This window comes from Megascapheus bottae, chromosome 16 (genome assembly GCF_031878675.1).
Source record: "Megascapheus bottae isolate mThoBot1 chromosome 16, mThoBot2.hap1, whole genome shotgun sequence".
NCBI lineage: Eukaryota > Metazoa > Chordata > Mammalia > Rodentia > Geomyidae > Megascapheus > Megascapheus bottae.
Genome location: NC_143524.1, coordinates 2875230 through 2944239, shown reverse-complemented (window position 1 = coordinate 2944239; position 69010 = coordinate 2875230). Strand labels below are relative to the sequence as shown.

At 56.7% G+C, this 69010-nt stretch overlaps 2 protein-coding genes and 2 long non-coding RNA genes across 6 annotated transcripts in view; 1 reads left to right on the top strand and 3 right to left on the bottom strand.

Annotated features, from left to right (window-relative positions):
- Positions 1 to 19332: 19332 nt before the first annotated feature.
- LOC150052260 (uncharacterized) lies at positions 19333 to 54931 on the bottom strand. Of its 2 annotated transcripts, none has more exons than XR_016538007.1 (3): positions 54848 to 54931; positions 20722 to 20775; positions 19333 to 19662 (listed from the first exon to the last, which is right to left on the bottom strand). It is a non-coding gene; the product is annotated as an uncharacterized LOC150052260 (long non-coding RNA). The 2 variants fall into 2 exon arrangements; XR_016538006.1 differs by lacking the exon at positions 54848 to 54931 and adding an exon at positions 20876 to 20994.
- On the bottom strand, positions 21716 to 27318 carry LOC150052261 (uncharacterized). Its single transcript, XR_016538113.1, has 3 exons — positions 27238 to 27318; positions 27026 to 27116; positions 21716 to 21860 (listed from the first exon to the last, which is right to left on the bottom strand). It is a non-coding gene; the product is annotated as an uncharacterized LOC150052261 (long non-coding RNA).
- On the top strand, positions 53053 to 60162 carry Ccnd1 (cyclin D1). The gene is made up of 5 exons (XM_090347196.1): positions 53053 to 53436; positions 54794 to 55009; positions 55446 to 55605; positions 58130 to 58278; positions 59780 to 60162. Exons 1-5 carry the CDS (start codon positions 53239 to 53241, stop codon positions 59942 to 59944), a joined length of 888 nt encoding a protein of 295 aa, XP_090203322.1. The 5' UTR covers positions 53053 to 53238; the 3' UTR covers positions 59945 to 60162.
- Positions 60163 to 67173: 7011 nt separating this feature from the next.
- Positions 67174 to 69010, bottom strand: part of Lto1 (LTO1 maturation factor of ABCE1) — a 6874-nt gene continuing 5037 nt past the window's right edge. The window contains exons 4-5 of one of the 2 annotated variants that reach the window (XM_090347194.1): positions 68498 to 68615; positions 67174 to 68252 (exon numbers count right to left, since the gene is read on the bottom strand). In XM_090347194.1, coding sequence (XP_090203320.1) covers positions 68184 to 68252; positions 68498 to 68615 — 187 coding nt within the window. In that variant the 3' untranslated portion in view covers positions 67174 to 68183. The remainder of the gene's footprint in view (positions 68253 to 68497; positions 68616 to 69010) is intronic. The other variant, XM_090347195.1, reaches the window with a different exon arrangement.

The window sequence follows — 69010 nt, the reverse complement described above, 5'->3', positions numbered from 1 at the left end:
TGGCCTAGTGGGTAGAGTGCTTGCCTATACATGCATGGAGACCCGGGTTCGATTCCTTGATATCACATACATAGAAAAGGGCCAGAAGTGGTGCTGAGGCTCAAGAGGTAGAGCTCTAGCCTTGAGAAAGTCCAAGGACAGTGCTCAGACCCTGAGTTCAAGCCCAGGACTGGAAAAAAAAAAAAAAAAAAAAAAAGGAAAGAAAAGAAAAAGTGAAGAGAAGTAGCATTCAGGAGCCAGGGGCAGAATTGAAAGTGTATCTGGACAGAACCATGTAATAAATATTTCAGGCTTTGGGGATCCTGCAGTCTCACAGGGCCTCCTCAACACTGTCATTACAACAGAAAAGCAACTCCAGACAATATATAAGAGAATAGAATCTGTTCCAATAAAGTCTTATTTATAAAAACAGACTGGGAATAACATGTGCCACGAGAACAAAGATTAAGTTGTGGCTCGAAGTGCCACAATTTAAGATTAAGTTGTGGCTCCTCTTTCCAGACAGCAGGTACACCCCAGAGACCAGGGGAGCTGAACCTGGCAAGCAAAGCTGGGGGCCGAGTCCTTCATGGACTCTGCAAGGTCCCTGGTGGTGCCCGTGTGTGTCACCGTGGCATTCAGAGGACTGGACAGGTCAAGCCAGGTTGAGGGTATTGGGGGAAAGTGGGGACCGTCTTGTGAGGCCCTCAAGGTAGCCAGATGCTCCTGTAGCTCATTTTCATGGATGGGCAGAAGAAACAATCCTAAGTCTGAGGGCAGCCAGTGGACCTTGCAGTGGCTGGATTGACTATGACCACCCCCACCTCAGTCCTGCCCTGTCCCCCACCCTGACTGCCCACCAAGGCAGGATCAGGCCACATTCCGTGTCTCTGAGTCAGGCCTTCCAGAGGCTCTCGTTCCCCAAGCCCCAGCTGGAGGCACGGGTTGCCAGGGCCAGGTCTCCAAAACAGCCCTGGTGTCTGAGCAGGGCTCGGAGCCATGGGCCCTGCAGGAGATATGAATGGTGCACGGGCTGCTGTGGTTGGCCACACACTGGTGTCAGACCACAGCCCAGTGTCCCAGGCCCCTGGGGGCTGCCATGTGGCTTCTCCATGTCCCCGACCTGTGCCCTTCACTGAACAAATCCTGCACGTGTCAGAGCCACCGGAGGCCCAGTGGGTGTGGTGATGCCCCCAGGGGTGCAGAACACTGAGGTGAAACTGCCAGCAAGGTGGCAGTTGCAGAGACACCCCCACCGTGTGGAAGCAGGGGCCCGCCAGGCTACTCCAGCGCCCGAGTCAAGGGCTCGCTCTGTGTGGATTCGGAAGCCAGAGACGTTTCCTGCAGATAAGCGCAGAGCACAGCGGGCCTGGCGGGAAGTGGCCGCACAGCGTTCTTCAAGCCCAGTCGCAGATGAGCCATTCCCGCCTCCTTCCCAGCACACGCAGGGATTTCCGCACAAAAACAGACTTCCGTCCGGGCTATCTGTGTCTTTGGAATCTGACGGAATCCTTTCTCTTTTTTTTTTTTTTCTTTTTTGATCATTTTCTCTCTCAAGTGGAAAGGAGCCCTTTGCCAAGATCCCTTCTCTGCTCTTAAGAGATGGTGGGCTTGGGTTTGGGGACAAGGGTAGACACTCTGCAGCAGCCACTGTCCAGGCCAGGCTGGATGAGCCTGTGAGGTTCCTAGCAGCAGAGGAAGCTGGGCCTGTTTAGTCCTGGGGGTGGCCAGTGAGCCCAGGGGGGATGAGGAGATTTGGGGGTCTACTTGGGCCCCTAGGGGCCCCTATGGAGTTAGATGTAGGAATGAGATGGGAACTGGGAAAACGGTCTGGCACAATGGTCATATCTGAAACCTGACCTGCTTAAGAGGCTAGAGTCTGAGGACCCCAGCGGAAGCCACCCACGGCAGGAAAGTGTGAGATGCTGGTCTCCATTTGAACCACCAAGCAAAGCCAGAGATGAAGCAGTGGCTCAAATTGTTAGGGTGCCAGCCTTGAGTGAAAAAGCTAAGGGGTGGAGTCCAGGCCCCAAGTTCAAGCCCCAGTACTGACAAAAAAAAAAGAAAAAGAAAAAAAAACCCCACCCTGGATAAATGGTTTTCTTTCAAGCCCCTTTTTGGCGGCCTCTCTGGTTTGGTGGCTGAGTTTGGACGGCAGAGCCCAGCTGGCAGCGGGACTGTTTTGTGTACAGCATCTCCAGGCTCGTTGTATCCTGTGCCTCGCACCAGCCTCCCAGAGCGATGCGAGCCACAATAGGCGATTTCCTGAGCCATCTGCTGATGGGGCGCTGACAGGACTGCGGGAGATGGGGCGATAAGGTAGACTTTGTTTAGGGCTGGGCCGCTTGTCGGGAAGTGAGGTCGAGGCTGGCAGTGGAGTCCGTGTGGCTGTGGGTTATTTTGGGGAAGTGTCCCTGGAAGGCCCCTTGGCCTCTGAACACGGCCAGGAGTGAGTCACATGGCCTTGATGCTGGAGGAAGAGATGGCTCCTGTGGAGGTGGGCCTGGTGTCGGAGGGCCCGGGCTCAACCCATGGCACAGCACCAGGCCACCAAAGCATTTCCACTGCCCTGCGGGGAGACTGAGTCCTCAGCCCCATGCCAGCTAAGCCTGAGCCACCTCCCTTAGCCCAGCTCAGCCAGGAGCTGGGCCCTTGTGCCCCAAAAGATTGACAAAGAGGAGGACAGAAGGAAGAGAATGAGGGAAGAAGCGAGGGAGGGAAGAAAAGGAGTGTGGGAAGAAGGGAGGGAGGGAAGGAGGAAGGAAGGAAGGAAGGAAGGAAGGAAGGAAGGAAGGAAGACTAATAGATGCACAGGTAAATAGACGATGGATGCTTGGGTAGGTGATGGATAGGTGAATAATGGATGAATGATAGATGGGTGGAAAGAGAAGAGAGGATGGGAAGGAGGAAGGCAGGCAGGCAGGCAGGCAGGCAGGCAGGAAGGAAGGAAGGAAGGAAGGAAGGAAGGAAGGAAGGAAGGGCAGGTTGATGGGTGGATGGATGTTAAATGGATGTGTGGGTGGGTAGATGGATTGTTGATTAGTGGATGGATGGAAAGAGAGTGAGAAGATGGGAGGGAAAGACAGAGAGGGAGGGAGGGAGGCAGGGAAGAGGGAGGGAAGGAGGGAGGGAGGGAGGGAGGGAGGGAAGTACCAAGCTGGTTTCATCCGTGTAGTTCTATAGGGCATCTCTGTTTCATTTTGTCTTTGAGGAAGAGAAGCAAGTAGGAAGTGAGCCCAGCTGAGGTGGCTTCTAGAAGCCACAAGAAGTGGCAGCTGCAGCAGCGTGGCCAGCCTTTCCCATGGTGTATACTGAGAAGCTGTGCGCGGCCTGACCATCACTGCCCCTGCAAGTCCACACCACTGCCCATTGTCACCTCCAGAGCAGGGGCCAGGCCCAGCCCAGTGCCTCACCCCACAGGCCAGCTCCTCCCATAGGGGCAGCCTGGCTCTCTGCCAGCCCGGCCCCCACGATCACAGACCCCAGGTGGGCAGCGTCTACATGACAGAGGCCTTCCAGCCAGGTCACTCATCCAGCTGGCCCGCAGGCCATGAGGGCATCGGCCCGTTTCCATGGTGACAGCTAGGGGCCTCTCACCGACCGCGGGCACCTAGGGGGTCAAAGCCCTGCTTGCTCCAGGGGTATGCCTGAGTCAACTTGGGGACCCTCTGGGGTGTCCTCCCTGCAGGTCCAGGCAGAACTCCTGGCACTGCCTTTGAGACTCTCCTCAGGCTCTGCCTGCCAGGACACCTCCCGAGAGCCACCCTTAAGGAAGTTGGAAGAAAGTTCTAGAACATGTGAAGATGGAGAGAAGCCTGTCAAGCTAAGGAAAGATGGAAGGGTTTCAGGGTGATGGCTCAGGGTGGGCAAAGGGGGTGACAGGGGAGACAAAGCTGGGATGGCGGCAGAGCCAGTCCGAGAACCACCAGCCAGGGGACCACAGGCACAGTGGCCACACGTGGTCAGCTGACCGCAGGCCTCAGAGCTCCAGGGAGTGGCTGGAGAGCCACGGTGTTGGCAGCGTCTGCAGGGTGTCCTGGCTGGCCCTGCCTTGGTTTCCCCGGCTCCTAACCAACAAACATCTCCACCGCTCCCCTGGCTGAGCGACCGCAGCTCCAGAGCCAGCCAGGGCTCATGGCTCTTCCCTGTCATCCTGGCTACTTGGCTGCTCCAGAGGCTGAGAGGAGCTTGGTGTGGGGGCAGGAGTTTGGCCTAGGGGTAGAGTGCTTGCCTAGCATGCACAGAGACCGGGCTTTGATTCTTCTGTATCACATACTTAGAAAAAGCCAGAAGTGGTGCTCTGGCTCAAGTGGTAGGCTTCTAGCCTTGAGAAAAAAAAAACAAACCCAAGGACAGTGCTCAGGCCCTGAGCTCCAGCCCCGGGACTGCAAAAAACAAAACTAAAACACAACTTGGTGTGGTGGCATTCGCTTGTCTCCGCTGCAAAGCAAGCATGAGTAGGAGGATGGCAGACCAGGCTGGCCTGGCCGGAAGTGAGACTGCATTGGTAAGGGAGTAAAAAGGGCCTGAAGTTGCTGCCAGTGACACAGCCCTAGGTTTCCAGGTTTACCTTCTAGTGTGGAGAGTGAGAGGGACCCAGAGAGACAGAGACAGAGCAAGAGACAGAAAGACAGCAAGAGAGAGAGCACTGCCCCCCCGCATCCTCACCACGCCAGGCTTTCTTCTCCCTTTGCACACATGGGGGACACAGGAGAGGAGATGCCCTCCCTGGCATCCTTCCTCAGCCTCATGTGAAATCTGCAGGGAGAGCCGCCAGGCCAGTCCTCACCCATCACAGCTGTCCTCACCACCCTCGTGGACACTCGCCGAGTCCCACTGCACCCCACGGAGAGAGTGCACCCCCTCTCGGGGGTGTTCCCACCCAGAACGCTTTCCAGTGGGGTTTCCGGGGAGGCCTGGCAGTGCCCAGGGGAGGCTGCCGGGCAGGTACGTGAGAGGGAGAGGGGGCGTGGTCCCCTTTGCCAGAGCTGATGGCTTGATCCGTGAAGAGCAGGTTCGAATCCAGGACGCGCCTCCCACCATCAAACTGCCGTGCGAGCCAGAGCAGGTCTCAATCCCACTCTCGCCCTCCCTCTTCATTGCGCAGCCTGCAGGTGGCCCCGGGGCAGAGGCGGCATTTTCCCCACCGCTGGCCCCACGGTGGGCTCTGAGCACCCCGCCAGTGGCCCGCCCGGCCTCCCCAGTCTGGTCTTTCTTGACACATTCCTGCTTTTAGGGATAGAGAGCAAAGCCCGCGTGCGGCTCCATTCCCACGGGTGGGGGCCTGGGGCATGGCAGGCCCCTGAGCAGGCCGAGCCCGGCCAGGCCGCCCCAGAGGCGCTGCAGGGCGGCGAGGGGGAGAAAGTGGCCCAGGCTTCGGGTGATTTATAATGGGAAGCCTGGGCTGTGCCCTGACATTGTTCTGCCTGACAGAGGGAAGAAAGAGACCACTAAATCTCCACTCCTCAGAAGCAGAGCGAGGCCGCCGGCCTCATACAACAAAGTGCTCCATTGTCATCTAGTACGTTCCTCTCCAAAGACGGCCAGCCGGGCCCAAGGCCGGAGTCTTCCTTATTGTCCTCGCTAAAGGCAAGATGCAGGGTGTCAGTCTGAGGGATGCTCCCTCGGTACTCCTCAGCAGAGTCGTGCTCGCTTGCTACTTCTCAAGACGGAGTCCGTCTGAGTAATACGTGCTCGGTGCGCCTCAGGAGCTGGCCAGCCACGTTCAGTTGCCCATGCCACCTGGCCCTCGGGCCGGGTGGATGCAACCAGGCAAGCCTGGTGACCAGCCCCAATGAAGAGGGCAGGAGGGCTTGGACGGGGTCACGGGGGCCCACCAGGGTCCTAGATAGCCCACAATGGAGAAACGCATGTCTCAGCGGCACGTGAGCAGTTTCCACCACTCTCGGGTGGAAGTCAAACGGCTGCTTGAACCCCCTCATGCACTCCTTCGCTCCCCTGTTCATCTAGCTCCTCATTCTCTCACGCAACCCTCTAGTGCTGAAATGACTATTAGAGAGTGTTACACACCTATGCCTTCCTCTTTCTTTTCTTTGGTTTGTTTTATGCCAGTACTGGAGCTTGAACTCAAGGCCTAGGCTTGTCCCTTAGCTGTTTCTCTCAAGCCTGGAACTCTACCACTAGAGCCACAGGTGGTAAACATGGGGGCCGGGAGTGTGGCCTGGTGGTAGAGGGCTTGCCTAGCACGCACGAAGACCTGGGTTCCATTCCTTGGTACCCCACATACATAGAAAAAAGCCAGAAGTGGTGCTGAGGCTCAAGTGTTATTAGAGCTCTAGCCTTGAGAAAGTCCAAGGACAGTGCTCAGGCCCTGAGTTCAAGCCCAGGACTGGCAAAAAAAAAAAAGAAAAAAATGAGTCACATGGAAGCTGGCTGCAGTGGCTACTCGGGAGGCTGAGATCTGAGGATCGTAGTAGCCTGGGCGCTAAAGATCCTGAGACTCTTATCTCCAAGTAACCAGTAGAAAACTGGCAGTGGTGCTGTGACTCAAAGGGTAGGGTGATAGCCTTGAGCTGAACAGCTTAGGAACAATGCCCAGGCCCAGAGTTCAAGCCCCATGACAGACTGAAAAAAAAATGTCACCTAGACTTTCCTGCCCAAGCTGACTTTGAGCCACAATCCTTGTATCTCAGCCTCCTGAGAGTTCAATTAGTTAGCCTCCTGAGCTAGTGTTCCGGGCACGGGCCACCAGCGTTCTGCTCTTCCTGTCTTGAGGGCTGGCTCTGTCCCTAGGCAGAAGCTCCATCCCAGGACAGCCCTGGTGGAGCGCAGGGCAGAGGCAGTGAGGAGTGACAGGAAGCCCTGCCCCATGCATGGGCCAGGGGCCCTCAACTGCCACCTCACCATGCCAGTGGCTCGTTCCAGAGACGTGAGCAGGGAAGACGACCCTGCCTCCCCTACACTGTTACGTCGTGCCCCGTGATCTCTGACAGGCGAGCCCACGGAAGTGCAGTTGACCTGGGAAGGAGAAATGGTACTGAGCCTCAGCCCTGGTCCCTGGCACCCTCAACGCAGCTCCAGCCACACCAGCCGGTCAGCCGACTCCCCCTGTCCTGCCCATCCACTCTCCAAGGCCTGGAAGGACCCAGAGATTGAACAAGGCAGAACATTCTCCCTCCACCCCACGGCACAGACGGCATAGCAAGCCTCCGGGCAGCCCCCCGCCCCCAGGGAAATTCTCTTACTGTCCGGGGGGTGACAGTAGACATGAACTGAATGCACTGGCTGATTGGAATGAACTAAATAAAGTGGAATGACTAAATCTGGACTGTCCGAGGGGCCCCCGGGAGGGGCCTGTGCTTTGCAGGGCTGAGGCGCTGAGCAGGCTAGGGGATGGATGGATGGCAAATCTGTAAGGATCACCTTCCTTCTCTGTCAGAAGACTCCAGGAGAAAGCGGGGCCAAACTGGCTGCTGTCTCCCCCAGTGCATAGCCTAGCAGTTTGAACAACAGTCCAGTCCCCACCCCCCCCAGGGCTAGATGTCCCCGAGTGGGTCCCCAGGGCCACGCCCCCTGCCCCTTGTGCCCAGCGGGGAGGCAGAGCCCACTGGTGGGGTCTCTCCATCCATGGCCCAGACACCTCCCAAAGCACGTGGACAGGGTTCAAGGCTTAAGATCTGGTCTTCCAGGGGCCAGGAGTTTGGCCTAGTGGTTAAAGTGCTTGCCTAGCATGCATGGAGACCCGGGTTCAATTCCTCGGTACCACATACATAGAAAAAAAAAAGCCGGAAGTGGTGCTGAGGCTCAAGTGGTAGAGCTCTAGCCTTGAGAAAGAGTCCAAGGACAGCGCTCAGGCCCTGAGCTCAAGCCCAGGACTGGCAAAAAAAAAAAAAAAAGATCTGGTCTTCCTGGACTAATGGACGCTGCGCCTGCTGTAGGCCTCACACTTGAGAGGAGGGAGCCCAAAGGTGCTATGGGGCCACCACCCTAGCCAGCAAGCCAGCTGCATGGCTCCCACTTTGCCCTTCTTGGGGTGGCAGTGGTGGCTGGGTCCTGGCTGCCAGAGAGACTGCCCAGAGCCAACCCTCAGCTCCTGCTGGGCCCTCCTGGGCTGCCAGCCTGTGCCAGAGCCCCACCCAGCCACAGGCCCTGGCAGGCAAGCACCGCTGGCTGGTGGGTGGTCAAGAACGCGTGCCCAGAGGGAGGGGCACAGCCTCCGCCCTGGCCCTGCTCCCCCTCTCTCCGCAGATGCCCCCCCCCCGGTTGGCTGTGGCCCCTTCTTCACCCTGAGGCCCCGCCTGGATTCCCCCTCAGCCTCATGGCCTCTGAGAGGAAATGAGCCCTTGTTCCATGCAGGCGGGGTAGACCTGTCAGCTCGGTCACCCAAATCAATGGGATGCTAAGACTCCCCGCCAAAGTAGGCCAGAGCCCCAGCCCCGCTGAAGCCAGCGCGAGGGGTCACTCTGGGGATAATCATATGGGACAGGTCCATTGTTTTGGCAAATGAGGCCACTGGGAGTGGAAGGCTGTGAGGGGACCCCCTGGGGTGGCCAGCGTGTTCTGGGGGGCCCACGCTCTGCCTGGGGCCCCAATGGCTTTTGAGCTAATGAAATAGAGACTAGAGTATTCCCAGCCCGGGGCCTGGAGTGCCACAGGGATGACACAGGGTTGATGGGCCTCCCCAGTTCTGTGTCAGAATGTTCTGGAAAGGAGGAGGAGACTGTCCCTGCTGACTGTCCATTGGAATCGAGTGAGAATTGCTGGCTTGCTCTGCTTGCAGTGTGTGAGACTGCCCGGAACCTGCAGTGCTCCGATGCCCCCGTCTGTGGACAGAGCCGGGGCCGACTCTCCACTGACAGATGGGTAAACTGAGGCTCTGGAGGATGTAAAAACCCTGCCTGGGGCCATCACCCCACTCAGACAGGCTCTGGTCCTGAGGCCGCAGCACATGACAGCGTGAGGCCTCCTCTTCAGCGTCAGCCTTGCCAGCTCCCTGTGGCCCTTAGTGCCCAGCTCGGGCCTCCAGGGCCCCTTCTCCCCTGCCGGGTGGTCTCTCTGCAAGGGAAAGGGGACCCAGGAGCAGGGGCATCCATGCTCCATGCCTCACATGGCCACGACCAAGGCCCCCTCCAGGGAAGGTCTGCGCTGACCTTAGTCTACGTTATTGGACACGCTTACTGTATAAAGAGCGAAGGTGGATGTCGCTCACCGTGGGGAGGCTGGCAGGCCCCACGGTGTAAGAACGGGCTCCGGAGGACCCACCTACCAACACCTAGCCGAGCTTAGAGATGCCCACCACCAAGCCCAGCTGGTTGGTCTTGCTGACGTGTTGCTCAGGCTGGCTTTGTGGCAGATGGCAGATGGCCAAGGCTCTGCGGACCTTTCCTAAACACACCTCTTCCGGGGCAGGTAGACAGGGCCTGAGTCCCCCACCCCCGGCTGGCACCACAGTGGTGCCCCACTTGGCAACATGCCAGGCTCTTCATAGGACGGTTGATCACAGAGGATGGGCCAGACAGAGCAGCCGCCCGAACCCCCCCACCTCCCCGGCTCCCTCCGGCTCCCCTCGCTCCCAGGGTGGAGGAGGGGAGGGAAGCAGGCGAGGGACGAGGGGACACACACTGAGCTAGGCCGCCCAGGGCCGTTCCCACCGCCGCTCTGGCCCTTCAGCCGGCCTGACCCTGGGCACATCCCAGGACCCAGGCGACCTCCTGGGGAGTGTTCCCAGGAGTCTCTGCTGGGCCTGGACCAGAGCCCAGCTCCTCGGCGGCAGGGCGGGGGGCCCCACAAGCACCCAGAGCTCCCATAAGGCTCCATGCCTCTCAGGCCCTCCGTGGCCCCTGCTCCGGACCTCGGAAGCTGGGAAGCTCCACCTGCAGACTGCACAGGCCCCACCACTGCTGTGAAGCCCTTCAAGGGGCTGTCACTTTCCAGCCAGGCCCCGGGTGGTGGCTCTGGCTTGGTGCTAGGCTGGAGTCATTGTGGAAATTTATGTGACCCCATGCCAATTGCTTGTCTGGCATGTCTTCTTTGAAGAGGCTCAGGAGAGACCCAGTGGCCCAGGCTGTGAGCAGGGACAGGAGTCAGGAGGCTTCGCTGTTCCTGCCAGAGCTGGAAAGAGTGGCTCAGCACCCATGCCACTAGTGGTGGCCGTGGCTGTGGCCAGGTGCCTGCTGTGTGCTGGACTCAGAGCAGAGTGGCTGTGGTGCTGACGACCTCAGGCTTGGTAACAGAGGCCACTCACGGCCTCCACATCCAGTCCTCAGAGAAGCCTCACCGCTACCAGTCACCCTGCCACCAGCAGTCCTGTCCACAAATGGCCACCAATAAAGAGGCCTGTGACAAGGGCTATCCCAGAGAGGAACCAAGGCCAGCAGATACCCCAGACCGAGAGCAAGGAACTCCAAGGGGTAGGGCTGGCAACTGCAGCCTGGGGACCTCAGAGTCCAGGGCCAAGTGCCAGCAGGGCCGCCTGTGGAAGGAGGTCTGGCCAGCCACTGTCCTTACGCAGGTATCTCTACCAGCTCTGAGAGCACATGCTCTACACCAGGAAACAGAAGAGGGGTGGGGGACAAGTGGATGGGGTGGGTGGGTGTTGGGTACGAGGACGAATGCATCGTTCATGGAGGGGGTGGATAGAAGGTTGGGGGACTGTGGATGGATGGTTATTGGACTGAGTGGATGGATGGACAGATGGATGGGTAAATGGATATATGTGTGGGTGAGTGGATGATGAACATAGGAATGGGTGAATGGATGGATAAATATAGTCCAGTGGGTGGGTAGAAGGATCGATGGATGAGAATACATTGGTAGCTGAGTGGATGGATGGATGGAATAGATGGGTAGAAGGACTGATGGATGGATGGATGGATGGATGGACAGATGGATGGATAGATGGATGGATGGATAAATGGACCGATGGGTGAACAGATGGATGGATGGATAGATGGATGGATGGATGGATGGATGGACTGATAGGTGGATGGATGGATGGACTGATGGGTGGATGGGTGGATGGATAGATGGACTGATCGGTGAACAGATGGATGGATGGGTGGGTGGGTACATGGTAACAGGGTCTCACTGATCTCACACGTTTGAGTAGCTGATTTCTGGCCCTGACCATCCCATTTGTCCCTGCATAACTGGGACCACAGGCAGGCGGCATCGTGTACAGCTTGTGGGTTAGTGTGTGCTCACTTCTTGCCCAGGCTGACTTTGAACTTGAATCCTATTGAGCCCACTCCCCAGGTCGCTGGGATTTCAGGGCCCAGAGATTTCTACAAAGAGAAGCCTCCAGCCGCCAGGATGTCAGCACTCACATTGAACCCGCTGGGAGGGGCGGGGCTCACATGGAGCTTGGCCTGGGCTTCACGGTGTCCTCAGCCTGCTGAATTTAGGCCAGCACTCAGGGTCACCTGGGTCACCTCTCCTAAGAGACCAGCCACAGCATTGTCTTAGGGCCCTGTGAGAAGATGGGCTCTGGGGCAGAGGAGAAGGGGGGGACTGGCCCTTGGTCACTTTGGGTCAGCAGGTCACCCAGGACCTCCTCTGGTGACTTGAGCACTGGGAAGACCCTGCCTAAGCTGGTGCCCCAGCCGCCCCCCAACACCCCTCAGACCAGCTGGGCCACAGCCAGGGACGTGGGGGCCGCTCACCTTGCTCCAGATCCTACCACAGCACCACCAGCTTTATAAACACCAGGCCCGTGGGCCTCTCCACCAACTAACTGCTGCCCTCACGACTCAGGGGTGACCCGAGCGGGGGAGCACGCACGGCAGACGTGCAGAGAAGTGGCTGCTCTGCCTGAAGCCATTCTAAAAGGCTTCCTGGAGGAGGCGGTCTTGTGGGGAAAGGCCCTGCAGCCTGCGGAGCTGGAGTGGAACCAGAGGCCACTCCACCAAGCCCCTGCCTCCCAGCCAGCCCGGCCGCTGCCTGGCTGAAGGAAGGAAAATATGAATGTCAGCATGAAGCCACCACATTCCTGAGGTCCCCTCCTGGCCTGGAGCTGCCTCGCCCCTCCTCTGGCTAAACCCAAAAAGCAAAAAAAAAAAATTTTAAAAAGCCATGCTGGGGGTCCAGGCCCCTCCCCGGCAACCCCTCTGCTCAGCTGGCTTCCCCGCTCTGTGCATCCAAGGCCCCTCAGTCAGACCCCGTGGGGCTTGTTGACTGCCTTCTCAGGGGCCCTGGGCGGGGGCACTGCCTTCTGCCACTGGGTATTTGGGGGGCATCCCCTAAATGAAAACAGGACAGGAATGCTGGAGGTCCAGCCGAGTCCCCAAGGCTTGGGTGCGGCACCTAAGAGCTGGCAGAGAATCGAAAAGGCAAGGCAGAGGCAGGCAGAAGAGGGGGTGGGAGGGAGGGACAGGAGCCGTCCCAGGCGCCAGCTGGGGGTGTGGGTGGGCAGGAGGGCACACAAGGCTGGAAAGGGACACCAGCCCGAGGGAGGGCATCCGGCAAGTCTCTGCTCAGTGCAGGGGGGAAACATGGAGGCCACGTCTCACCAGAGAGAGGGGCATCATTTCCAGGCACCACTGACCTGGCGAGGCCCGGTAGGCTGTCTGGGCCCCACATGGCATCATGGGGCTGGCCCTGGTATCTCTGTCTTGGGTTCTGCTTGCCCCTGGGCAGCCCATTTCCACAATGTGACCTTTCCTAGGGGCGGGGGGACATCCAGGGCCATGAGGAAATCTGGCCAGAGGCCTCTTACCCTCAGGACACAGCCTAGCTCTGTCCCCAGATACTGGCACAGCAGGACACCGCTGACAAACCCGCCGGGCACCTGCACAGGGCACCTGGTGTGGCTGACTGGGCCCGAGACCTTTGCAGCCATCAGGGCTCCTCTGCCTCCCAGGTCATTGCTAATGGGAATGCCGCCCCCCCCAGCTGTCCCCCCCCCCCCGGCAGGGCCCTGGGTCCAGCCCCCGAGAGGGGTGACTGCCCCAGATCACAGTGCCCATCCGCTGCCAGGGAAGCGTGGGCCTGAGCATGGGGACAAGCCCGAGGCGGGGCCAGGTGAAGCCCAGGCCCCACTGTGCCCTCTGTGACTCCATCCCTGCCTCTGTTTCCCTGACTCGCAAATGAAAACAGCCGAGCCTCCAGATGGCTTCAACCTCCCAGACACCGATGCCCAGGGCTGCCAGGCCACCATGCACTCCTGGCATGGAGGAGCTGCAGCCTCAGCCCGGGGGACCCAGGAGCAAGGGGCCGTGCCTGGATGCCCCAGCACAGGCAGAGAGAGGGAGGGCGACAGGGCTCTCTTCCCACAGGCCACTCACCGGTATTTTTAGCCCCAGAGCCTGAAGTGTGTTAAGAATAGCTCCAGGCAGTGGGAAAGGGCTCCAGAGAGCCTGCTGGGCCCTGGGGGCTTGAGGCTTGGAAGCCCTGCGGGGTGGGAGGGGGGTTGAAGCCCCAGAGGCCCTGGGGCCCGAGGCCTGGAGGCATCGGCCTGTGTGGTGGCCGCATGTGCAGTGGCCGGGGATATCGAGCTTTGCCCGCTTTCTGTAGCTGCTCCCCGGGGGACTATGACCAGAAAAAGGGGGGAGAGGCTGCCCTCTTTTGACATGAGAGACTGGAGTTTACTCTGGGCCCTGGGTGGCTGGCACACTGGAGGGTGAAGAGGGGTGCTTCCAGCCAGGCCGGGGGAGCCTGAAGGGACCTGGCAATGTTCCGGGGGGCGGGGGAGCACTGTCCCTGCCAGGCCTGAGGCCCAGGATTGCCCCCAGGGAGCCCCCCTGTCCCCACGCTGGTGGAGGGGAGCAATGCCACCCCTCTGCCCCTGCTCCACACAGGAATCCTCACTGAAGACTGGTGGCTGTGTTCATGGGGCAGAGCTGTAAGACTGCCAGGCTTGCCAAGACCCGGACTCAGGGGAGCACAGCCCAGGGCTGGTACCACAGACACAGTCCAGTGACGGACAGGGGCGCCGTGGTGGACAGGGGAAGCTGCTGCTCCTCTGTTCTGGAACCTTCGACAGCTCCCGAGTGCCGGTGACAATTGAAAGCCCCCGAAAATCCTTGCCCCACCCCGCGTGACAGTATCTGGCCGTGCGGGAAGTTTGAGCAGACAATTGCTGAGCCTTCTGTACTTGCTTGCTTATTATTTATTATTTATTTTTGTGCTGGCACTGGTGCTTGAATTCTGGATCTGGGCACTGTCCCTCGGAGTTTTCCCTTAGGGCCGGTGCTCTGCCACTTGAGCCAGAGCTCCATGTCTGATTTTTGACGAAGTAATTGGGGATAAGAGTCTGACAGACTTTTTGCCCAGGCTGGCTTATTTCAGACCATGCTCTCGGGTCTCCGCCTGCTGAGTGGCTGGGAAGCTGGGCCTGAAGCTGGCGGAAGGGGGCCTTACCATGGGGCGACCCCGAGAGTCCAGGCTACAGGGCCAGTGCAGGCTGCTCTGCCGGGCATCCAGGCCTGGGGTGCCAGGGCCATGGAGCACAGGCAGCTGTGGCTTCGGGGTGGCAGTGCTGCCAGCCTGGCCCCGCCCCACCTCCCTCTCTGGATGGGGTCGGGGATGGCGCAGCCCTCCCGGTGGGTGCAGCTCGGGGCCTCTGCCCGCTCCCCACCCGCCATGGCCCCTTAGCCAAGCCGGCCTCCCCTGGAGCCCATTCATGTCCACAACTCATTATGCGCCTGGCCAGCCGCTTTCCAGCGCCTCCTCCAAGCACCTGCTGTGTGCCAGCTGCCTGGGACACCGGGACATTGCGGAGACCAGCCCTGACCTCCAGGAGCCCCCATTTTGGTGAAAGGCAAGCGGGAAGCTGGGGGAGGGCTGCTGGTAAAGACAGATCAAAATAACCGCCAGGCCTAGAAGGTTCCATGAACAGCTCTGGGGCTGGAGAGGGGCCCAGAGACAGGCAGGGGACAGAGGGCGCGTGACGCCACCCCAGGGGTGCCTCAGGGGGACCCATGGGGACCTGTCCGCGCAGCCCGGATCACTCCCACCTTCAACTTGACTTCCCGAGATGTCACCACCGTCCCCGCCCCTCCCCAGCTTCCAAAGACTGGATCAGCCCGGTGACACGCACAGGGTGCATGAGTGAATGACCAAATGAGTAGTGAATGGATGGGTGAACAGGTGAAAGAATGAAGGAAGCTAGCGGAGGGTAAGTAGGGGTGGGGAGACCAGGGCATGCACACGCTGACATGGCCAGCACTCTTCCCCCTGCACCCAGGGCCCACACAGCCCTGACTTTGAGCAGGGGCCACCTGCAGCCAAACTTGGGGCTGAGGACCTGGCCTGCAAGGCCGCCTCCGGGTCACGTTATCAGTGCCCATCTGGGCAGCCCAGGCCTGGAAACAGGAAGCTGGGATGAGATCCGCCACCTTCCTTCCATTGTCACTGTCTGATTGTCACTGTGCAAGACGCCATCCGGCCGCCTCCCCCACTCTCCTTGTGGGGTGGCTGGGCCCATGCACGCAGAGGCTGAGAGACGGAGGCTGGCCATGCCGCAGGGTGGAGACCAGCCGTAGGCCAAAGCTGCTCCGGGCACAGCACAATCGTACATAGAACCCAGGCCTCCCCGGGCTCTGCAGAGCTGCCCCTGATGTGGACGGACACTAAACATCCCCAACCTGTGGGACAAGTCCTGGGCCTTGGGTCCTGCTGGCCCTAGTGGCGCTGGTCAAATGGTGTCCACTCAGGGCCCCAGGCACCATGGAGGCCTGCCCAGAGGGGTCTTGGGGACCCCTGGCCTCCAGAGGGGCCACCAGGATAGTGGCAGGACCCCTGGTGCAGCAGGTAGCCTGGACCTTGGGAGGAGCTTCTTTCCTTCCCTCCCTCCCTCCCTTCCTCCCTCCCTCCTTCCCTCCCTCTCTCACCACGTGGACTACCTGCACACACTTGTGTGATCCCACATACACACTGCCAGGACACGCCGTGTCCAGATGCACAGCCCTGTAGACCTTGCAGGACTGACCTGGATGGCAGGTCTGGGCATTTCCTGCCCGCAGAGCTCACAGGATGCAGGCAGAGTGTCTTTCCCTGGGGGCTCCTTCTCTCCATCACCAGAGCCCCAAGGATGCCCAGAGTGGGCTCAGGCTAGAGGGGCGGTGAGCCCCATGATTCCGTGAAGGGAACCAAGGTGGGGTTCCTTTAGCACAGCTCCTCTTCCTCGCCCCTTACATTGTGCTGTGATTCCAGTCAGACTGCATGCAGCAAGTGCGGAAGCTTGCATGCTCGGCAGCATAGGCGGTTTCCCTGCCCGACCAGGAGGCCCGGGGGACACAGAGAGTTGAGACTATCCCAGAATCTTCCAGCTACAACAACAGAGCTGACTGCCACTGGCAGAGAGTTTGTGAAGGTGTGACAGCTGCAGGCATAGCTGGTTCCAGGACCCAACCCTGCCCTTTCACTCTAAGCAACTGGTGGCTCTTGCCTCAAGTCTGAGCCCAAGTTCTGGGGGGTCCTCACTGGCTGTTGCTACCCCAGCTTGGCCAGATATCTATGTACCACCTGACCTCAGGAGTAGGGGGAGGCAAGGCTGTCTACAGGAGAGTCCAGGGCATTGTGGCCAGAGGTCAGTGATGGAACTTTCTGGAAGGAAGACCAAGTCAGACTCAGGCACGTCTTTGTCTGTTGGTATGATTTGAACCAGTCTTTGAGTCTTTCTGCCAGAGGGAGATGGTACGAGGTTTCTTCTGATGAGCAACTGCAATTTGCAGACCAAGCTTAACGGGGTCATGTTAAGGTGCTTTTAGAATCCTCCACTGGGGAATAAGGGCAGAGCCAAGCAGTGCCTGGCTCAGCCCAGCCACATTGGTCTCCAGCTTGCTAAGGTTTCAGGACTCAGATGGGCCATGGCCTGGGTCCCCTGCCCAAGGCCCAGAGCCCCTGCCTGTGGCCTGGAATGTCTGGGCATGGACCCGAACCCCTGGCCCGGGCCTCTCCCTACAGCCTGAGTTTCCTCACAACATGGCACCCATGGAGTCAGGCCTTGCCTGCAGCAGGACCCAAGGGCTCCGACGAAGGAGAACCACGTGCCGTTGCCTCCACCGGCGTGCGAGGTGGGGCAAGCACAGCCCTGCCACAAGGGTGAGGATGGGTCTGGCCACGTGTCCCAATGGGCCACTTGTGGAAGGACCTCAACCCTGACCTAGCCTGCCTCGGCTCCCCGGGACCCCTTGGCTCAGGCCAGCCCTGACTCTGGAGTCGGTTTTGGTTGCCTGTCACCAGCAAAACTGCGGCAAGAACCTCTCGCTGTCCTGGCTGGCCAGGGACCGTGGCATGTGCTTCGCCTCGGGTGGTGGCCCGTGGCTGGGGCCTGGGCATTGTCTCTTTCCTCTCTGCCCCTACCCTGTCCACCCAGGCCCATCCCCCCCGTGCCCCCGCCTGCCCCAAGGCTCAGCTGCCAAGCAGGCTGCTCCTGATCTCCCGGGCCCCGCTTCCAGCAGCTGCCTGAACGGCCAGCGTCCACAGCTCCATTTTTGGAATTCTTTCGGAGTGAGAGCAGCCTCTGCCATCAACAGAGCTCTGTTCACAGAGGCCGGCCTGGGGAGAGAGGAGGGAGAGGGCCGCTGTGGTGCACTCTGGCTGTGGCTGCAGGAATGCACCAGGCGGCCGGTTGGCCCAGAGCAGGCAATAATGTACCACACCACACACAGCCTGGGCCTGCACAGAGGTGACCCAGGCTGGACTCACCTCTGGCTGGCAAGCCTCTGCTCCGTGCCAGGCTGGAGTGGACCTGCCCTTGGCGGGGGAAGTACAGACTCAGGGCCCAGCCTTCCCCATGGGGGGAGGGGGAAGGCTGCCTCCTGGCAAGACCCTCACACATGAGAGTGGGGGGCTGTATTGACTATTTGGGGCTGAATGAGACCCGGAGGGAGGGCCTGAGACCTCACACCGGGGCCTAAGGACCAAAGCCCTAAGGTGCCACCAAGAAATGCTATGATGCAGCTCGAAGAAGCAGAACCTGGCTTGCCCCTTCCAGCCACGTCGCAGACCGCTTCGCCTGGGTGACCCTCATTCCCTTCATCACAGGACAGAATCATCCAGAGACCAGGGCCAGAATCACAGCGATGCCATGTTCAGGCCATGGACGGGACCCTGGAACGATCCTGGAATGGAAGGTGGAAGAAAGACAGGAAACAAAAATGGATAGGAAGTCAGACATCAGTGGCTCATGCCTGTGACCCTAGCAACTGAGAAGGCTGAGATTGGGGGGCATGATTCGAAGCTAGCCTGGGCAGAAAAGTCATCAGAACCCCATTTCTAAAGTAATCAGCAAAATTAAAAGCTGGAGGTGTGGCCCAAGAGGTAAAGTACCCATTGAGCAAGCAAGCTAAGCAAGTGTAAGGTCCTGATTTCAAATCTCAGTAGTGTTAGCAAAGAGGAGAGGAGAAGAGAGAAGAGAAAAAAAGAGGGAAAGATGGGTAGAAAAAATGCCCAGCTGGATGGATAATAGATGATGAATGGAAGATAGATTAAGATTGGGTGGATGGCCAGGCCCGGTGGCTCACGCCTGTCATCCTAGCTACTCAGGAGGCTGAGACCTGAGGACAGAGGTTCAAAGCCAGCCCAGGCACTAAAGAGTGTGAGACTCTTCTCTAATCACTAAAAAATGGGAAGTGGGGCTATGGCTCAAGGAGTAGGGCGGTAGCCTTGAGCTGAAGAGCTCAGGGACAGCACCCAGGCCCAGAGTTCAAGTCCTGTGACCTACAAAAAAAAAGATTGAATGGATGTGCAGGTGCTGGATGAATGCAGAATGGAATGGATGGTGGGTGGATAGCTGAATGATGGCGCGTGGGTGGATGGGTGGATGGATAAGTGGATGATCAGACAGATGATGGGTCATGATGGGTGGAGAGACAATGGGTGGATGGCTAGGTGGATGACAGATGGAGGGAGGGAGGGAGGGATGGACAGATGAGTGAGGGATGGAGGGGTGGATGGATGAGGGATGGATGGAGGGTAGATGGATGGAGGGATAGATGGGTCAGTAAACGGATGGAGGGATGGATGGACGGGTGAATGGATGGATGGATGAATACACAGATGAGGGGTCATGATGGGCAGAGAGAAGATGGGTGGATGCATCAATGGAGATGCGAGTATGTGAATGGCTATGTGATGGCTGGATGAATGGACGTTGGATGGACTCAGAGGAGGGAGAGGGAGAGGGGAGAAAGGAAAGATGGAGGGATGGTAGACTAGTTACAGGGTTGCTGTTGGGCTGGGAGCTTGGTGTCGCCCTGGGTTGCACTCGGCTTGATCAGCCCACCTGGAGCAGATCTGCCCTTCCCTTCCCTCTTCAGATGTCTGTGTGGATAGGGAGCCCCTATGTTGCCAGGCAGCTCTGGCCCCTTTGTGGTATGTCCTGGAAGCCCCCGGGGGCCTGGGAAGTACCAGTCACAGGGACTTTTCCACATGGGATTTTATTTTGCCAGTGAAGAAAGACGCACAGCCACAGCCAGTGGTCTGAGGAGGGTCCCGACATTCCATCCAACTGAGAGGCCTTCTTGGTGCCCACAGGGTCACCAGCTCGGCTGACTGTCCACCAGCTGGCACTGGCTCTGCCCCTGCCAGGATGCCAGCACCCCGGCAGCAGCCCTTGGCACGCGGGAGTCCAGGCAGGGGTCCAGGTTCTTTCCTCTGAAGGCTGAGGGCCACCGCTGTTGAAAGAACTGTTCTCTTCCACCGAGGGCGTCCATCCTTCCCAGAAACCACTGCGCATCTGCAGTGCGCAGAAGCAGGAGCTGTGCTCGGTGGTCAGATAGCCTGCAAATGAACTCATGTTTTCAAGTGGATCTGAAACCACAAGACATTTTACTCTTTCTCCATCTGAGGCTTCCTTCCTCTTCCCTGCCTCCTTTCTTTCTTCTTTCTCTCTCTCTTTCTCTCCCAGTTGTCCCCGCTAGACCCTGCAAGGACAGTGGTCAGTAGAAGTAGCGAGGATGGACAACCTAATGTGTTCTTAGTCGTGTAGTCTTTCACGCTGCGTGTGATGATGGTGGCTGGTCATGGTGGCTCACACCTGTGAGCCCAGCTTCACAGGAGGCGGAGATGGGGAGGAGAGAAGTTTGAGACCAAACCTGGGCAAAAAAGTTATCAAGATCCCCTCTCAACAAACAAGCCAGGCACAGTGGTGTGTGTCTGTGATCCCAACTGCACAGGAAGCATAGACAGAATGAACTCAGATCTAAAGCCAAGCCCAGGCAAAAGCAAAAGGCAAAAAGGCTGGGGGCATGCATGGCTTCAGTGGTGGAGAACCTGCCTAGTGAGCAAGAGTTCAAACCCCAATGCCTCACTCAAAAGAGGCCCTGAGAGGTCAAAGTCCAAAGATGCAGGGGCACGTGTGAGCTGGAATCCCCATCCACCGTCTCCCGGGATAAGGCAAAGAAGGTGGAACACGGGGACCAACTCTGCCCCAGGACATTTACACCTCCTCCTCCACTTGCCCCATCCTGTCCTCCATGTCCCCTCATGGGGTGGGGGGGTCCCCACTGACTTCTGCAGAGATACACAGACCTCCAACCCCCATCTTACACTGCCTCCCCTCTTTTCCTCCCAACTTCGCTGGGTTTGTTATCCACTTGGCCGCCTGGTGGGGAGGCCCTGAACAGAGGAGTGCGCGAAGAAATGAATGAATGAATGAATGATCCAATGGGAAGACCTGCCCCTCATCTTTCCCCAGTCCAAAGTGCTTTGGGCTGTGGGCAGTGGGCATGGTGAGCCAGGCACATGTCCCTCTGCCAGCCCCCCAGGTACAAGGTCTCTAGACACCACATCACAATCGCAGAGTGCCGTCCTTGCTAAGGAGAAGTAGCACCAGCTTACCATCAGGGCTGTGTCGGCTTGCTTCTTGGTAGTTTTCTCTATTTTCCAAGTTTTCTAGAAAATTATAACTGGGAGAGAAAGGCACCATAAATAAATACAATAATTACCAAGTACATGATACTGTTGAGCAAGTCAGAGAGGAATGACAACTCACGGTAAGAAATTCTTGCATGGGCTGGGCACGTTGGCTCACGCCTCTAACTCTAGCTACTCCGGAGGCTGAGATCTGAGGATCAAGGTTCAAAGCCAGCCTGGGCACATAAGGACCTGAGACTCTTATCTCCATTAACCTCTAGAAAATGGGAAGTGGGGCTTGGCTTGGCTCAAGGGTAGGGTGGTAGCCTTGAGCTGAAGAGCTCAAAGACAGAGTCCAGGCCAAGTTCAAGCCCCATGATCTACCAAAAAAAAAAAAAAAAAGGAAAGAGAAAGTCTTGTGTGGAGTACCATGCAGCCATCAAAACGATGAAGGCAGGACTCTGGTGGAAAACTGAGCGGGGACACCGGGCCAAAGGGGTTCCCTTGGGTACAGGGCAGGGAATCAGGGCACCAGAACACGGGTTCTGGGGGAGGTGGGAGCCTCTGTCAAGTTAGTATGTGGCGTTCTAGAAGAATCTGAGTGGGGAGGGGCTGAGGGATCCTGGGGGGAGAAGCTGGCCTTGTGCAGAAGCTCTGAAGCCTCAGCACATGATGGGAGGGGTCTGAGAGGATGTCATCCAGGGACCCCAGTCTGCAGCGGGAACTATGGAGGAGCCACGTGAGCCTGGCCAAGGAAGTGGAGAGCTGAGGTGGAGGGTGGAGGAGGTGGGGGGGGCGTGCTGGGTGACCTCAGACACGGCCCTGGGCGCAGTGTCGGGAGGAGCCCCCATGCCGGAGGTGGTGACTCTTGAGGAGCCAGCTGCAGGGTGACTGCCATCTCGGGGGTCAGCGCTGAGTCTGTCCTTTCCTGTGTCCCAGCATCACGCTTAGCGGGGTCCCGCTGGCTCCCACGTGCAGTCCTAGCTACTCAGAAGGCTGCGATCTAGAGGACCACAGTTCAGCACCACCATGGGCTCCATCCCAAAATAACCAGCAACAAGCAGCACTGGAGACGTGGCTCAGACCGTAGACCACCGTAGCAAGAAGGCAAGGAGGTGTGAGCCCTGGATCCAGTACAAGAAAAGAAAAAGCAGATCAACACGAGCCCTGCGACCCCACCACTGGGCTCTGTGGAGATCGGCCCCCCGGCTGGCTGCCCACTGGCTTGCTCCTGCCTGGGAATCTCTGCCTAGCCGACCCTGGGGATCATGGTCCCCTCGAACTTCCCAGGACCTGTCCTGGGCCTGCTCTAGGCCTCCCCTGCTCACCGTGACTCTGTGAGCCTCCACCCCTGCGCTCTGAGCCGGCTGCCCCGCCCACAGCCCTGAGCGGAGACATAGACTCCTGGCCTTGGTATTCAAAAGCAAGCTGTCAGCCATCACCCAAGGGACAGCTGCCCTGCCAGCCACCAGCCCGCTGGGCCACGTGGAGGCCTTATCAGAGTCGCTCAGGTTTCCAGGCTGGGGCAGGGCTGCACGTGGCTGCACCCCTGCCCACTGTTCGGGGAGCCATGACAGCCTCAGCTCCATCCAGATGAATCCCCCAGGGTTGCCAGCTGCCTTGCAGCTCTGGGGAGCACCCTGGAGAGAACCAGAATGGCTGTGGAGGTCATGCTACCCGTGCCCATAGAGGGCCCAGAAACCCAGGCCCGCCTCCCCCCCCCCCCCCCCCAGTCAGCGTCTGCACAGCCATGAGACGAAGGCCAGAGGTGGGGCCAGGGCCCTGCTGGAGCAGGGCAGGGAGGCATCCAGTTGTGTACCCCCACTCCATGGCCCACATCAGAACCAGCCAGCCCCCAGGATCTCACTCAACAGCAGAGAGGCAGGGCCACGTGACGTCAACCACGCACAAGACAGGAGAGCTCACGGAACTTACGGCGGCCACGTGACAGGGAGAAGGTGGTTTGTGGGGAGAGTGGCTTCATCCCTGAGCTTTCTCACTCCAGGCTGGTGCGCTACTACTTGAGCCACAGCGCCACTCCCAGCTCTTCGCAGCTGAATTGCAGATAAGAGTCTCACAGCTTTTCCTGCCCGGCTGGCTTCTAGCTCAACTCTCAGATCTCAGCCTCCTGAGTGGCGGATGAGAGGTGTGAGCCACTGCACCTGACTTGTTTCTCTGTATATTCTTTTTTTTTTTTTTTTGCCAGTCCTGGGCTTGAGCTCAGGGCCTGAGCACTGTCCTTGGACTTTCTCAAGGCTAGAGCTCTACCACTTGAGCCTCAGCACCACTTTCGGCTTTTTTTCCTATGTATGTGGTACCAAGGAATCGAACCCGGGTCTTCATGCATGCTAGGCAAGCACTTTAACCACTAGGCCAAACTCCCATCCCTCAGGCTGTCTTTTAAGAGACAAGGCCTTGCAAGGCAGCCCAGGGTGCCTTATTCAGGACTTGCTCAGTCCTCCTGCCTCGGCTTCTAGCCACACAAATGAACATAAGTCCAAGAGGAAACACACACTTTCCCCTCAGAGTTTGGAAGGCCCTTGCCCAGGGTCTCTGGGTCTGCAGGGGTCACCCCCTCCCCCCACACTCTTGGGGAACTACTCCCTCAGAGCTCCAGCCTTTGAAGACAGAGACCACTCCCTCAAGGACTGACCATCCCAGAGAGAAAAGCATGGCCTCACTTGAATTTCATAGGAGGGGCTGAAATCAGAGCCACCCCATCCTGGTGCACGCAGGAATGGGTGCAGCTTCTGATCACGCTGGAGGCCTGCTTCCTTTCCTGGTCTCCTCTTCCTCCTCCTCCCCCCCCCACTCCCCCAGGATGGCAGGGACTCACCCCAACACCACAAAGGCCCTGAGACAAACAAGCACCAGGACGGGCCTCTGCCAGGCCAGGGCGGAAGAGTGCAGCAGGCACCGAGACTCAGGGCTCTCCACTGGCGTTGGCCTGCCAAGCAGGCCTGCTGCCCGCTGGCCGGCTCTGCAGGCGGCTCCGTGGGAATTCCCTGGGGCAGTGAGCGGCAGGAAGCGCCTCTGGGCACCGGGCAGGCTGCTCCGGTTCCCATGGACTCAACCTGACTGTAGGAAAAATACTGTTCCTATGATGCAACGCTCTGCAGGGACGGAGGTACTTTGGGGGTCGCGTTTAGTCCCCCCTAACCTTCTACCTGTCCCCCTCCTTACCCACACTCCCACAACACCCTCCCCCACAATCCCGACCTCCCACAGGTAACCTGTGCCCCCCCCCCCCGCCCCGCCACGTGGCAAGGGCTAAGGGGGCTGGAATGCTGGTGTGGGCCCAGGCCCAGCCTTGGGCAGCTGTGACGTCACCCCGGGACTCAAGGAGAGAAAGGAGCTCCAGGATGGGAGTGCAGACCCCACACTAGAGGATTATTTGGTTGGGGGAGGATCGTGCTTCAGGGGCCACCCCCAGCCCCCCCAAGTCCTGATTCTGGTCCTATTCTAATTGCAACCTCCCACGGAGGCAGAGCACAAAGCTAGAGGTGGGGTGCAGCTGAGAGCACCCACCTCACCCATTTCTTGGCAGCTAGGTTCAGTGGCTGCGTCAGAAGGGAGTGCAACGAGCACAGGCAGGCAGGCAGGGTGCCAGGCTCGCCTCTCACCCTGGGTAGAACCCCAGGTCCAGTCGCTGGACTCCAGAGGCCAGCGGAGATGAGTCTTCATGTTTACAGGTGAAGAAACTGAGGCCGAGGAGGCAAAGGGACTGGCTAGGGGTCCCGGTGGGCTGCCTGGGCTCTCTCTGCCCCATGCACCCATCCCCTATCCGTACCCTGGGTGCCCCTTCCCCACTCCACACACATTTGGGTTCCCTGCTGTCACCGGCTGCCTGGAGATGGCTCCCAGGCAGGAAAGAGGATGTTTGCACACCCTGAGAGCCCTTGAAATTCCAGCTGAGCACTGCAGGCTGAGCACCCTACTAGAGCCCACGGAGGAGGGCAGAAATTGGCTTCCTCCCGTTCACAGGGGGTGGGCGGGGAGGGGCAGGGTGAGCACCCACCACCCGAACTGACAGCTCAGACCCACGGGCTGCTTGCCGAGCCTGGAGCATCCCCAGAACTGAAGGACTCAAGGAGCAGCCCAGCGGGTGGCACACACCTGCAGATCTGAGGATCAGGAGTGTGACTGGAAGTCGGCCCGTTAGAAGAGTCCAAGGGATTCTCCTCTCTGATTAACAAGCAAAGAGCCGGCAAAGTAGAGCTGTGGTGCAAATGGTAGACTAACCTTGAACACAGTGGAGGTCAACCAGAATGGGCCAGGACGGTTCCCAAACCCCAGCGATTGCCTCGGTGGGACCAGTCTCCAGGGTGTACCTGTCAGTCCCCTGGGCATTCACTGGACTGCGGCAGACTTCCACTGGCTTTGAATCACGACCCTCAAACCTCAGCTTCCTGAGTGGCTGATGTTACCGGTGTGAGTCACGGGGCCTGGCTGGGCTTTGCCTCTGATTAACAATCAAACCCCGTCCACCCCCATAGCACTGTAACTGTGTGAAGGAAGGAAGCCACCTGCTCACCTGGGTCCTGGGTTCCAGGAAGGCCCTGGGGCCCAATCTGAAACAACACTGGGGCTTCCAAGAAGCTCCCTGCCTGTGTCTGCACAGGAAGAGAGGCCACCTGGCCCATTTCTGGGGCAAAGGCAGCTGAGCAGCTCAGGGCACCTCGTCCTGGGACCTTGTCCTTCCCTGCTACAGGTGGCCAGGAGTGGCCTGACGGCTTCCCACACTCGCTCCTGGTGCTGTCTGTGCTCTAGAGGAGACCAGGTCACCTGCTGTACATCAGGTTCCCATCACCAGCCCCATGCATGGAGCAGATAGACCTGTGCTAGCCCTTCCCAATCACCTGATCAAGGTAGCCTCCCTCTCTCCTTCCCTCCCTCCTTCCTTCCTTCTCCTTTCTTTTTCTAGTTATGAGAATCTTGCCCAGGTGCCTCAGCCCTCTAGACAAGCCCCCCTCTACCACTAAGCTACCTTCCTACACCCAAAACTCATTAAAATATTCACCAGAATAGGCCATCTTCTAGGTCATAAAACAAACCTTAAAAGGGATTAGAAGAAATTACATCACTCAGAGTGTGTCCTATAATGCAATTAAGCTGCAAGTTGATGCAGAAAGATAAGAGAAAGCCATCTCAGCTTGTGGAAATTAAATGGTATATTCTGAATAACTGACAAGTGAAGGAACCAGGACACATTTGGGCTGAACAAAAGTGAAAACACACACAGCACGTGGGAATGTGTGAGGGGCAGTTGCCCCAGTGTGCAGAAGGAAGTTTGGAATGTTGACAGTTTATTTAAGAAAACAATGAAAGTTTCAAGCCCATGATCAAAGCAACTTTTTCCCTAAGAAACTAGAAAAGGAAGAGCAAAATAAACCCAATGCAAGCAGAAGGAAGGAACCAATAAAGCCATAGACAGTCATCTCCAAGGTGGAAACAGAAAACAAAAGACAAGTCAATAAAACCAGAAGTTAGTTCTTTAAAAAAAAAATAAGCAAGTTAATGACACTTTATCAACAATAACCAAAAGATAGCAAGATGTTAGAGACATCCAAAGTTGTTTAAAAGAATACTGGGGGAAAATGCTATACCCAGCCCAACATCGGTGGCTCACTCCTGCAATCCTCACCACTCAGAAGGCTGACATCTGGAGGATTGTGGCTCAAAGTTATTTCAACCAGACTCCGTCTCCAATTAACCAGCATAAGCCAGATCGGAGTTGTGGCTTAGGTGTAAAAATACTGGCTACAAGCAAGCAATCTGAGCAAGCGTGAGATCCCCAGTTCAAACATTCAAGTCCCAGTACACAAAACTACTATGCTCAAAAATTCAACATCGGGCTGGGAGTTTGGCCTAGTGGTTAAAGTGCTTGCCTAGCATGCATGAAGACCTGAGTTCGATTCCTCGGTACCACATACATAGAAAAAAGCCGGAAGTGGTGCTGAGGCTCAAGTGGTAGAGCTCTATCTAGCCTTGGGAAAGTCTAAGGACAGTGCTCAGGCCCTGAGCTCAAGCCCAGGACTGGCCAAAAAAAAAAAAAAATTCAACATCTTAGACGCAACTTCTGATGTTCTTGAAAGGCAAAAATTCTCCCAGGATGAAGCTAATATCTTACCTGCCCTTTTATTGCTTTATGTGTTTGTATCTGTACAATTTTATAGCATTGTATCATGTTTATAGTAGTTACTTAGTATACCACTGAATAAGTCACCAACCAAATATTAGCAAATGAAGTCCCGTGGTAATATACAAAGAACAGCATGCACTCACTCACCGAGTAACTTCAGGAATGCAAGGTTGGTTCAATACCAAAAAATTCCTTCAACGGTGCTAGCTGCCTTCTTTGTAGGCAGAATCTCTGAGACCTGAGTGGACACCGGAGTTTAACCTTGCAGATTGCTAGTTAGATGTCCCCCAACTTCCTGGACCTGGCACCCTCCAAAGATGTAATAAGGGCATCCTCCAAGGGCATCAGCCTCTCCCCACCTTCATGTCTTCTTCCCTCAGACCACAGGGCAAATCCAGCTGGACTTCAATTCATGGAGCCATGCCTCAACTCCAAACTGCAGGTACTGGGGCCAATCTGATTTTGATAGACTGAAAAAGACAGAGATATAGGCTTGCCACACAGTCAGCTAGAGGACCAAGGAAACGGGCCCAAAGCTGAGAATCTGATTCTAACACAACCATAGAATTCCATCTCTTCTGTAAGAATAAAGGAAAAAGATAAACATCCTTCCTGGCTTTGGTTAAAAGAGAGGGGGCCAGGCACTGGTGGTTCACGCCTGTGACCTTAGTCCGGGGGTGGCTAAGAGCTAAGGATCGTGGTTCAAATCCGGCCTTGGCAGGAAGGTCTGTGAGACTCTTATCTCCAATAAAATACTCAGGAAAGTCTGGAAGTAGTGCTGTGGCTCAAGTGGTAGAGTACTAACCTCGAGCCAAAGGAAGCTCGTGGACAGTGCCCAAGACCTGAGTTCAAGTCCCAGCCCTGGTACCAACCCCATCCCCACCCCCACTCCCCCCAAAAAGGGAAATCACTTTTTGGTTCCTTTTTTCAAGTAGGGCCCACAGCTCACTTTCAGAAGAAAAAAAAAAAGGAAGAAGGGAGAGGGAAAGAAAGAAAGAAAGAAAGAAGAAGAGAGAAAAAAGATGGGTCCCCTGCACTCACTTTTAAGGTTAGAAGAGACCAAAGTTGTTTAGGCAGGAAACGAAGCATGGATACTGATAGAAGAGACAGAATAATTAGAATCCTTTTAACAAATATCAAAGGGCCAGACTCAAAATCTAAAACCAGGAAATAAATTCAGAGGCAGACAAGCTTCGCTCCATGCGCCCTCCGGATGTGAAGTTTTGTAGGTGAGAGATGCTGGGAAGATTCCCAGAGCCGGCTGCTTTCCTCTTAGAGGGCAGATCTGGATCTGCCTCCCTCCTTAAACCGAGGAGGGGCTCTCTGGATCTGCTCTCTGTGAAATGCTAAAGCCCCACAATCCTTTGTGGATATGTCGGTGTATGCTGTTCCTGGAGTTAGAACTCAGAACCCAGTGCAGGGCCTGAGCATTTTGACTCAAGGGTGCGACTGCTGGATGCTGGGGAAGCATGAAGGAAAGGCACACACGTCTGAGGCCGGCAGCAGGAAAGCTCCCTCGACTCCCTCAGCCTCACCCGCCACGCCTGCCCGGCCATTGTCTAAGGTTAGCTAGCTGGGACCAGTGGATTCACCCAGCAGAAAAGCTACAGGTGAGAACCACAAGATTGACTCCTACTACTATTTCCTGTCTATCAACCACCTGAAAAAGAGAAACCCCAAAAGATGAGGGAGTTTTTCAAGGGATAGAGTGCGTGTTTAGCAAGTGTGGGGCTCTGAGTTTAAAACCCACCAAAAAAAAATTAAAGAAGCAAAACTCCCAGATCTTTTCAGTACAGATTATTTCGCATAGAGTTTCTGTATACAGAATTTGCTTGAGCCAATTGTGCAAAAGGTTAACCCTTTACCAAAACCTCACACGAAATGTAACTCGAGGGAGATGGGACTCTGGAGGCTATGCTTGGAAACTGCCACACCTCTGTGAGAGAAGACACGACAACATTCTCATCTCCTGAAACTAGACAAGAGTTCTCTGTGAGCCGGGCACAGTGGCTCATGCCTGTCATCCCAGCTTCCCAGGAGGCTGAGATCTGAGGATCAAGGTTCAAAGCCAGCCTGGGCACAAAAGGACCTGAGACTCTTATCTCCAATGAACCTCTAGAAAACGGGAAGTAGGACTTGGCTCAAGGGTAGGGTGGTAGCCTTGAGCTGAAGAGCTCAGGAATATAGAAAAAAAGAAACACCAACAGTAAGAACACACACTGCAATTTAAAAATGGGCAACAAGTAACAAAATGCAGATTGCAAAACACTTATGTCACTAGCCATAAAAAGGATAAAAATTAATTTAAGGCCATCATATTGGAAGAGCCAAAATTACATCCATCCGTCCATCCATCCATCCATCCACACATCCATCCATATATCCATACAGTACCAGGCGCTGTCAAGATTGGCACAGAGGTGGCTTCCACAGCTGGCTACGGAAAGGCCAGGGGCTGCACCCTCCGACAGGCAGGTAAAAAGCAGCTTTACTCAGAGTGTCGATCCCAGACAAAGGAAAACCTGCGTCCGCGCAATACTTACCTGCAAATGTTGATGGCTGCCCAAACCTAGGGCCGTCGTTTAGGTCTGGAATGCTCCCCCAGAGGCCCTCATGTTGTGAAGTAAAGCTTCATCCGCAGATGACGTGGAGACACCCCTTGGGGGTGACCTCATGGAGGAAGTCCAGCCAGTGTGGGACCAGCCCACGATAGGGACAGCGGGAGGCCGGCCCTGGCCCTGTTTTGCTCTTCAAGGACTGAATATGTGACGGATTTTAATGTTCATGTCTCAGTCACTAGTCACACAAGAAGGCAGAACTAAGTTCAATAGGGGAAAGCAAAGAGTCAAGGAGAAACACAGGCCAGCAGATACCAGGATTCTGACCTCCACACTCAGCACCGAAAAATGCTGGTTCTCTGAGGAACCCCCGTGAGCCACAGGGACCAGTGCAGCATGGCACTGGGAGTGTCTCTGGGAAACCTCAGCGTGGGAAGAGAAAGGAAGGTCCTTCAACACCACGCCTGGACCCCCAGCACCTGGGAGGCGAAGGCCGGAGGATCTCCAGTCAAGAGGCCTGTTTGGGCTACGTAGTCAAATACTGTCCTGGAAACCAACCACAAAAACCCACCGTCCAAAATCACCTGCAGGACTCAACACCCTGCGAGGAATGCTGGCAGAACTGCTGCTAAGCTTGAACACCAGCCGTGCTGCTGCAGGTAGAGACCGTGAGCCTTGCCGGAAGACGTGAGAAGGAAGCAAAGTGGAAACTCCTCCACCTGTGCTGAGGAATCCCGCCAATCCCCAAACAGCGCAGACTAAAGGAGGACCAGAGCCCTGAGCCCGAGCCAGAGGTGACTCCTGCAGCTCGGGGTCCAGCGGAATCCCTGACAAGCGTGGATGAGGCGAGGCATGCAGAATCCAGCTGTGCCCAGCTAGGGCAATGCCGCCAGGACACTGAGAAACACAAGGTGTAAGAAGACATCACATCCCAGCAACCTGGGGAAGGTCACAGTCCAGGCAACTTGAGCTGAGCACAAAGCCAACCCACCTGGAGAATAACCAAAAAGGGGCTGGAGGTACACTCAAACCCTCATACTGCCACAGAGAGAGAAAAAGACAGACAGACAGAGGTTATTTACAATAACAATAAATAAAAATTATATATATATACCATATGGACAAATTATATATAAAACACTGTATATATATAATTATATGTATATACATAAAATGTAGGAATAAATCTAACAAAAAATATAAATGTATCCAGTCATTGTGTTCTGGGATAAAAAGACTCCAATATAGCTGAACACGGTGGCTCACACCTGTCATCCTAACTACTCAGGAGGCTGAGATCTGAGGATCACGGTTCAAAAGCCAGCCCAGGCACAAAAGGACTTGAGACTCTTATCTCCAGTTAACCTCTAGAAAACGGGAAGTGAGGCTGTGGCTCAAGGGTAGGGTTGTAGCCTTGAACTGCAGAGCTCAGGGACAGCGCCCAGGCCAGAGTTCAAGCCCCATGACCCCACAAAAAATAAAAAAAGACAAATATCAGAAAAGTGAAGATTCTATGCAAATTCAGTGGAGCTCTACAGCATCACACACACACACACACACACACACACACACACACACACACACACACACACACACACACATCATTGCCTCTGAGTTTCCTCCACTGAAGACTAAAAGCTTGGGGCCAGGGGGCCAGGGCTGCCCTCCCTGCTGGAGCCCGGGGCCTGGGAGTGGGCAGCCCGGAAGGGTGGGAGGGGCCCCAGGAGCCCCTCTGAGGCCGTGGGAGGGGCTCCAGGGCTCCACCCGCCACCTTAGCATCTAGCCAGGGGTGTAATGTAAAGCAAATCACAACAGGTCCAGAACATTATGTAATCAGTGTAAATAGCTTTTAAAGGATTACATAAACATGGAAAATATTCACAACATGTTAAGTGGAAAGAAATTGCATATATTCTTTAATTATAGCTCTCCGGAGGAGGAATCCCGAGGGAGGGCTGCCCCAATTCTACGGTTTCACCCCAAGGCCTCTCCCTAGGGCCCTTGCTGCTTGTTATTGTAATTGTCCTCCGACAGTTATGTCTGAGGAGTTCACGTGTTCAGATTTCCAGCTTTTCTGGAAAGACCTGAGGAGGGGCCAGGACCTAGGCTGACCCTCTACAGCAGGCTCTGGCTGAGCTGAGCCAGGCGTCCAGAGTCCCCTCCACCAGGCTGGGATGGAGCCCACGAAGCACGCCTTGTTTCTTTAAAAACACCCCATAAGCTGACTGGGCACTGGTGTCTGATGCCTGTAATCCCAGCTACTTAACAAGCTGAGATCTGAGGATCACAGTTCAAAACCAGCCTGGCCGTGAAAGTCTGTGAGACTCTTACCTCCAGCCAGAAACATAGAAGTGCCACTGTGGCTCAAGTGGTAGAGTGCTAGCCTTGGCTTGGGCCCCGCCCGGGGGGTGTCTCCTGTGTCATGTGTGCCGTTGAGAAGTATGTTTTCAAGACAGTCTTATCACAGCCTGGAGCTCCTGTTGCCTGGAAGAGCTCAGTGGCCTGTGGCCAAGAGATCCCAGCCCAAGCCCAGAGCACATGAGCAGGGGCTCCTTGCTCCATGCTTGGGAAGACAGCTGGGGCAAGAGAGGCCAAGCCAGCTGAGCAGGATGACTCTAGGGACAGGTCCTCGGGAGTCCTGGAGGGAGTAAGGGGTCCTCACCAGAGATGATGATAGGGTGGGTTGGGGCACCCATTACCTCCCAAGGCCTCCTGGGTAACAGCAGCTCCCTTTCAGGGAGCCTTAGCCCATTGGGGTGGCCTGCAGGCTCCCCGAGGACCTGACCTGCCTCTTCTGAGGAAAGCTAAGCCACAGGGATGCCGTTGGCCTTGTCTGGTGACCTTGTATGAAGACTCTGGCTGTGGGGGGGTGGTCAAGCATTGCTTTGGAGTACACTTCACTAGCATGAACTTGCATGATTTTTCAGTGGTGGTTAATATATTCGCCAAGTGTGTGGCGGTTGCCATGATCCAAGAGACACACTGCCTGCCCGCTGCCCTCCCTGCACAGCCTGAGGGCCGCTGTCCCTGACGTGTCTTCTTCCACTTTGTCCGCGTTTGAAGTTCATTTGTGTTGGGACACATGCCCAAGCCCTTGCCCTTTTTTTGTTTGTGGCTAAATAGTATTCCCTTGTGCAAACAGACTGCATTGACTGACGGGGCCCCAGTGGGTGGACGCTCGCACACCTCCAGCCTTTGAAGCTGCCCTCTCTCCAGAGTGGAGCCTGCCCATTCACAGGGGGTATGCGGGTCTGGAGGAGGCCCAGCGGCCCTTTGATGGGTACAGGGGGACCCCGGGGGGAGGCCGGGTCTTCTCACAGAGCTGAAGCAGGATGGCACTGCTCATGGGAGGCCGCCTGGAGGAGGAGGGGCAGGTGGGAGGGACGGCACAGGATCCCAGTAAAGCTGGCCTGCTGCCTGGGGACACTGAGGCACAAGGTCCACCACATGGTTCTTTGGGGGGTGGACAGCCTGTGGCTCCTGAGCCAGTGTGGCACAAGTTAGCCGTTCCTCAGGGGGCATCACGGAAAGCCCTGGGCTGGGCAGTTCAGGGGCAGCTGTGGGCCCCAATGCCAGAGACTCAGCACCTGGGTGGACCTGGGTGGGTGCGGGTCTACCGGGAGCCTCAGGGGTTCCGACCACAAGCGCAGTCCCGAGGCTGGGTTTGGGATAAAGCATGCACACGCCTGGGGCCAGTCCCGCAGGGCCTGGAGGGCCTGCCCGGAGCAGGCAGGGACGTCCTCGGCCTTCCTGGGGGCCCAGAGCCCCAGCCTGCCCGACATGAAAACCACCCTGCAGGAGCCAGTCGCGACAGGCGTGGCACCATGAGAAGCCTTGGTCCCGTTGTCCTGTCATCACACCACCGCTGCAGCCATCTGGAATGCGTCCCCAACCCTGGAACCCTGTCTCTCCCAGATTAAAGCCAGCGCTGTGGCCCCGGCCACCCCACCACCCTGCAGCTGTGGCCGGTCCCCAGCTTCACGGGCCCCGTCTTTCAGGGGACATTCCTCTGAATGTCTCCATTATTAGGGGTATTTTTCTTTGCAGGTTCTCAGCCCATTCTTAATTCAATAATTTTACCATTTCATTTCTTTTCTTTAAGACTGAGAAGCCACATAAGACACAAGCAGTAAACACAAGCAGTTATGAGCTGCGAGCCCTCACAGCGGCCTTCGGTGGCCAGCCTCTAATCACATGACCCATCCTCCAGGCCTTGGCCACTTCCCCCTCCTCCCCGCTGCTCCCCACTCCTCCCCGCCCGTCTCCCCCCCTTCCTCTCACTGACCCCTAATGCAAATGCAAGCTTCACCACAGCCTATACATTTTCATATCTGTGATTTCAGGTTTTACTTCTGCTTTGACCTGATTTAGAAGAGTATTGTTAAACATTACATGACTGGTTATACATTTTTAGTTTTATTGCACTATAATCAGCGTGATTTATGGAAACATAGAGCATTCTATAAAAGCCAGTGTATGATACACAAGATGCACAGACACATACATACTCCCTCCTATTTACACATATCTAGTGATTATGCTGCAAATCGCTCTATATTTTTTGGCCTATTTCATAGATCAGAGTCTGGAAGAAATATGTAAAACATTTCCTTATTACAGGTCCACAAACACTTATTCAAATCTACTGGAGGAGGCTATAATTCAAAGATCAGAACTTCCTAGTTTTAAAGCGGTAATGTGGGATATTTGACCTAAAGCCCCCCAGGAGGCCTGGAGGGAGGACACCACAGCCAAATCCTGCAGTCCTCCCCTGTGACTCACCAAATGTCCACACCGAGCTGAGACCACCACACACACAGCTGCCTGCAGCCAGGCCAACTGCTAATGCACTTTGGGAGATTATTTTTTCTTTTCTTTTTTTAGGAATCAAAGGATGGAAAAGAGATATCTGGCTTTTCCAGATAGATGGATGGATGGATAGATAGTATGTGCACATTCACATATGCATACATGCCAGTCCTGGAATTTGAACTCAGGACCTTAATGCTGTCTCTGAGCTTTTGCACTCAAAGCTGGTGCTCTCGAGTCACAAAAACACTGCCAGTCTTTTCCTGATTAGTAAGAGTCTCATGGATTTTCCTGCCTGGGCTGGCTCGGAGCAGTGAGCCTCAGATCTCAGCCTCCTGAGTAGCTAGGATTTCCCCATATTTCTAACCATTTTTTTCTATTATATATTGTGGAGAACAGCTCTCTGTCACCAAAAGTCTCACGCCAGGATGTGTGATTATGAAATGTGTCATTTACCAAAGTAAAATGACATGTTCTTCTCCCCTCTGCTGCATATGTTTAGGAAGCTGGAAGCAGCATGTTAGGACTCCTTCAAAACTGCACATACAGCAAGGATTTTACCATGGTAACAAGGCAGGAGCCACTGACTCATGCCTTTAACCCTAGTTACTGAAGGACAGTGCCTAGGCCCAGAGTTCGAGCCCAGGGACTGGCCCTCAATCAATCAAATAGTGACTCAAAATATAAAAGCAACCTAGAAAAAAAGATTGAGCCCATAAAAACAATCATCTTGACCGGGAGCATGGCCTAGTGGTACAGTGCTTGTCTAATGTGTACAAAGTTCTGAGCTCGATTACGTGGTACCACATACACAGAAAAAGCTGGAAGTACTACTGTGGCTCAAGTGGTAGAGAGCTCAAGGACAATGCTCAGGCCCTGAGTTCAAGCCCCAGGACTGGCAAAATAAATTCATCTCCAGGAGCCAGGAGTTTGGCCTAGTGGTAGAGTGCTTGCCTAGCATGCACAAAGACTGGGATTCGATTCCTCGGTACCACATACATAGAAAAAGCTGGAAGTGGTGCTGTGGCTCAAGTGGCAGAGGGCTAGCCTTGAGAAAAGCCCAGGGACAGTGCTCAGGCCCTGAGTTCAAGGCAAAAAAAAAAATTCATCTTCACCCTAAGAAGAAACACCACAGTGCAACCTGACGGCCATATCCATGAGGGAAGGCACAGACCAATGTGCCGCATGGCCTCCATGAGGAGAGATATCTATCCGTGATCACCAGAAGCCTGGGAATGGCGTTAGCTGAGAGGCTGTGCTTGGAGAGGGGAGGAGGGAACGCCAGCAGCTCAGAAACCCCACCTCCAGCCCAGCTGTTTTTGGACACAGGTCTGTGGGAAGCAGAGTCCACTGAGCTTGTGTGGCTTGTGTGGCTTGTGTGGCTAAGGCTCCTGTGTCAAAGGCTGCCTCCGCAGGGAGGGGCTGCTGGGAGGTGGTGAGCCTGTGGGAGGACGTTAGCTCCTGGGGAGGGCTGCGGGCCCAGCCCCTTCTCTCCTGTCTGTGCCTGGCTTGTGATGAGAGCACGTCCACACTCCACTCCCCGCACACTGCCACACGCTGTCTCCTACAGTCTACCCGGAAAGATCCCAGGCCATGAGCCACAGAATCTGTCCACAGCAGGGGCTCTCAAGCCCAGACACAGCCAGGACGAATCTCTCCTATGCCTAAGTTACTCACCTCCAGCGCTTCCTTAGAGTAGCAGATGATGGATGACCCAGGCACTGACCTGAGAAAACGGTGTCTTCAGATGGCATCCAGAGCTCTCCGCCACCATCTGAGGACTCTGAAAGGAGGTGATGGTGGTGATGGAAGGAGGGGGAGGTGGTGGTAGTGGCCTGCAGGCCGGAAGACCTGAAGCCCGCCCTGCAGGTGGGGCACATCCAGTATCCAGAACCAGAAGACCACAAAGCTCCTGGAACGCAGCCATGAGCAAGGGCGGCTGTGTGGACGGACGACTCCGGCGCCTGGCAGGACCGGACTCTGCTCAGACATCACTCCTTCCTCTGCCAGATGTGGGCACAGCACACCCTAGCACCCCCCCCTCCTCCTCCTCCTCCTCCTCCTCCTCCTCCGTGACACATGTGTAGCATTAAAGACGGAATGCTCACGAGACTGTGACAAGCTGTTGGAATTTTAGAACTAGAAGGGCACGGGCCACCCATCAACTTAATAATGTAAGTGTTAGGACTGAACTCTGCTGCCCACCCTGGACCCCACGTCTGGGTCTGGCCTGCAGTGCTCCCCAAACTTGACTGCCACTGGGGATGCGTCTTTGAAGGAGCGTCCAGCTGGGTGAGGCCGCCACCCCCTCTGCCTGGGTCCCTGTACGACACAGACACACAGACACCCTAGAGAACCAAGTCCAGGACCATCCCGCACACCCCGTGGGGGACCCCAGCCGCAGTGTCTGGGGGGGGAGGCGGAGCTGGTGCACCTGTGAGCAGCTCACAGCTGGAGAATCTTCTTGCTAGTGATGAGTTTTGCTCCCAGAGTCCACCAGTTCTTCCGTGTGTCTGCCCACAGCCCCACAGGAGGCAACTACTGCCTCCAGAGTCCACTCCTCTGATGTGAGATGCTCCCTCCCCAAAAATATGTTTCTCCCCCAAATAATTCAGCAGCAGCAGCCACGATCTTCACAGCCCCTTTCCTCCTTCAAGTGGTGCCTCAGATGCTTGAGAGTTCGGGGAGAAATTCAATCCTTATGTTCCAGAATCATTCTGAAATCATCAGAATGCTTTACTCCGTCAAAGGGGATTCCGGCTTTTCATAAACCCATTGAAGTTTTTTTTTTTCTTTGAATCACATTCTGACAACTATAAATGAATTCAGACTGCCTCCTGTCCCATACTGCCCTCCAAGCCTCTTCTGTTCCCTGCATGGAATTCTCAGGGTGCTGCAGGAGGCCCAAGGAATGCCCCTTGCCTGCGTGGGCAGAACTGTTCCCATTCCTAAAGGCTTCAGCCGGCCTTGTGCCCAGGGTCCCCACGTCTGGGGCATGGAGGCCTGGCCAGGCCCTTGCAGCTCCCTGAATGGCTGGGCTCCCTGCACCGAGGCACCTGACAGGCTGCTTACCAGGTATGCCTCTGGTGTGAGGTCCTCAGTGAAGGCCCAGTGCTCTCCAGACACAGCAGGTGGCATCTTAAAATGGCTACTGAGATCTCAGAGACGGAAATCTGAAGATCACAGTTCAAAGACAGCCCAGGCAGGCAAGTCTACGAGACTTAATCACCGAAGAGCCAAATTGGCACTGCGGCTCAAGGGGCAGAACACTAACCTTGAGCAAAACAGCTCAGAGACAACACTCAGGCCCCACTCTCCGTGGGCCTGGGGCACAAAGGCCTCCCAGGGCCTGACTCTCTCCCCGGCCTGTAGGGAACATGAGTTTTCCTAGCTTGAAGCGTAGCCATCCATTCCCCGGGGCCCCACAAGGGACTGTGGGAGCCAGGCTCTGGGGATGGCTCTGCAGCGCCAGGCTCAGGTATCCACCAGGACCCTTAGACAAGTGTGTGCATGCACTGCCCTCTGCCCCCTCCCCCAAAGCAGGCCTGTGACTCGCAGGGCGCAGGCCCAGGCTCCCTAGGGCCCAGGTCTGGCCATAGAGCTGCACAGTAGCATGGGAAGCCTGCAGAGAGGGGGCAGCCCGACACAGGGGTGTGAGAGAACCTCCCTCGTGACCCTCGCTAGCCCCTTCCCATTAGTAACCGAAGGCCCTCAGGAGGGACACAGGTCCAGGTCAGGCGGTGGAGACCTGACTCAGCTGCACACCCCCAATCCCGCCACCCACCCGGCAGGAAGCCTGGCTGGGCCATATGCAGAGTGGGATCCCATGGGACCTGCAGGCCCCACCCAGGCTGGAGGATGGTATCCAGGCCTGGGGCCACCACATCTGGATCCCTGCTGCAGTGAGGGCTGTGCCTGTGGGTCGCTGGGCACCCCGGGCCTGTGCGGAGCAGGCCCTGCCCTGGAGCGGAAGGCCCGGTGGGTCGTGTCGGAATGCTGGGACTCCAGTCCCCTGTTGGCCTCAGTCCTCCACTGTGAGTACAAAGACAGCAGACCCACCCACCAGTCCCCACGGCCCAAGTGCCACAGGCTGGGCTGTGGCGACATCCTGGGCCCCAGAACCCCTGTGTGGGACAGAGAGACAGCATCCACGAGTGACAGGGGCCTTCGGGGGAACTGGGCCAAGACAGGGTGGCCCCCACCCAACCTGGGTCCTCGTGAGGGGGACATAGCCACCCGCCCAGGGCCAGTCACCAAGGATGGAAGGATCGCCCTGCTGACCCCGATACTAGACGTGCACCTCAGGGACTGGAGACAAGCGTACAAGGCGGCTTTGTTCTAGTGACCCCAGAAAAAATGATCAGAATAGCCACACAGCACAGCCGTCATCCGGAATGGCACACAACTTTTCGTCACGGCAGATTTGTACAGCTGTTCCGTTTTATGAGCCGTTCCCATTGTGAATGTCTTATGGCGCCTAACGTGTCCGCTCAACTGCACCACGGCAGGGGTACAAGGCCACCGAGACACTCGGCCAGAACCCCCGAGTCACAAAAATGACCCACACGGGCAGACTGCGTTGGGTGGGCAGCTGACGAGAGCCGGGACATGTGTGCAGCCCTGCGTGTCAGGGCTCTGGACAACCCCAGCCTGGGAAAACTGGAGCCCACAAGACCTCCTGAGCCTCAGGATGCCAGTAACTGGTTGGCTAGCACTTGGCTTAATTAAGACATGGACTCTAATGGCAATCATTCCCACCAGTTACCTGGGGAAACGGCGGGCCCGTAAGCTGATATTTCCTGCTGGTTGGGGGAGAGCTGGCTGAAATCTCTAAGTCATCGCTTGAACAGGGGAAGTTCGGGGTGAGCGAGGCCGGCTGGCCCTGCCACACAATCGGCCTGCTGTTCCCCAGTTATTTAAGAGCCTGAGGCTTCCCTGTCTCCCAAGAGTTCGGTTGGAGGGAAAAAAGGATCGATTGAGCACCCCAGCTCTGCCTGTGGGCCGTCTTGACGTTCGGTGTGCTTTGATGAGGAAAGAAAAGTCACATTTGTACACCTGAACTCCGCTTATCTGCTCCAGACTGGAAAGTCAGCTGAGAAAAAAAAAAAAAGTGCTCGGGTTAAATGAGCATTCTCCCTCTCCTTCTCAGTCGGCCCGTATGCCCTTCACCCATTAAAACTAAATACCCAGCCAGGGGCTGGTGGCTCACGCCTGTCGTCCTACACAGAAAGCTGAGATCTGAGGATCAGAGTTCAAAGCCAGCCTGTGCAGGAAAAGTCCATAAGACTCTCCAGCAAACAAGCCAGAAGTGGAGCTGTAGCTCATGTGGTAGGGCACTTATCTGGAGCTCAGGGACAGTGCCCAGGCCCTGAGTTAAAGACACACACCAAAAATAAAATAAAAGCATGATAGCTATTGCACTTTGAAATGAAGGGATGGGAAGACCTGCAGGTCAGCCATCACCAAGCCCAGGTGACCAGGGATGAGGCCTGGGTCACATCTACTGACCGCAGCCACCACAGGCCTCCAGGCTGGCAGAGGGTGGAGGGGACCCCGATTCTAGGAGCAGCACCCTCACTCACTCGGTGCTTCTGAAGACAACTCTTGGTAATGTGAGGTGGTCCAACCCTGGGGGCGGATCCTGCTGCTTTGTATAAGCTGCTGCTCTGCTTCGGAAATAAAACTGATGCTGGGAAGTGATTCCTCCCAGAAGGATAGAATGCAGTCGTGAGTGTGCCCGCGCTGCTCGCAGGCTGGCACAAGGACATTCTCCTGGCCTTTCTCCACTGGCAGGGCAGGGCCAGCCAGTAAGCCCAGCCATGGTTCTGCTCTCCTTCACCAGCTGGCCATCAGGCATTCTGAAGTGGTGGAAAGTGCGGGAGCAGGGGGCGTGGCTCTGATGCTAGGGTGGAAGCCAGCCCCTGCCCCTGCCCCTCCTTGCTCTGCACCCTGAGGGTCTCTCTCTCTCTCTCTCTCTCTCTCTCTCTCTCTCTCTCTCTCTCTCTCTCTCTCTCTCTCTCTCTCCTCTCTCTCTCTCTCTCTCTCTCTCTCTCTCTCTCTCTCTCCATTCCTCTCGGCGCATTTTTGTGTTGGGAGTTTTTGTTGGTGCGGGGTTTTGTGTGCTGGGGTTCTAACACGGCTGGGTGCTGGTGGCTCATGCCTGGCTACTCAGGAGGCTGAGATCTGAGGATCGCAGTTCACAGCCAGCCTGAGTAAGAAGGTCCGAGAGATTCTTATTCCCAGTAAAGTACTCAGAAAACCCAGAAGTGGTACTGTGGGTCAAGTGGTAGGATGCCGGCCTCAATTGCATATATAAACTCAGAAGTCCTAACACGAGTGGGGAAATTCACAAAGTATATCCAGGCCTGGAGCTCAGGGAGGAGCTCCATGCCGGGGCCGGGTCTTCGTTTGATAATGTGCTGTAGGTGGAAGAGGGGACTGCGAGGAGTCTCTCTTTATACCAGAATTCAACGAAAAATCAGAAGCTTATGTAAAACACCCAATAGAAGCAGAATCTGAGGACCTCCAAAGAGTGGGCCTCGCCCAGGAGCACATGGTGACTCTAAGACAGGGAAGCAGTTTCTATAAACTAAAAACCACAGGCCAAGCCGGGCACTGTGACACACGCCTGTCATCCTAGACAGTCAGGACGCTGAGATCTGAGGATCGTGGTTCAAAGCCAGCCCGGGCACTAAAGTCCATGAGACTCTTATCTCCAATTAGCCCTGACAATAAAATAGAATTTAAAAAGCTAGGAATCAACCTAACTAAAGATGTAAAAGATCTTTATAGTGAAAACTATGAAAATCTAAAAAAGTAAATCAAAGAGGACACCAGGAAACGGAAAGACCTCCCATGTTCATGGATTGGTAGAATCAAAGTGAAAATGTCTATACTGCCAAAAATGATATACAAATTCGATGCAATCCCCATCAAAATCCCAAGGACATTCTTTACTGAGACAGAAAAAGCAAACCAAAAATTCATATGGGGCAACTTAGAATAGCCAAAGCAAATCTAGGCGAAAAAAGCAATGTAGGCAATATCACAATATTGGATTTCAAACTCCATGACAGAGCCATCATAACAAAAACAGCGTGGTATTGGCATGAAAAGAGACCTAAAGATCAGTGGCACAGATTAATGATCCAGAAATAAAAGCACATATTAACAAGTCATCTGATATTCAACAAAGGGGCCGAAGACATAGAGGGGGAAAAAATAGCCTCTTCAACAACTGGTGTTGGGAAAACTGGGCACCCATATGCAGGAAAACTAAAAGTGGATCCCGGCTTGTCACCACGCACCAACATCAACTCAAAGTGGATCAAAATTCTGGAACTACTGCGAGAGAGAGTAGGAGAGACATTAGAACTTATAGGCACAGGCAGGAACTTCCTTCACAGAGTCCCAGGGGCCCAGCGGATGCAGAGGGACTCAACGAGTGGAACGACATTAAAAGAAAAGGTTTCTGCACAGCCAAGGACATAACTACTAAACTAGAGAGACAGCCAACCAAGTGGGGAAGGATCTAATACCCAATACACACAGGGAGTTCAGGAAACTAACACCCCCTCTCCCCCAATCACTAAATGGCAAGGGAGCTAAGAAGAGAGTCTCAGAAGAAGGGGTGAGGATGGTAAAGAAACACCCAAGGAAATGCTCATCCTCCCTGGGCAGAAAGGAAATGCAAAGCCAGGCACCGAGGCTCACGCCTGTCATCCCAGCTACTCAGGAGGCTGAGATCTGAGGATCGAGGTTCAAAGCCAACTGGGGCACAAAAGGACCTGAGACTCTTATCTCCAATTAACTTCTAGAAAACGGGAAGTGGGGCTTGGCTCCAGGGGTAGAGTGGTAGCCTTGAGCTGAAGAGCTCAGGGACAGAGCCCTGGCTGAGTCAAGCCCCATGATCCCCCCCCCCAACACACACACAGAGAAAAAAGTCATTTGCAGGGAAGTGGATGGAACTAGAACAAATCATATTTAGTGAGGTAATCCAAGATCAGAGAGACAAATGTGTGTGGAAGTTAGATCTAAAACTCACTGGGACATGACAAACTATACAGAATTGTAGATACACACAGTGAGGCCAAAAAAGGAGAGAGAGTCTTAGGAGAGAATCACAAAGGGGCAATGCCTAATAATAAAATAATATACACATAGAAATAAACTCCAAAGATATGGAAACAAAGGACGTTTTTCAAATTTGTTTTTCTTTTTCTGACAACTCTCTATTCTTTGTACGCCGTCTATTCACATGCATATCTGTGGGCCAGTGGAGGAGGGCTGCACAGAATCCCAGGGAAAAGGTGAAAGGTGCAGCAGAGATCACTGGACACTGATGGACGTGAACTGTGCAAGTCAAGGGTGGAGAGGGGAGGGAGGGAGGGAATGGAAGAGAGAGGGGAACCATGTGAGGGGAGGGGGGAGGGAAACCTGCTCATTACCTGATGAATGCAAATGCAACCCCTCTGTCTATCAGCTCTAAAATGGCAATGAAGTAAAGTTTTTAAAAATATGGTAACAAAAGAAAGGAGAGAAGGAGGGGTGCTAGTGGCTTACCGCTAATCCTAGCCAGTGAGGGGAGAAGAGCAAGAGGGTCGGTTCCAGGCCTTTCTGTGAACATACTGAAGTCCCCATCATAACAAAAAGTTGAGCCACAAAAGAAGCGTAAATAGGAGGATCACAGTCCAGTTCAAAAAATATTTTTTTTTAAAGAGGACTATCTCAAACAGTACAAGAGCGAGGACTCGGTATTTGCATACCCAATGGTATGGACATGGTACTGGAAATAAAAACACAACTACATAGACATAAAAATTTATGACTCTATAGCCATAATGTTTTATTACATAGATTAATATGTATCTATGACATACCAACCCTCAGCCTAATGTTAATAATGTTCTAAAATCGAAGTGCCAGTGATTGTGTATAGAGATTCCCTTCTTGAGTACTTATTTGTTAAACATGTCCTTTGAAATATGATGTAAATATCAATGTTAATGAATTCTTTGATAAAAAAAATAACCAGTACTGGAGATATGGCTCAAGTGGTAGAGGACTGGCCTGAGATCCTGAGTTTAAACTCCAGTACTAGCCATAGTCATAAAAATAAAAAAGAGGGCTATCTCCAACTAAAGCAAAATCAGGGCTGGTGGTAGGGATCGAGCAGTAGAGCACCTGTCTAGTAAGAGTGAGGCCCTGGGTTCAAACCCCATTACCACAAAAATAAAAGCACAGCAGTGTAACACCTTAGCACTTCAAAGGTGTGACTTGATGGTATTGACTGCTGTCCCCACGCTGCCCGGAGGACCTCATGAGAAGATAAACACCAAGCCCTCAGTGGTGACCCCAACCCTGCCTGCGGGCCGAGACCAGATGCTGGGGCTCTGGCAGTTCCAAGGCTTTCCGTTCTCTTTGGCATAGTGGGCATGCATTCCTTATACAGGAGCACATTTTCAGAGTCATCTGATGCAGCTATAAGAAAATAGGACGGTAGTTTTCCCATTCATGTACAGAAACAGATGCTGACAAAACACGTGTGCAAGAAGCTCACTGGCTGGAGACAACATGTGAGGGGGGGTGAATAAGTTAAAAACTATTTTTAATTCTTCTGTCACCATATGTACAATAAAACACAAGAAGGGAGACAGCACAGGGAAAAGAACAGAAAGTAGAAGTTGGGTGTTAACTCTTGCTGGGCATTATGGCTCACACTTGTAATCTCAGCTACTCAGAAGGTTGAGACCTGGAGAGTCGCTGTTCAAAGCCAGCCTGGCAGAGAAGTCAGAAAGACTCCTATCTGCAATTAACTAGCAAAATGCTACACTGGGGTGAGGCTTAAATGGTAGAGCACCAGCCAAGTGAGCTTGAGACTCACTATTGAATGTCTTTAAAAAGGAACTCTGCACGCGTAGGAAATTTTATTATCCAATATAAAAGGTCACCATCCAAAGGTCAAGTTCATAACTGATAGAGAAGAAAAAGCAACTGAAAAAATCAGATGATAAGCTGATCACTTTACCGGTAATTAAATAAAGCTCAAACGGATACAAAAGCAGCAAGGCAAGACCCCTGCCTGGTGGGGCCCAGGCTGAGACCCCCAAGCTGAGGGCAGGGGGAGCAGAGATACCCGAATTGCCAACAGTGGAGCTATAAGTTAGTTCTGTTTCTAGGCTGACTTCTGAGAGCCTTTCCGTTCTTACTGAGGAAGAAGGACAAACTATTTATATTCTTTTATTTCACTTAGGAAAATACATTCCAGGGCCATGTTTCCCAAAGAGTATTTGTGGAACATCTCCAGAGGTTGTTGTTAGCACACAGTATGTTATAAAAAGAATAAGGCTCACGACTGCATTTCTCGCTAATCTGTAGGATGCGATCTGAGGATCATTGGCCAAAGCCAGCTCAGGCAGCAGAGTCAGCCATGGAGCTGTGGTCCAGTGTTAGAGCCCCAGCCTTGAGCCTCACCTGGGCTGTGGGTTCAAACCCAACGTAAAAAGAGTAACATGTTACAGATAAGCATTTCGGAACTCCTCAGAGCCTGTGACATGGAAAGGCACGTTGTGAATCGCTGAAAGCACATTACATGGCCATTACCAAATTAATCTGACCTCAGAATTTGTTTAGGGTGACTTTATTTATTAATAGCTCAGACTGCATCTGACTGCTGGCCATCAGACCGGAAAGTAACAGACGCATTTTGCTTGCAGTTGTTCTTGGTTGAGTGTGGGCAGGCACACCTGTAATCGCAGCACTTGGGAGGCGAGGCAGGAGGATCTTGACTTCTAGGCCACCCCCTAGATAGTAAGACTCTGTCTCAAAAAAGCACAACAAAAGAAAAAAATTGAGCTGGGCACTGGTGGCTCTCGCCTATAAGCCTAGCTACTGAGTAGGCTGAGACCTGAGCATCGAGGTTCAAAGCCAGCCTTGGCACGAAAGCCCATGAGACTTTTTTTTTAAGTAGTGGGACTTGAACTCAGGGTCTGGGCACTGTTTCTGAGTTCTTCCACTCAAAACTAGAGCTCTACCACTTGCGCCACAGTGTCATTTTCGGTTTTCTGGTGGTTAAGTGGATCTGTGAGTCTCCTGGACAGCTGGGGCTGTCTTTGAACCATGATGCTCAGGTCTCAGCCTCCCACGTAGCTAGGGTTCCAGGCGTGAGCACCAGTGTTCTGCCTCCAATTAGATCGTGAGTAAGCAACACGAACTACGGTGCTGGGTGAACTCGTTCACGACGCTTTCGTGGCACAGTCTTTGGGTGTGCTCTCCTGCAAAGGTCTTCCTGCTTGAGGACGTCCACTCCTGTGCACTTGGGGTCCCTGGCAAGACTCTCCGTGGGGTCACGAGCACCCCCTTCTGTCCAACTGGCTTAGGGGGAGCGGAGCCAAAGCAACAGCAGAACAAAACCAGGGCCTCCAAGACCATGTGGGGTTCACGTGCCGCCAGGCTCACAGGGCCCACGTGGTCCGGGCACCGGGCAGAACGGAGAGGCCACTGAGCCTACCCGGGCTCCCCTACCCAGCCCTCCTCAGCAGCCCCCCTTCCCCACCCGGGCCTCTGATCCTCCATGCATCACTTGCACACGTACACACCTGAACAAAGGGACTAGCATGCAAACACACATGCGCGTGCTCTTGTGTGCCCAAATATGCATGCACACATATTTTTTATGTGCTGCTGTCCCTGGAGCCGTGGTGCTGGCCATACCAACCCTTGCCACAGCCTGGCCACAAGGCCCTCACACTCTCCCCCCAACCCCCACTCCCATCTCCTACTCTTCCCAGGGGATTGTAAGTTGGGATCTGGGGTTCTGGGGTTCCAGGACAGGCAGACCAGTGGTGACAAAACAACTCAGCACAGAAAGTGGAGGCCAGAAGCCCACCATTCTCCAAGTGGGTACTGCTCCCTGCACACCTGGCTCGCCTCGAACTCAGGACCAGGTCTAGGCACCTCCTCTTGAGAGGGTCAAGGGTTGAGCTCTAGCTTCATGCCTTGACCACCTTGTTCACACCATGTACACACCATGCACACTCAGCCCTCCCCCATGTACACTTACAACCCCCACGGTGCACACTCAGGTCTCCCTCCCCCAGCTCCTGGCTCCTCGCCCTGCACAGCCTGTGGGATCTCAATGGGCTGGATGCCGTGGGAGGGGAGGGGATGAGGTGGCCTCAACCTCGAAACCAGTTCCTCTACAGCAGCCCCTCAGCACCCACATGTGGTGAGCCAGGCTGGGGGCCCCAGGCCATGGCGGGCCGCCTGCAGAGCAGCTGGAAGTCGGGTTTTGTGCGGGGTGGGTGGGGTGTGCAGCCGTGGACCTGCGCCCGGCCTGCGAGCTGGGCTGTTCCCGGGAAGACGGACAAGCTGCGGAGGGTCTGGAGCCGTGGGCAATGATTTAAAAGTCTTCTTCAGCGGGAGCTGTTGAAGGGGCTTGAGCTGGGTGTGGCCGCACACATGAACATGCAGACCTCTGCCCAGGGGTGCCAGTGCCCTCTGCTTCTGCTGTGGGCCACAGCCTGGCCAAGCAGCAGGAGGCCGGGACCAAGCCCTCCCAGCTTCCCGGAAGTACAATTAGGCCTGAGGAAAAACTGTGTCACCCAAGACAACACAACCCACAAGTGGAGAAGCCAAGATCTGACCCAAGATGGGTGGATGCACAGCCTGCCTGTGAGAGGGGGGGGGGCCTTGCGTGGCCTTGAGGGGCTGGCAGACCAAGCAGCACAGACGGACACAGAGCTGAGGAGGGGAAGGCCCTAAGCTCTCCTCTGCACACTGAATGAGGAGGAAGAACGTCTCCCTGGAGGACACCAGCAAGGTGTCCCCGGGGCTTCGCCACGGAAGGATGGGCCTGCGGGCTAACACGTGTGGCTGATGACCACAGGCACCAGCGGCCACGAAAGCCCACCACGTGCTTCTCCTGTCTTTCTAAGCCTCGTCCGTGGCTGGCATTGGCATTGAATGCCTGCACTTCTTTTAAAATTGCCTTTTCTGCGCCCTTTGCAGGGTGAGGGGATGGAAGAGTCAGGGAAGGGAGAAATGAGACCCGGAGAAAGTAGCTGAACTTTTATTTTACTTTAGAAGTTTCTTCTCTCCCTCCATTCTCATACCTATAAGCATCCCAGAAGTCAGCGAAGAAAAGCAAGTCCATTCATCATGAAGTCATTTAAACAATTCTGTTTCTGAGCATAAACTGAAGCGTTTAATTAATTCCACATACGGCAGGAAGCGCAAGGCCTTCATTCTCTGCGGAAGAAGGAATCCATGAATGAACACATTGAGTAGGCCAGCCTCGTGCTGGCTGCCCTGCACGCATTACCTTAATTGCTCTTGGCCAGGGCCTCGATGAGGACTGAGATTTCCCAGAGGCCACTCAGCCTTAGCAGAGGCCCATCTGTCCCGGGGGCACATACATGTGTAGTATCCACACGCTATGACCACTAACTTCCTGACTGTAACAAAAGATTCTCCCACCCCGCCCCCTCTTGGTTTTTGAGAGAGGGTCTCACTGTGTAGTAGAGGCTGGTCCCAAACTCACAATCCTGCCTCCAGAGTGCTGGGACTTCAGGATGTCCATACACATTTGGCTTCTATGAGTGACCCTGTGAAAGAGTGCCCTGTTAGCATTCCTTTCATGGCCTGCCCCCCAGAAGCCTCTAAGGAGCCTGTTCTGACAGCACCACTGCCTCTGCGTCCAGCCTGGTACCACTGCCAACCCTGAAAACGGCTTCTCTGCCACCCATTTCCCCACGTGTTAAATGCAGAAAAATGGCAGGCTGGTCAAATACTTTGCAAAAGTGAGCCTGTAGAAGCCAGGCACAGGGGCTCATACACAGGGGCTCATACACATGATCCTGGCCATCTGAGAGGCAGCGATTGGGGTTCAGAAGTTCAAGACTAGCCAGGACATAAGAGTTCACAAGACTCCATCTCAATCAAGGGCAGGCTGGTCATTCCAGTTACACACAGAAACACGGATAGGAGGATCAAAGTGTAGGCCACCAACTAGAGACCCTATTCCAAAATAACCAAAGCAAACCAGAGCTGGATGTGTGGCTCCAGGTGGCATTGTGTGCCTGCCTAGCAAGCTCACAGGCCCTGGGGGCCCATGGAGCCATTCTAGGAAAAGCTGTGTTCAAGGTGCACACTCCCTGTATTCTCAAGAGGAGGCCTGGAGTGGAAGTACGGGTTTTGGGATAGGGGGCAGGGGTCATACCCTAGCCTGGCTTACTCCCTCTCCTGCCCTCCAAGAGGTCAGACCGCACCCCCTGTGGACAGGGCAGCCACCTACAGCGCATGGGTACACTGACTGATCCTGTCATCCCAGCCACTCAGGAGGCTGAGATCTGAGAACTGGGGTTTGAGGCCAAACTGGACAGGGGAGTCCATGAGACTCTTATCTCCAGTGAAGTGAGAGAATCTCAGGGACAGTACCAGACCTCGGCTTCAAGCCCCAGGACCAACAAGCACAAAGGATTGTACAGGTTTGTGAATGTTTTTTCCTACTTTCCAAGCCCTTTCTGGATTCTCAGCAAACTGGAAGCACTTCCTGAGCGTGGGCCATGGCGGCTGGCCTCCTGGCCTGGTCCTATGGGACCCCTGTCACACACCTGGGTGTGGGCGGGGCTCCACCCTTCCCAGCAAGCACGTGTTCGCGAGAGCTCCTGATGGCGGGATGCGCAGCTCCTACCCACATGCCAGAGCCAGGGGTTCGGGACTGTTCTGGGACCACATAGTGAACCTTCTGGGTGGTCCGCGTGCGCTCGGGAATTTGGATGCGCGTCGACTCTATACTTTACGGTAACCGGAGCGCGCGCTGCGACCACGTGGCGGCGGAACCCGGGCCGGGCGGGAATGCGCGGAATGCGCGGCCCCGCGGCGCGCGCTCCCGCCCCCACCCCAGACCCGGCTTCGCCCACTCGCCCAGGTCCCGTCCCCGCTGGGCCCGGAAACTCTGTGCCCACGAGTCCGCGAGGTCCACCCGAGCGAGGCCCGCGGGTCCCTGGACGTTGCCAGGAGCCCGTCTGCACGCGCGCCGGCCCCCAGCCCCCTCCCGGGCCCCTGGGGCCCGGGGAGGGGCGCGGAGCGGCAGGTTAGGTCCCGGTCCCGGCAACGTCTCCCGTCCCCTCCCAGGCCAGCGTTGGGGAGCCAACTCTCAAACGCACCCAGATACGAAGACCCCCCCCCTCGGTCCCTCCCAGCCCCCAGGGCCTGGCAGAGGATGGGGCCGATCCCGGGCTTTTCAGGGAGAGGGCGCGGGATGCGGGTCCGCCCTGCAGACAGGATCTGGAGAGGACGCGGTGGGGACCCCTCCTCCCCCGCCGGCTGCCACCCTCTCCCGCACCCCGCGAGCGGGGCAGCGGCGCCCCCAGGCTTCCACCACCGCGAGGGGCCGCCGGGCCTCCAGCTCCCCCTCACCTCACCGCCTGGGGGGGGGGGTTCGCCTCCCTCTGGGCGCCAGCTCCCCACCCCGTGGTCTGAGGCCACCCGTGGGCCGAGCACGGAAGGCCCGGGAATTCCTATCACTGCGGGGGGAGGGGTCACACTGGTGAGAGTACCGAGCCACGATGGGGGACGTGCAGCAATCTGAGTGCACCCCCACCCTCCCCATGGAGATTCCCCGGGTGTCTCTGAAGCCCGGCCGACCCCGAGCCCGAGGAGCCGCGCTTTGCGTCCCCCCAACTCCGCCGCCCCAGCTCTCTCGGCCGGGGAGGAGCGGGCGATCCGAATGGGTTATCTGAAATTGATTGATCAAGGGCAGAAACGCAGGCCTAGGGGTGTTGGGGTCCCGCGTCCAGTTTTCCCACGCGTGGCGGCTCTGGGGTGGCCCGGGTTTGGGGGCGCAGGAGCCCGGCCCCGCGTGGCCAGGGCGGAGCTGCCTCAGCACGTGGGCCGCCATGCGCGCCCCGAAAGCATGCGGTGTGGGAGGAGGGGAGCCCAAACTCCCCCGGAACCCTGGGGCCCGCAGTCGGAAGCGTTTTCCAGGGAGACTTAAGGGCTTAGCCACGGCAAACTTGCCGAGCTGGAGCCAAGTCCTTTCAAGTCGCCGCCAGGTATGCGGCTGCAGGTGACCCCACCTGGGCGCGCCCTCGCACAGCCGGGGCTCTCTCGGGGAGGGACGGGCGCGGGAGGCCCACGCCCGGGCAAGGTCGCCGAGGGGCCCCGCGCCCCTCCCCGGATCCCCCACCTGGGCCGCGCGCAGCCGTGCTGCGCCCGAGCGCGGAGCCCGGCTCTCGGGTTCCTGAATGAACGCGCTCCCCTCCCCCGCGGAATGAAGTTCCCACCGCCAGGGACAGTGGCGAACTCGCGCTCCCAGCCGCGTCCTTCCAGGCCGGGACCCGGCGCTGGCCTCGCTCGGGCACCGCTGGGGCCCAAGACGCAGAGAAGCGGAAAGATGATTTAAGTCTTAAGTTACTTTGGTTTTTTATTTTTTTTTATTTTTTTTCTATTTTTACAACCAAGGTGTTTCCCTTCGGATTGGGTCACGGGCCTTTTGTTCCCAAAAGGTCACCGTCACCAACAAATAAGGGCAGAGCACTTTAAGTGATCCTGTGTTCACAGTTCCTGCTTCGTGGTGGGTGTTAAGAAGACCGTGCACGGTTAAAACTGGACTAGAAAAGCGTTTTAGAGTTGCGTTTTCTCTTGCGGGGAGGGGGGGGCAAAGCGCTTCTTTGCTTTGCCCTAAGCAATGGCCCTCCAGGACTCTGGGCGGCAGGGCCCCGCGGGCTGCACGCGGTCCAAGCAGGATTCCCAGGGTGGGGGCGGTGCAACTGGCGCTTCCCGCCGGGCCCCAAATTCCAGCGCCTCCCCCGCGGGTTCCTGGACGGCTCTGCACGCCCGCCGGCCGGGCTTGCACTTTTGCGCCCGTCCCTGGGCTGGGAGATGAACGAAGTTCCTCGTTGAGATCTGCCCGGTCCGCCTAGTAACAGCGCCGCGCCCCCATTGGCTCATGCTAATTCCAGCTTCCCCGTCTTTCCCGCGGGCTCCGGGCGGGGGCCCGGGCCGCCGGGTGGGCGAGCCCCCTTTATGCCCCGCCGCCCCGCGTCGGAGCGCGGCGGCCCGCGCCGGGGCGCACGCGGGGCCCGAGCCCCCCGGCCCCCGGGGACCGGGCCGGCGGCGATCGAGCGCGGCCCCATAAATCATCTGGGCGGCCGCCCGGGCCGGATTTATGAATGAAAAAGCCGCCGGGCCGGCCTCGTGCGCCGGCGGCTGCTGCGAGGCTCCGCGGGCAGCGCGGGCAGGGCGGGCGTGGGCGCCCGAGAGGGGACACGCGGGGACGCGCCCGGCCCGGGCCACCCACCGCCTGCCGCGCTCCGGGGGGGACTTTGCCCCCAGGGACCCGCACTACTAGAACCCCAGTTCCCGGCTGGGGGCGGGAGGAATGCGCCCCGAAAGAAGGGGGGTGTCACATCTGCGGGTGTGCGGCGTGGCGAATGGGGGGTCCGCATCCGCTTTCCCCCGCAGGCTTTACTGTTAGGGGACACAGGGGTTTGGTGACACCCAGCAGTTCAGAGGAAAGTAAACGAACAGTTTTCCTAATTTGGGGACACTTTTTTTTTTAGGAAAAAAAAACTTTAAAAAAGTTATTTGTGGATAAAGTGCTTTTGTTTAAAAAAATAACAAAGCGGAACCTCACATGCCCTAAACGAGGTCGTGGGGAGCGCGTTCCCCTGGCGGGGACACTGGGGACCCCCTGCCACCGCCGTGGAGAGCGTCTCACACCCCCGGTGTTGGACGACCCGCGCGCTCTCGAGGGCCGGCGTGCCGTGTGCCCGTCCGCGCGCGCCCGAGCGCAGCCCCGCGCGGGCTCCGGCGAGGGGCGGCGAGGCCCCAGGGTCTGCGCCCGGCCGCGGCCACCATGCGCTCCAACTACTGAATTTCTTCTCTCTTTTTTTTTTTAATTAACAAGTGAGGGGCGAGACCACCGCTTCTCAGCCCTCCTTTCAAAGGAGTTTGTGGATGTTGAGTCGCCCGTCGTGGGAGGGGGAGGCGGGGACCCCCCCCCCTGCGAGTGAGGGGCCGCTCCAGGTAGGACGCACACTCCCCCAGGAAAAAGAACTGGAGGGAGGAAACACCGGCCACCATCTTGGGTTGTTGCTGGAATTTTGGGGCGTTTATTTTATTTTACTTTCTCAGCGAGCACATGACAGGCTGAAGCCCCTTCAAGGCTTACAGCCGTCCCCTCCAACGCTGGCACCGACCCCCGTCCCGAGCCAGGACCCGAGCAGCGGGCTCGATCCCGCGTCCCTGCACACCAAGTAGTTCCCAAATTTTACACAAGTTCGAGAGAAAGAAAGATGCGGGTGCCGCGCGTCCCTGGGCCTCCCCGCCGGTGGGTGCCCTCGTGGCGTCCAGGGAAACGCGCCCATTCTCCCGGCAGGCATTTGGGGGCGTCGCTGTACCCCCACATTGCCCCCTCCTCGGTCTCCCCCACCTGCGTGTGGCCTGCCCGCCTTCCCAGTGGTCTCTCCACGGAGCCACCCCCCCCCCAGCCTGGGGGACACACTAGAGGAGGAACTCCCACACACCCCGCACCCCGCACCCCGCGGGGAGACGAGCCCGCCGGGGCGATTTGCATTTCTATGCAACCCGCACTTCGGGGGCCCGGCAGCGGAGGGGCGGGGGCGGGCACGGCGCCTGCGGGATGGCTTTGGGGCTCCGGGTCTGCGGCTCCCCGCGCGCGGCGCCCCGGCCCCCTCCCCCTGCGCCCGCCCCGCCCCTCCCCTCCCCTCCCCCGCGCCGGTTTTCTGCCCGGCTTTGATCTCTGCTTAACAACAGTAACGTCACTCGGACTACAGGGGAGTTTTGTTGAAGTTGCAAAGTCCCAGAGCCTCCAGAGGGCTGTCGGCGCAGCAGCAGCAGCAGCGAGCAGCCGAGTGCGCGCCTGCGGCCAGAGAACCCGGGCGGCGGCGGCGGCGAGAGCGGAGCGCAGCGCAGACCCAGCCCGCACGCACAGCCCTCCCGTCCCAAGCGCCCCGGCACACCCCGGCCATGGACCACCAACTCCTGTGCTGCGAAGTGGAGGCCATCCGCCGCGCGTACCGGGACACCAACCTCCTCAACGACCGGGTGCTGCGGGCCATGCTGAAGGCGGAGGAGACCTGCGCGCCCTCCGTGTCCTACTTCAAGTGCGTCCAGAAGGAGATCGCGCCGTCCATGCGCAAGATCGTGGCCACCTGGATGCTGGAGGTACGGGGCCCGACCGGCCGGCCGGGGACGCCCCTGCGACGGGTGGTCCGAGCCCACATTCCTTTTGCCCTCCTTCCCCTCCCTCCTTTCCCTCTCCCGACTTTGAACTTGGTCGGGGGCGTTGCTAAAAATCCGTATTCTCCAAAGCAGTCGATTCTACAGGTATTTCTGAACGAGAACGGTGGGGGGTGGGGCGCTAGACGTACCATCTCGGGGTCGGGGGTGGTCTGGGAGGGGTACCTTCGAGGGGAGACCGTGCCGGGGGCCCTCCGGTGGGCGCGGGGGTGCAGGCGGGGGCGCCCTCGTGGCCCCGGCAGTGCCTCCTCTTGGCTGCGGCTGCCCGGAGCGGTCGGCTCGGGGGGGAGGGGGCGCAGATTTGATTTTTAAATTAATATCCGTAGACACGTATGCAAGGGCTGCTCGTGCCAGTATTATGCGCCATCTTTGCTCTCTTATTCCGAAGCAAAAGTGTTTATTAATAATTGGGGCGGGGTGGGGGCGGGGAGCGACCCGTGGGGCGCCGGACCCGCGCTAGGGGCCGCGCGGCCGCCCACAGCCCGAGGGAGGGGCGCGAGGACTGTCTTGGGGGGACCCCGCTTGGGATAAGGGGGCCCTTTGTTCAAGCGGCGGGCCCCAGGACTCCTAGCTCGGGCAACCCGGCCCAGAGAGCACGCCGGGCTGCAAGGTCGCGTGGCCCCCGGGTCGCCGGGGATTGACCCCCGTCCGCGCGGGTCTCCACGCTGGGGGGTCTCGCCCGAGGCGAGCCGGGGCCCCAGGCCACATTTTCAGGCCTTCGGCGGGCGGCTCGGAGCCCCGAAAGTATTTTTAAATAATTTTTGAAAGTGCGGCGTGGTGCCCTTGCGAGAGGGAAACGGCGCCCGCGCCCAGGGGAAGGGGGGGCCCGGAGTTTGAGTTCCTGGGGCTCCCCCCGAGGTCCGTACCGAGTTCCAGACCCCCTGTGTGAATCAAGGACCCTCCGAAGGTCATTTTCATGGGGTTTTTAGGCGCCTAGTTATTTTTTTAATATTTTTAAATATTTTTTGAAAAGATGACGTCTGGGGAATGCAGCGCGGCGGCCTGGGACGCCACCTTTGTGTCTCGCGCGCGCGAGCGCGGCGCCCAACCCCCGGCCCCGCGCGGCCGGCCCCGCGGCGGGGGTCCCCGGGCCCCCGGGGTGCGGGGGTCCCCGCCGGCCCCCGCGCGCCCCGCCCCTCCCGCCGGGACTTTCCCTTTCAGTTTCGGGGCGGGCGCGGGGCGGACGCGGGGCTGCGGAAGCGTCTGGCGCCCCGGGGGCCGGGAAGGGGCGCGGGGCCCGGGCCGCGCGGCCGCTCACCGCCCCGCCTCGCCTCTCCCGCAGGTCTGCGAGGAGCAGAAGTGCGAGGAAGAGGTCTTCCCGCTGGCCATGAACTACCTGGACCGCTTCCTGTCGCTGGAGCCCCTGAAGAAGAGCCGCCTGCAGCTGCTGGGGGCCACCTGCATGTTCGTGGCCTCCAAGATGAAGGAGACGGTGCCCCTGACGGCCGAGAAGCTGTGCATCTACACCGACAACTCCATCCGGCCGGAAGAGCTGCTGGTGACCGCGCGCCCCGCACCCCAGCCCGGCCGCCGCGGGACCCCGGGGCGGGGCGGGCCCGACGGGGGAGGGGGGCGGCCCGGCCACCACCCGCAGGTCTACCTGCCCCCCGGCAGCGCCGCCGCCACGCTGCCGGGCCCGGGGGCGGGGACCCCGGCCCTGCCCCGCACCCCGGCCGCCGACGCCCGCCCGCCCAGCCGCGGGCGGCGCGCGCCCCCTCGCGGCGCCCGGCCAGGGCGAGCCCTTTTTGTCCCCGCCGCCCGCCTGTCTGCGTGATTAGGGCTTTTCAGACGCACCTCCCGCCCCTTGACCCCGGGTCCCCGCATGGCTCCGGCCCGGGACGCCCCCCAACGCCGTCCATCCAGCCTCTCCCCCCCTAAGACCGCCACGCCAAATGCTCGCCCCTCTTCTGACCACGCTCCCTTCCCCCCCCCAGCAAATGGAGATGGTCCTGGTGAACAAACTCAAGTGGAACCTGGCCGCCATGACCCCCCACGACTTCATCGAGCACTTCCTCTCCAAAATGCCGGAGGAAGAGGAGAACAAGCACATCATCCGCAAGCACGCGCAGACCTTCGTGGCGCTGTGTGCCACAGGTAGGCCTCCGCCCCGGCCCCCCCCACCCCCCGGCCACCCTCCCTGCAGGCAGGGGCTTGGGGACCCGGTGGGCCGTCCAGCCTGCCAGTGTCACGCTCCCGAGCCCCGATTCCTCCCTGGCTGTGGCCACTCCACGCTCTCAGGCTTTACCTTGGCAGCTGGGCCACCCACCCCGTCTGCGTCCTCAAGGAGCCTGAGCTGCTCGGCCCCCTCCTGGCCTCTCCCAGGCTGGGCCACCTGCCAGGGGCGCCTGCAGGGTGGGGAGCAGCCCCAGTGCCTGCACCACGTGCTCCAGTCGGCCTCGGTGCCCCAGCGCGGGGGCGGCCGGCCGAGCTGCTGGGGCCTGAGGCCCTGCCAGGGGCGCCCTGGGCCAGTCCACTCGGCTTCCACGGGAGGGGCTGCAGCCCCGCTGGGCCCGGGCTGCCATGGAGGGGCCTGGCCTCGTCCTGTATAGACAGACACATGGACGCCGAGGCCGGCCCAGGGCCCCCCGGGGAGGACAGTTATATATCAGCTGTACTGTGGGCCGTGAGTGGCCTGAGCAAGGGCCACGGGACAAGGTGGCATCAAAGGGCCCTCTAGCACCTGGCTGGAAGGACAGAGCCCCCCACACCTGATGTCCCCAGCCATCCGCTGCTGTGTGGTGACACTCCCTCCCCGCAGAGACAGGAGAGAGCACTGGGGACTCTGGCCTCCCTACCCTCCTCCACCTGCTAAGGGGGTGAGCCCCTCCCCTGGGGCCTGCCAAGCAAAGCATGGGGGGAATGTGGGGGGGCCTGCAGGCAGGCAATGAGGCGTCATCTGGCTGGGGCTCCTTCAGGGAGAGGAGAGGAGAAGGGAGGCCCGGGAGGCTCTGGGCAGCCTTTTATGGAGCTGAAAGTGGCCTTGGGAAGGCAGTCTCCTGGAGACGGCTGGAGGGACCCATGCAGGGCCTCTGGGGATGGCTCCTGCTGCACAGCCCCCCGAGACGCCCCGGCCTGCAGCGCAGGCTCCTCACACTGTCTGCTGTGGGGCCATTGAAGCAGTTGGAGGTGGGCACACATCACAGCCAACCCTGAACAGGTTTGGGAGGCCCTGGCACCAGCTGCAGGGTGGGTCCTGCTTCTGTGTACCCCTGAGGTGTAGCCTCCGTCACACACACACACACACACACACACACACACACACACACACACACTGCTCAGGGACAAGAGAGGAACAGGGAGTGAAGCAGAGGTGTGAGTCTGGGAAGATGCCTGGCCCCTGCAGTGGCAAGGGCTCCAGAGGAACAAAACAGCCTGGCATGGTGGCTCACACATGTAATCCGCTCCAGAGGCTGAGGTCTGAGGTTCAAAGCCAGCCCAGGCATCTCCAGTTAACCACCAAAAAGCCAGAAGTGGAGTGCCAGCCTTGAGTAAAAAAGCCAGCGGGTAGTGCACTGAGCTCAAATTCCAGGAGTGGCACCTGACAAATAAAGAGGAAGGCATTGCCCCCTTCCCTCCGTGACAGGGCCCCCAGCACGGGGGTTTCCTGCCACCGGAACTGGGGTGTCCAGGGATACCCCTGAGCCTGCCACTGCCCTGGCACGGTGCGGTGGGCCTGCAGCTGCTTGGGAATGGGCTTCACCATGCAGAAGTCTCCAGGACCAGCCAGGCTTCCCAGTTGGGGGCTGCGTACAGCGCCCCCTAGTGGCCTGCGGCCTCTCCTGAGTCACTAAGTTGCCTGGAGTCTAAGGGAGGCGGAAGAGCCTTGGACCACTGAGCAGAGGAGTGATGTGGGGACCTGGATTGGGGCTACATGAAGTTTATTGGGAAAAGGAAGTGGCTATGGAGGGCACCTGGGACCTTAGAGGTACAGCCTCACCCCCACCCTGGAGGGCCCAGACAGATGGAATTGCTACCCCCAACAGCTTGGTGGAAGTCCCTCTGGAGTGAGCCTGGGTGCCTGCAGTCCCTGCTGTTGGATGTTGACTGCAGGGCCGGTGCCTTTGTCCTCATTTTTTTCCCTGTATGCCAGGGACCGGTGCCCAAGCTTGTAGGTGCTCAAAGGACTGGTTCCTCCCTTGCCCTAGAGGGGCAGGGTGGGCGGGCGCTGTGTGCAGGGTTGAGGGTGAAACTCACGTGCACTGGGCAAGGGTGCTCGGCTGTGACCCACCCTAAGGGCCTGTCCTGGGGCTCAAGCTCCAGCTCCACTTCCAGCGTTTTTGGTAGTTCATTGAGATAAGAGTCTTCTGGACCTTCCTGCCCGGGCTGGCTTTAAACCTGAATCCTCAGACCCCAGCCTCCTAAGTAGCTAGGATTACAGGTGTGAGCGCCAGTACAGCCCCGGCTGGGTTTGTTCATTGGATTTTCAGGGTTCATCGCCAGCAACCTCAGGCTGGCCTTGCACTGCAGAGCCTCCTGTCTCACTCCTCCACACTGGGGTCCTAAGTGTGCCCCCTCCTTCTGGGGCATCTGGGCATGGAGCCCAGGTGTACCCGCCCCTCCCTGCATGCCATGCGTCCAGGTCCACGGTGTCCTGCTCACGACCTTCTCTCCTCTGCAGACGTGAAGTTCATTTCCAACCCACCCTCCATGGTGGCAGCTGGGAGTGTGATGGCAGCAGTGCAGGGGCTATACCTGGGCAGTCCCAACAACTTCCTGTCCTGTTACCGCATGACGCACTTTCTCTCCAGACTGATCAAGTGTGACCCTGTGAGTAGGCGGGGGTACCAAGCGGCAGCACCGGGGAGGAGCGGGGGGGGGGGGGGGATCAAAGCCTTCAGCCCCAGACAATTCATACTCAACTTATTGTCATTTTAGCCTCAGCTCTTGTAAAGACCTAAAATGAGGTGTCAGGAGTTTGGCCTAGTGGTAGAGTGCTTGCCTGGCATGCAGGAAGACCCGGGTTTGATTCCTCAGTACCACATACATAGAAAAGGTTGGGAGTGGTGCTGTGGCTCAAGTGGTAGAGCTCTAGCCTTGAGAAAACCCAAGGACAGTGCTTCAGACCCTGAGTTCAAGCCCCAGGACTGGCAAAAAAAAAAAAAAAAAAAAGAAGAAGAGGAAAAATGAGCCAGGTACTGGTGGCTCACGCCTATTGTCCTAGCTCCTCAAGAGGTGGAGAGCTGAGGATCAAGGCTCATCAAAAAAGACAAAACTGGGGCTGGGAATGTGGCTTAGTTGTAGGCGGCCTCCTTGCCTACCTGCATGAAGCCCTGAGTTCCTTGGTACCACATAAACAAAATAAAAACAGAAATGGAGCTATGGCTCAAGTAGTAGAGCACTAGCCTTGAGCAAAAGCAGCTCAGGGACAGCGTCAAGGCCCTGAGTTCATTCATGTCCCAGGGCTGACACACACAGCTATGTATCTGCTTTTGTTTTTGGTATGCGTTGATGGAACTGGGATTTATTTATTTTTGCTGAAAACTTATCTTCTACCACCTGAACTCTAGGTCTGGCTTTTTGGTGGTTAGTTGGAGATAGTCTCACAGACTCTTCTGCCCAGTCTGGTTTTGAACTGCCATCCTCAAATCTCTCTTAGCCTCCTGAGTGGCTAGAATTCCAGGGGTGAGGCGCCAGTGTCCAGCTGTTGGGAGCTGCTGGTGAAAGGGCACTCACTGGGGATGGCTGCTGACTCAGGGTCAGAGGACAAGGCAGGAAAGGCAGGAGTCCAAGGCTGGCCCCAGAGGACTTGGTGGTGGTCAGAACTGCTGGGCCCTGTAGGTTGCTGGAAGTGAGGCCTGGTGGAAGCCATGGGCTTGTAAAGCTGTGAGTAGTGCTCATGGACAGCCAGAAGCAGTCAGGCCTTGGAGTTCCCATCTATGCAGTGACGTCATTTGCCCCTGCATGTGGCTGTCCTCTAGTCCTCCCACCCTCTGTCCTGACTAGGCCATCCGGCCAGGAAAAGCTGGGGACCAGAGGTGGCAGCTGGGAGTTTGAGGTGGCTTGCAAATCTCCCTCCAGGATTGAGAGGCCATAGGAAGGCTGCTTCAGCCTTGCTCCTTAGGAGAAAAGCACCCAGCCAGGTGGGTGCAGGTGCCCATGGTACACGTTGGCAATTCTAGCTGCTTAGGAGGCTGAGATCTGAGGATGGTCGTTTGAAGCCAGGACAACTGGAAAAGCCCTTGAGACTTTTCAGTCCAATTCTGGGTCTCAGTGGTGACACTTGGAGGTGGGTGGGGGCTCTTGGTAAAAGTCCTTCCCCCCCCCCAAGGACTGCCTCCGAGCCTGCCAGGAGCAGATTGAAGCGCTGCTGGAGGCCAGCCTGCGTCAAGCCCAGCAGAACCTGGACCCCAAGGCCTCGGAGGAGGAGGAGGTGGAGGAAGAGGAGGTGGACCTGGCCTGCACGCCCACCGATGTACGAGACGTGGATGTCTGAGGGCCAGGCGCCACCAGCTGGGAGCCAGGCCCGTGTGCTCCTATGACCGTCCCTTCTCACAGGGACATGGCGCTACACCAGAAAGGAGCACTTTCTTCTCCTTGCTGGTTTTTGTTTTTGTTTTTTTCCTGTATTCTTTGTCCTTTTCTGTCTCTGACTTAAGCAAAAGGAAAAAAAAATTCCCTGAAAATTGTCTTAGAGAGAGAGAGAGAGAGAGAGAGAGAGAGAAAGAGAAATAGAATTTGCATAGCCCTCAGTGGCTTGTACTGCATAGAGGATTTTTCTAGCCTGGTAATGAACTAGTTTTCTCTCGTTGTTTAAGAATAGTTGTTAACACACAAGATGTCTCTGGGGAAGACTAGAGTTGACTTTTGCGTGTGTGTTGGGGGAAAAAAAAAAGCATAAAAAGTGCAAGAAACCTTTTTTTTTTTAAGTAGAGGAGGGCTTTAGGTAAAGAAATGTATTCTGCTTTCCTGAAGAGTCGGCTCAGACTCGGCGCTCGCTCTCCCCGCACACCCATGTAGCCGCTCACGAAGCAAGCATCGTAGGTGTAGACCATAGGTAGGTAGAGGCGACCTCTCTGCCTGATCTGCGGCTAGCTGGCCTCTGGCAGGGCGGCCCTGTGAACCCGCAGTGTCCCACCAGCCAGAGTCCCACTGGTAGTGGGAAAAGCCATCTGTCACTCGGCCAGCACGATCCCACAGAGGCAGCAAGAGGAACAGAATATATTCTATTTTTATAATCTTGCTATTTTTGTAGTTACCCTGTTTATGAGATGCTGGTGTCCCCCCCCCCCCCCCCGCCCTGCCCCTCCCCACGGCCCTGGAGCCTGCTTGTATCAGGTTAAACCCACAGCTACTTTTGTTGTTGGCATTACTCCTTTTGTATGTTTTCCCTCCTGGGTATTCTAAAACCATTCCATTTCAAAGCACTTTGGTTGGAGGGAGGGATGGGGTCTATGGCTTTGGTGTTCCAGGGGCAGTTTTTTAATGGGATGGTTTCGGAATGCTCTGCTTATGCAGACAAGGAGACACCTGAGTTCCAGTCATTGTGCTGTCAGCGAGGGGGGAAGGGGTGGTCTTGAAAGTCAGGAGAAAGTAAGTCCTTTTGTGTTGTCTAGAGAGGGTCAAGTTCATAGGCGTCCTTTGGTGCCAACTAGAGTTTGAAAGTAGGGACCTGGAAGGTACGTAGAGAGACCCAGTAGTTTAAGGTTTACCTTTAGATGTTTCATGACGAAAGGTTTTTAAACACTAAAATATATAATTTATAGTTAAGGCTAAAAAGAATATTTATTGGAGACGATGTTGATAAGGCCAGTATGATTTATAAAAAAGTATTGCAATCTCCCCCTTGGGTTTAGACACACACACACACACACACTTTTTTTGCCCCAAAGTTTTAGAACTGTTTGTTTACAAAAGATTGATCCTTTTATAGGTGTGGGTGGGGGGCATTCCAAGGAAAATCACACACAAAAAAAAGACAGATTTGGCCTGCTTAGAGTTCACCCAAAGTGGTTCGATCCAAGCTTAAAGGAAAATTAGGGTTTGGTTCTAGCACATTCTTTAATCACCTGCCCTCTCCTTTAAAAAAATATATATATTAGTGACAAGTAGGTAATTTGCACATCTTGGCTCTTACCTTTGATTTGAGGGTGTGGAAGGGAGGTGTGGAGAGCGTGAGGCTGAGTCTGGAGAGGATGTAGGGAGTGGGGGAAGGACCGTCTCGTGGACGGGGCAGTGACCACGCAAGGAACAAGCTATGGCTCCGTTTCTTAACTCGCTGCTACCGATGAATCCCCGCCCGGTTTGGAAACATTTGCATGGCTTCTCTGAATCATCTTTCACATTGTTTTGCTGCTATTGGAAGATCGGTTTGTTTTTGTTTTGTTTTGTTTTACCATGTCCTATACTGCCATGTTCTAGTTTTGATTTCCTCATAGAAAATTGTATTGCATATGCCCTTTTTTTGTAGTTTTTTTTTAATGTGATCAATTTTGACTTAATATGATTACTGCTCTATTCCAAAAAAGAAAAAAAAAAGTGTTCACAATACCTCATGCTTTCTTTAGCTATTGTGCAGGTCCAGTGGTCGGACTGTCTGTTCTTACAGACACATGGACGGGATCCTGGGACAGGTGTACTGGCGGCTGCCGAGGCCACGTGGCCTCTGGGCGCTCGGCCCTCCCTCCATCTGACCTGGGGTGTACCATCAGTAGTTTGGACAACTGTATCATTCTGTACGTGTAGTTATGAACGTTGCATTATTATATTATTATTATTATTATTTTAACAAGTCTGTCTGTGTGCCATCATGGTGCTTTGAGGTGACTGAAACCGCTTCTGGAACTTGTTCAAGTGTCCGGTGCATTTGGTCTGTTGTTCTGTACTCATGTTCTGTTGGTTGATATTCTGTACGTTACCATCTAAGTCTCAAGGATGCCAGGCTGCCCACGAGTTCCTCCTTGGCTAGCTGCCCAACCAAAAGGATTTGTGCCCCCTGGTGCCCTGCCGGGGGTGAGCCTGTGTCCACAGGATGGTGTCTTCACCCCTCTGAAGCAGCTTACCTCGGTCGTCCTGCCCGCGATACGGGGCCCAGGCCAGGGGCCCAGAGGAGCAGGGGAGGGGCAACCTCAGTGACGGACAGAGGCAGAAGTCTTGGATACCACGTGTGCCCAAAGGCCAAAGGCTGGTGGCAGGTCCACAGGGCACACGGAGGTGGTCCTGCAGCCGTGGGCTGGGAGGGTCTGTTGGGGGTGGCAATGTGGGGACTGTGTGTTTGTGGCAGGCAGCAGGGCAGTTCTCAGCACAGACATGTAACCGGCACGATTCCAGTGGAAAACAAGACAAACACGGAAAGTCTAGAAATAAAGTCAATAAAATCCCACTGTGACCTCGCTGTGTTTTGGGGGCTGACAGGAAAGGGGGTCGCCGCCGCCTCCCTGCCATGACCCTGCCGCGTCCCTGACCTCAGAGGCAACCCGAACACCATGTTGCCAGTCAGGGAGTTTGCAGATGGCATCCTCTGTCCAGTGCTTGGGTGTTGGGGGCAGGGGTGTGTGTCCTGCTTTTGCTGGCTTTAGAGAGGCCTGCCAGCCGGTTGGCAAGGCAGCTGAGCACATTTCACCTAAGGCATCACCTGGGAAGGCAGGGTCAGGGGCTGATGGCTGGTCTAGAAGGTTCTCTGCTTGGTTAGGAAGCACTGTGCTAACTCTCTACCAGCTGGCCACTGAATGTGGTGCCAGGGTCCCTGTTCTAATCACAGGGTGACAACTTCAGGGGCAAAGCCAGAGTCAGCTGACCTGCCACCCCATCTTGTGACCCTTTTATCTGGTCCCCCACACAGGATTGCTCTGCAGTGAGTTCAGGCTTGCCCTGCCTCTCCTCAGTTCTGACGACCAGCAGGCAGCTGGTGACACAGCAAATGCCCCCTCCCTGGACCTCCTCCCTCGAGGGCATGGGTGTGTGGTCTCAGCCCCCCCACTGCCTGGGTGCGGAGGAGTCGGTGGGTGGTGGGTGGCTGCACTGCCCAGGGTAGCACCCACAGCTCTGGGAACAGTAAGGGCACTGGTGGCACGGGAGGGGGAGGGGGCTCCCCCATGTGGGAAAAAGGAGGTCCTGTCCCTACTGCACTTCCAGAGACCCCAGGTTCCAGGTGGGCCTGGCCTATATTTGGTTTATTGTCTGTGTCAGCTGGGTCTCTGCCTTCCGTAGCTCCATAGCTGGTCACCTCCCCAAGCTCGCAGACACCTGTGGGGTGTGGGAGGGGTGAGGTGCTTCCATGCCCCCAAGCTTGGGCCCCCAAGCTGCCCAGCCTCTCCCCTCGGGCCCCTGTCACCCCAGGAATGCCTTTGATCAAGGTTTCTGCTGGGAGAGGCAGGCCTGGACCTCTAATCCGTTCCCACAGTCCCCTGGCCTGCAGGCCCCACTGCCCCTCCACACACAGCACACAATAGCAGCTGGGGCCAGGGGCCTTGGGGCCCACATCCGGGGCCATTGTCACTGCCACTCATGGGGCACACAAGGAGGACAGGCCTCGGTGGGCCTTGAGCCTATCAAAGGCAGTGGCATCTATTAATCCTTCTGTCACCTAGCGACAGCCGAGCCAGCTGTCGGCCTGCAGCCACTTCAGAGCCAGTCTAAGAAGCGGGCCCACCACGGGGACCCCAGCCTAGGGCGAGGGGCCCACACCACGGGGACCCCAGCCCAGGGCAAGGGGCTGCCCTCCTCCCTCCCTCCCTCCCTCCCTTCCTTCTTTCTCAGCTTCAAGGGGGAACACCAGTTCCTTAACTACACCGAGAGGGAACTCGGCAGCAGCCTCTGGGGAGTGAGCCACCTTGGACTTCTGTTGGGGGGCCAATGCCTCCTATCCTCACCAGGCTGCTCGGCGTGGATAGCTCCTCACGCAGAGGTGGCCCTAAGGCCACCTCTTCTGGTCCCCAGCTCCATTTAAACCTACAGCCGGGCTGGGCTGAGTACTGTCCATGGCTGCCCGTGCCACATCACCATCTGCTTTCCCTGCCTTTACCCGGTCTCTATATATGAGAGCAAGGAACCCCTGCACTTTGGAGCTGGGTCTTGAACACTGGCTCCCTCCAGAGGGAGGCTCACCAGCTCTCCCACGCGGGGCACCTGACCTCCACTGCTCAGGGCTGGGCCTGTCCTGTGTCTCCTGAGGCACCAGGCAGAATACCTACTGGTGAGCGGTGACACCAACCCTGCCCTCTGTCTGGAACCAGACAAGGGCTGGTCAGGCTTCACTATACTCCAGGGAGAACGGCCAGATGGTGAAATAAATGAGCAAGAGGCTGTGTGCCAATAAAGCTTTATGTATAAAAATGGGCAAAAAGCTGGGTGTGGGTGGCTCATGCCTGTAATCACCCCAGCTACTCAGCAGGCGGAGACCTTAGGTGGGATCACAGGTCAAAGCCAGTGTAAGCAGAAAGGTTCGTGAGACGCTCATCTCCAACTAGCCAGCAAAAACCTGGACGTGGAAGTGTGGGCTTAAATGATAAAGCACCAGCCAAAAAAACTACAGGACAGTGCCCAGGCCCAGTTCAAGCCCCAATTCCAGCACGCGCGCGCACGCACACACACACACACAGGCAGGACCAACACTCAACCGCCTCGGGCACGCTGCCAGCAAGGCTAACCTGGGTGCCCCCGGACACACACAGGCTGCCACCCTGACGCCACACCTCACAACTCGGCTGAGCCTGCGAGGCGATGAAGGACAACGGTAGTCCTAACCCCACCTGGATGGATCCTCACAGGAGGACGCAGAGTGAAGCACACGGGAAAGGCACCACCTGTGAGCTAGCTTGGGACACCCGGGTCGAGGCTGTGGGAAGATGGCCGCCTGCCGCAGGGTCGCTCAACACTGGTTCTGGCACATCACTGAGGAAAGGCATTGGCAGGCTGGGAAAGATGACACCACCAGAATCCTAGGTCCCCGAGAACCAGCTTCTTGGGGGCTAAGGATGGGAGCCAAGGCAGAAAGTGTGAGAGTCCATCTCAATGAAGTGGGTCTCCCCTGTGATCCCACTATTGGGAAGACGAAGGCTCCAGGCAGAAAATCTCCCGAGACTCCTTCTCTACCCACAGCTGGGAAGCTGAACTCCTCGCTGCATGGAAAGCTGAGACAGGAGAGCTGCACTTGGAAGCCAGCCCCAGCAGAGAATGCCACACAACTCCACCTCAACGCAGGGCAGCTGGGAGCAGGGGACACACAGCTGACACTCAGCCAGGACAGGACGCTAATACAAAAGGTGCAAGGGAGACCCCATGCCACGAACAGCAGAGAAATGCAGGGCACACCTTAGTACGGGTAGAGTACCTGCCTGGAGGGCACAAGGCTAAGCTGAAAACCCAGGACTGTCAGGCGGGAACACACAGCTCAGTCTGCAAAGGAAGCCAGCCCAACAGCCCCGGGCCAGCAGAGCCCCGAGCAGCACAGAGCCTGCGCGCAGAGAGCCGGGTGGTGTGGAGATGGAAGGACGCAGGTCCTACCTGTGTGACTGAGTGGCTGGGCAGCTGACAGGGGCTGGCCAGGTCTCAAGCTTGTCCTGACGGAAAGGGGACTACCCTCCTCTTGTGGTCACTTTTTTTGAAGCAAAAGGGCTAGGGGCATGCCTCAAGTGATAAAGCCCTTTGCCTAGCAACCTCATGGCCCTGGGTTCAAATCCCAGTACTGCCTAAAAAGTTGAAAAAAGCAAGAACCTGAGCTGGGCTCAGGGGGCTCACAGCTGTAATTATACTCAGGGGGCTGAGATCTGAGGATCATGGTTCGAAGCCAGTCAGGGCAGGAAAGTCCCCTGAGAGTCTTACCTCTAAATAACCACCAGAAAACCAGAAATGGTGCTGTGGATCAAAGCAGTGGAGTGCTAGCCTGAGCAGAAGGAGCTCAGGGACAGCGCCCAGGCCAAGTTCAAAAGGAGCTCAGGGACAGCGCCCAGGCCAAGTTCAAAAGGAGCTCAGGGACAGCGCCCAGGCCAAGTTCAAAAGGAGCTCAGGGACAGCGCCCAGGCCAAGTTCAAAAGGAGCTCAGGGACAGTGCCTAGGCCAACTGACAAAACAAAACAAAACCACGACGGCACACTGGAAGTGTAATCAGAAAGTGGGCATCTCGACTCTTCTATGATGTCTATTAATACAACGCTGTTTCGGGAGGTTAAGACCTGAGAATGAAGGTTTGAAGTCAGCCCAGGCAGACAACTCCAAGACTCTATCTCCAATAAACCTGCCAAGAGCTTGAGGATGAGCTGTAGCTCCAACCTTAAGCAGAAAAAGCTAAGGGACAGTGCCCAGGCCTTGAGTTCAGACACCACTACTGGCGCACAACAAGTGCATACATATATATACACATATACATGTAAGTACAACATGCTAGTTGTTCACACATTTATCTATCCTATACTAATATGAAATTGTGTAGCTGAACCCATGTGCGCGAATATGTGTTCATATATACTCTTGTAGGTTTTATTGTGCGGAGGATCAAATCAGGGCCTCCTGAGTCACACATCCACCTCTGGGAGCAGGGCTTGAATTCAGGGCTTTGTGTTCCTACCCCATGAGCACTGTCTCTACCCCGTGACAAGTGCCAGAGGCAGGGACTGGCTGAGCTGCGGCTGGACATGTGCCCACAGCGGAGGGTCACCGAAGGCCCCAGACAGATGTGCTTTAAAGTCTATTTATTTTTTTCTCCAATTAGAGAAACTGACCAGAAACAGAAAAGACAAGAGTGATCAAGGAAAGTGACAGGGAGGCCTGGGGACACGTCTGCAGAGCACATAGGCCCTCCAGCGGGGACAGCTCAGGGAAGGCGCTGTGGGCCTCTGATACATGGCCAGTGCTCACATCCTGACACACCACAGCATGCTGCCCAATCCTGGCTCCTTGCAAGGGGGGGGGGGTCCCTGCCCTCCCCATCCCTCCCTTCTAGTGGGATTTTTCACTATGTGCTTGCCGGGGCCCAGCTGCAGGCTCTACTGAAATGTCCCAGAATATTAAGAACTGCTGTCTTGGCGGCACGGGAAGAGGGCTCAGAAGGGTCAGGAATGCTCGCAGCATCAGACACTATCCTTAGGACACGAGGGCTGCAAGTGTGGTGACCCTGGGGACGCCTGAGCCGTGGGGTCCATCCAGCCATGCTCTGGTCAGGGTGACCCCACTGCCGGGCCTGCCGCAGGCACCACAAAGCTTGCAGGCTGCAGCGGCCCGAGTGCAAGGCCCAGTCTGGGGCTTGCCAGGACCCCCTCAGCCAGATGCCCACACTCAGACCCAGTGCTCGGTGCCCGTGCAGCGGGAGCCTAGGCCACGCAGCAGGGGTGCCAGCTACATGGGCTGGATGAGGCCGAGGGTGCCTGAGAGCAGCTGGGCTCCACTGGGGGCATCCGCTCCCTGCGATGGTCTGGTCTCCCGCTAGGCCCTGTTCACGGGAGGCCGCTGGACACACCACTACTGTCCTGATGGCCGCAGGCTGACCTTACCCTCTCTATCCTGTCTCTCTTTTCCCAAGAGTGCACCCAGAGTCTTGGTCTAGGTGGGGCGGGACCAGAACCAGCTGAAGCCCCATCTCTGGATCAGAGGCGTAGCCCTCAGCGACCGAGCAGAAAGCTGAGGAGCCAAGCTGGACCCTCTCCCAGAACAACGCACGCGTCCTCGTTGTGTGCCTTTAATCACGTCTGTGGTGCTGACACACGCCTCTGTCCCGTGACACCTCTGCTCCTCTGCCATTCTCAAAAGGAAAATCCAGAACCTTCTGCAGTGACTTTAAAGTCAGGCTGAACATTGAGTAACGAGCAAAGCTGGAAACAAAGGGTGCTTGAGACTCGTTTCTGCTCTCCAACCTCACACGTGTCCACCCTGCCCTCCCGACCTCATGGCCCCCACCCTGCCCTCCTGCCTCATGGGGTCCCATGCTGCCCTTGGCTGTCCTGCTCAAGGACAGTCGGTGGGGTGGGCATAGCCGAGCGGTCACCACAGGCAGCGAAGCGTGGCCTGTGCCAGCCCTGAGAGGGCAGGCTCCAGCGCCTGGGAGCAGTGGACAAACCTGTTTAAATTTCCCCCGGATGCTGTCCAAGTCCTCGTGCAGCTTATCGTACGTGGCGTCCTCATAGGGAAAGTTCTCTATCATTCCAATCAAAGCCTCCGCCACCTTCACCTTCCTGCTGCAGACAGAGACAGCCACCTTCCCACATCCACCCGCCCTGGAGGCAGGACATCCGTGCCGAGGTTAGCCACAGGCTCTTGCCGGGGCAGACCGAGCCTACCCACAGTTCCTGCCACTGGCCTCCACCGCCGGCCTCCTCTACTCCAGCAGGCTTGGACCAGGTAGGGCCCTGCCCTGAGGATTTCAGGACAGGGAACACGCGTGCTCACCGCGGGGCCTGGCCTCTCCCCACCAGGCAGCACAGTCCTGGAGCCTGAGCCCAGGCCCCTCTGGGAGCAAGATGTGCTCTATAGAAAGGCCCAGCATAGGAGAGGGTGCCCCGCGCCCCTGCTCCAGGACCTGTCAGACCTCAATGCAGGCCCAGGGCCCTGGGGCACACGAGCGCCCTAGTTG

What these genes read in the sequence shown, in the direction of transcription:
- Ccnd1 (XM_090347196.1), top strand. Translation starts at nt 53,239, where the DNA reads ATGGACCACCAACTCCTGTGCTGCGAAGTGGAGGCCATCCGCCGCGCG. An exon ending in TGGCCACCTGGATGCTGGAG is followed by an intron (nt 53,437 to 54,793) that starts GTACGGGGCCCG and finishes CCTCTCCCGCAG; the next exon opens with GTCTGCGAGGAGCAGAAGTG. An exon ending in TCCGGCCGGAAGAGCTGCTG is followed by an intron (nt 55,010 to 55,445) that starts GTGACCGCGCGC and finishes TCCCCCCCCCAG; the next exon opens with CAAATGGAGATGGTCCTGGT.